The sequence below is a fragment of the Lolium perenne genome, chromosome 1 (assembly GCF_019359855.2).
Source record: "Lolium perenne isolate Kyuss_39 chromosome 1, Kyuss_2.0, whole genome shotgun sequence".
In the NCBI taxonomy this organism is placed as follows: Eukaryota; Viridiplantae; Streptophyta; class Magnoliopsida; order Poales; family Poaceae; genus Lolium; species Lolium perenne.
The window spans coordinates 26,811,258-26,880,938 of NC_067244.2; the positions used below are offsets into that span (position 1 = coordinate 26,811,258).

At 46.9% G+C, this 69,681-nt stretch overlaps 7 protein-coding genes, 1 long non-coding RNA gene and 1 pseudogene across 10 annotated transcripts in view; 4 read left to right on the plus strand and 5 right to left on the minus strand.

The window, feature by feature from the left end:
* Positions 1-16,404: 16,404 nt before the first annotated feature.
* Positions 16,405-18,741, minus strand: LOC127321792 (uncharacterized). The gene is made up of 2 exons (XR_007864340.2): positions 18,002-18,741; positions 16,405-16,723 (listed from the first exon to the last, which is right to left on the minus strand). It is a non-coding gene; the product is annotated as an uncharacterized lncRNA (long non-coding RNA).
* A 295-nt stretch (positions 18,742-19,036) lies between these two features.
* Positions 19,037-21,785, plus strand: LOC139836148 (uncharacterized; annotated as a pseudogene).
* A 1,945-nt stretch (positions 21,786-23,730) lies between these two features.
* LOC139831837 (uncharacterized) lies at positions 23,731-28,563 on the minus strand. The gene is made up of 2 exons (XM_071821185.1): positions 27,066-28,563; positions 23,731-25,796 (listed from the first exon to the last, which is right to left on the minus strand). The coding sequence occupies exons 1-2, from the start codon at positions 28,561-28,563 to the stop codon at positions 23,731-23,733; spliced, it is 3,564 nt and encodes a 1,187-aa protein (XP_071677286.1).
* A 3,226-nt stretch (positions 28,564-31,789) lies between these two features.
* Positions 31,790-35,596, plus strand: LOC127344573 (uncharacterized). The gene is made up of 2 exons (XM_051370876.2): positions 31,790-34,952; positions 35,098-35,596. The coding sequence occupies exon 1, from the start codon at positions 31,987-31,989 to the stop codon at positions 34,465-34,467; it is 2,481 nt and encodes an 826-aa protein (XP_051226836.1). The 5' UTR covers positions 31,790-31,986; the 3' UTR covers positions 34,468-34,952; positions 35,098-35,596.
* An 8,746-nt stretch (positions 35,597-44,342) lies between these two features.
* LOC127344579 (uncharacterized) lies at positions 44,343-48,142 on the plus strand. Its single transcript, XM_051370889.1, has 2 exons — positions 44,343-47,770; positions 47,906-48,142. The coding sequence occupies exon 1, from the start codon at positions 44,588-44,590 to the stop codon at positions 47,015-47,017; it is 2,430 nt and encodes an 809-aa protein (XP_051226849.1). The 5' UTR covers positions 44,343-44,587; the 3' UTR covers positions 47,018-47,770; positions 47,906-48,142.
* Positions 48,143-49,870: 1,728 nt separating this feature from the next.
* On the plus strand, positions 49,871-52,161 carry LOC127344587 (tetraspanin-6). Of its 3 annotated transcripts, XR_007878102.2 has the most exons (4): positions 49,872-50,725; positions 51,184-51,459; positions 51,571-51,747; positions 51,848-52,161. XR_007878102.2 is itself a non-coding variant. In XM_051370900.2 (3 exons), exons 1-3 carry the CDS (start codon positions 50,213-50,215, stop codon positions 51,866-51,868), a joined length of 810 nt encoding a protein of 269 aa, XP_051226860.1. In that variant the 5' UTR covers positions 49,871-50,212; the 3' UTR covers positions 51,869-52,161. The 3 variants fall into 3 exon arrangements, 2 of the variants coding, with proteins under 2 accessions (XP_051226860.1, XP_051226853.1); XM_051370900.2 differs by lacking the exon at positions 51,571-51,747 and having other exon boundaries at positions 49,871-50,725; XM_051370893.2 differs by lacking the exon at positions 51,571-51,747 and having other exon boundaries at positions 49,875-50,725; positions 51,184-51,503.
* A 1,353-nt stretch (positions 52,162-53,514) lies between these two features.
* Positions 53,515-55,166, minus strand: LOC127344600 (uncharacterized). Its single transcript, XM_051370912.1, has 3 exons — positions 54,807-55,166; positions 54,569-54,690; positions 53,515-53,984 (listed from the first exon to the last, which is right to left on the minus strand). The coding sequence occupies exons 1-3, from the start codon at positions 55,072-55,074 to the stop codon at positions 53,820-53,822; spliced, it is 555 nt and encodes a 184-aa protein (XP_051226872.1). The 5' UTR covers positions 55,075-55,166; the 3' UTR covers positions 53,515-53,819.
* Positions 55,167-62,711: 7,545 nt separating this feature from the next.
* Positions 62,712-64,354, minus strand: LOC127344617 (protein RGF1 INDUCIBLE TRANSCRIPTION FACTOR 1). Its single transcript, XM_051370930.1, has 2 exons — positions 64,178-64,354; positions 62,712-63,702 (listed from the first exon to the last, which is right to left on the minus strand). Exons 1-2 carry the CDS (start codon positions 64,235-64,237, stop codon positions 63,046-63,048), a joined length of 717 nt encoding a protein of 238 aa, XP_051226890.1. The 5' UTR covers positions 64,238-64,354; the 3' UTR covers positions 62,712-63,045.
* A 3,577-nt stretch (positions 64,355-67,931) lies between these two features.
* LOC127344625 (phosphatidylinositol N-acetylglucosaminyltransferase subunit A) overlaps positions 67,932-69,681 on the minus strand; it is a 4,794-nt gene continuing 3,044 nt past the window's right edge. The window contains exons 5-9 of the mRNA XM_051370942.1: positions 69,493-69,583; positions 69,278-69,394; positions 69,027-69,130; positions 68,632-68,722; positions 67,932-68,544 (exon numbers count right to left, since the gene is read on the minus strand). Of these exons, the coding sequence (XP_051226902.1) occupies positions 68,467-68,544; positions 68,632-68,722; positions 69,027-69,130; positions 69,278-69,394; positions 69,493-69,583 (481 nt within the window). The 3' untranslated portion in view covers positions 67,932-68,466. The remainder of the gene's footprint in view (positions 68,545-68,631; positions 68,723-69,026; positions 69,131-69,277; positions 69,395-69,492; positions 69,584-69,681) is intronic.

The following is a 69,681-nucleotide window of genomic DNA, read 5'->3' on the forward strand; positions in this document are numbered from 1 at the left end:
AAAAATCCAAGAAAAGAAAGATTTCAATTGGGCTGTATCTGGACATCTGGGCCTTCGAACTATCCTGCTGGGCCTTTTGACTCGTACAATTTCAGCCCACTCCAAAACAGGAAAGGTCGGATTTTTCTCAAAAAAAAAACAGGAAAGTCCTATGCTTCGCAAAAACAAAAAACAAGGAGATTCAACATATAAGTTTGTTTATGTAGATATAAAGATTTAATTTATCCGTTTGCAATAGCTCAGAGCGAAATACAACGTTTATTGTCTGCAAAATAAAATATCACATGTTTCTTGTACGGGGAGGCTGACATCGGGGACCCATGAGCCAGCAACGTCGTCAACGTTTCAAAGGCGGCAGGGGACCGAAAATAAAAAAAAAAAGCCAAAAATCAGTTGGTAAAAAAATACAAGAAAAGAAAACATTTATCGTTCTGAGAGGATGACATGCGGGACCCATGAGGCAGCAGCATCCTCAACGTTTCAAAGTCGGCATGAGATCGAAAGAAAAAGCCAAGTGACATAATATCAGGAGCCAAAAATAATCCAAGAAAAGAAACTTTATTGTACATAGAGGATGACATGCGGGTCCCATTTTGTAGCAGCGGTCTCAACGTTTCCAAGGCGGCACAGGACCAAAAGAAAAATGAGGCAGCAGCATTCTCAACAATTCCAAGGCGGCAGGGGATCAAAAGAAAAAAGGAAATAGCCAGAAATTTATTAGGGGTCAAAAATAAATCCACCAAAGGAAACTTTTATTGTTCATAGAGGATGACATGTGGGACCGACCTGCCAACAGCGTCCTCATCGTTTCAAAGGGGGCAGGGGATCAAAAGAAAAAGGCAAATAGCCATAAATTAGGGGTCAAAAATAACTCCAAGAAAGGAAACTTTTATTGTTCGTAGAGGATGACATGCGGGACCCATGAGCCAGCAGCTTACTCAACGTTTCAAAGGTGGCATGAGATCGAAAGAAAAAGGCAAATGACCAAATATCAGGAGCCAAAAATAATCCAAGATTTATTGTACATAGAGGATGACATGTGGGTCCCATTTTGCAGCAGCGGTCTCAATGTTTGTAACGCGGCTTGAGATCAAAAGAAAAAGAAAGTAGCTAGTAATTAGGGGGTGAAAAAAAATCCAAGAAAAGAAAGTTGATGGACATAGAGGATGACATGCGGGTCCCTTGAGCCAACAGCTTACTCAACGTTTCAAAGGGGGCAGGTGATCAAAATAAAAAGGCAAGCCAAAAATCAGAGGGTGAAAAAAATCCAACAAAGGAAACTTTTATAGCACATAGAGGATGACATGCGGGTCCCATGAGCCAACAGGTTCCTCAACGTTTCAAACGTGGCATGAGATCGAAAGAAAAAGGCAAGTGACCAAATATGAGGTGCCAAAAAAACTCCAAGAAAAGAAAGTTGATTGCTCATAGAGGATGACATGCGGGTCCCATTTAGCTGCAGCGGTCTCACTGTTTGATAGGCGGCAGGGGATCGACAGAAACAGGCAACTGACCAAAGATCCGGAGCCAAAAATAATTCAAGAAAAGAAAGTTTTATAGTCCATAGAGGATGACATGCGGGTCCCATTTAGCAGCAGCGGTATCACCGTTTGAGAGGCGGCAGGGATCGAAAGAAAAAGGCAAGTGACCAAATATGAGGTGCCAAAAAAATCCAAGAAAAGAAAGTTTTATAGTACATAGAGGATGACATGCGGGTCCCATTTAGCAGCAGCGGTATCACCGTTTGAGAGGCGGCAGGGGATCGAAAGAAAAAGGCAAGTGACCAAATATGAGGTGCCAAAAAAATCCAAGAAAAGAAAGTTTTATAGTACATAGAGGATGACATGCGGGTCCCATTTAGCAGCAGCGGTATCACCGTTTGAGAGGCGGCAGGAGATCGAAAAAAAAGGCAAGTGACCAAATATGAGGTGCCAAAAAAAACTCCAAGAAAAGAAAGTTGATTGCACATAGAGGATGACATGCGGGTCCCATTTAGCAGCAGCGGTCTCAACGTTTCCAAGGCGGCAAGGGATCAAAAGAAAAATGAAGTAGCCAGAAATCAGGGGGTCAAAAAAAATCCAAGAATAGAAAGAATTTTGGTTCATAGAGGATGACATGCGGGACCCATGATCCTGCATCGTAAACGGCTCGATCGGAGAACGTTGAACGAGATGGCGCGATCGAGAAAAAAAACAATGCCAGAGAGGCTGCCATCTGGGCCCTACATCCCTCGGCGGTGCGGATTTGCGTTGACTCGGCCGGCGAACCCGAGATTTCGAGATGCACCACGTCCCGGGCCACCATACGCGACGTTTTGGCCGCTTTCGTCGGGCTAGGTGGCCTCAAAAACGAGAAAAAAAAAGTTTTGACATGCACCACGGAGGGACCCAAAATCGTCGGCCATGGTACACCAGCAACCACGGCGCGACTTCAACTTCGTCGGCCATGGCAACTTTTCTTGTAGTGATATAATTGAGGGAAACTACTATAGGAACTTGGTAGAGTACTAAACATGCATCAAAACTAATTTTTACAACTTAGAACAAGCATGCAAGCTCACTAAACATGTTACCTATAGCAGCAAAATATTCAAGATATACTTAACCAAACAAAATTCTATTTGGATAATCGGAGGAGTCACATACTGGAGAGCAAATGTGCCAAATTTCAGACAGAAATCTGGGCTGAGCAAAGAGATCGAAAAATCCTGAGCTCTTGAGCAAAAACGCGAGTGAGAGAAAGTTGGTACGAGTTTTTTCGGGAGAGAGAGTGAAATGGGAGGAAGAGATGAGTTAGTGGGGCAAGGAGGGGCCCACACCACAGGGTGGCGCGCCCCCCTCCTTGGCCGCGCCGGCACATGGGGGGCAGCCCTGGGGTGCCCCACTGGTCATCCCTGTGTGCTCCTGTGTAGCTCTTCGAAAAATAAGACCAACGGTATAATTTTTGTAAATTTTTGAAAACTTTGAAAAATGCACATTTCTGGGTGTTAAAATTATTATTACTGGGCAGAAAAAGATTTTGAAATCTTTAAACAACTAAAGCATCTTGCAAATCAAATTGTGCTACAGCGAGTAAAACAAGTGGAGGAAGAAAGAAATGTTGTTTAGTTCCTCTATGCATATAAAATGTATTTGTTAACAAGGTTGATCAAGTCTTGCCACCAAATAAATTTTACATAGCATAAGAAGAAATAAACCTCAATTAAATCAATCATGTTACCTTGAATTGTATTGATATGGATCCAATCATAATATTTTGATAACCTTCTTTAGGCTCATATATAGGACAATCAATAACTCTCACTTTGATAGTTCTCACATTAGAAATTTTATTAACTCCACATACTTTATCAATCCTCTTGGGAAAATAAACAGTATGCTCCTTGTCATCAACACTGAAAGTAACTTTTCCTTTATTGCAATCAATAACAGCCCCTGCGGTGTTAAGAAAAGGTCTCCCAAGAATAATAGACATGTTATCATCTTCAGGCATTTCCAACACAACAAAATCAGTTAATATTAAGCAATTAGTAGTAACTTGAACAGGAACATCCTCACATATACCAACAGGAATAGCAGTAGATTTATCAGCCATTTGCAAAGATATATCAGTTGGTATCAACTTATCTAAATAAAGTCTCTTATAAAGAGAAAAAGGCATAACACTAACACCCGCTCCCAAATCACATAGAGCGGTTCTAACATAATTATTCTTGATGGAACAAGGAATAGTCGGTATACCTGGGTCGCCCATCTTCTTTGGAACTTTGCCATTGAAAGAGTAATTAGCAAGCATAGTGGAAATCTCCTCATTAGGAATTTTCCTTTTGTTAGAGATAATATCTTTCATATACTTTGAATAAGGAGGCAATTTAATAGCATCAGTCAAAGGGGTTTGCAAGAACAAAAGGTTTCATCCAATCACAAAATTTATTATAGTGTTCTTCTTCCTTTGATTTTAGTTTCTTAGCAGGAAAAGACATTTGCTTTTGAACCCAAGGTTCCCTTTCATTACCATGTTTCTTAGCAATAAAATCTTCTTTAGTATACTTTTTATTTTTAGCATGCTTTTCAGGTTCATCTTCAACTTCTTCTTTATCAGAAGCATCATTCTTATCATTATCTTTATCATGTTCATTACCACTTTCAGTTTCAGCATCAGAAATAGAAATACTATTAGGATCATTAACAGGCTCAGAGGATTCTACAATAGTTTTATGTTTCTTCTTCTTTTTCTTAGAAGGAGCACTAGGTTCAGTTCGTTGAGAATCTTGTTCAACTCTTTTGGGATGCCCTTCTGGATATAGAGGATCCTGAGTGGAAACACCGCCTCTAGTTGTTACTTCATAAGCATGTTTTTCTTTAGAACTATTTTTTAACAAGTCATTTTGCACTTTAGTGAGTTGATCAATTTGAGTTTGAACCATATGAAAATGTTTAACAAGCATCTTAACATCATTGGAGGTTCTCTCCACAATATCATGCAATTTACTAATAGCTTGAGAATTTTCCATTAAATGATTCTCTACTCTCATATTAAAATTTTCTTGCTTAACAATATAATTATCAAACTCATCTAAGCATTGAGCAGGAGGTTTTGAATACAGAATATCTTCCCTAGTAAAGCGTTGAAGAGAGTGTACCTCAATCATGGATGAAGGGGGAGTTATCTTACATAAATCTTCTATGGGAGGTAAATTCTTCACATCTTCATATTTAATACCTTTTTCCTTAAGAGATTTCTTGGCTTCCCTCATATCTTCATCATTTAATTTAATCAAACCCCTTTTCTTCAATATTGGTGTCGGGGTTGGTTCAGGTGTAGTCTAATCATCGTGGTTCCTGCCTATTCTAGCCAATAATTCTTCGGCTTCGTCCGGAGTTCTTTTCCTAAAAACACAACCAACACAACTATCCAGTATGCCCTAGACTCAATGGTTAGTCCACTATAAAATATATCAAGTAAATCATGCTTTTCCAAATCATGTCCAGGTCGAGCTCTGATAAGAGAGCAAAATCTCGCCCAAGCTTCAGGCAATTTCTCTCCATCTCCCTGGTCAAAACTATAAATTTTCTGCAAAGCAGCATGTTGAGCACTAGCAGAAAGTATTTACGAAAGAAAACATCAAGCAAACCACTTGGGCTATCAATAGAATCAGGAGGCAAACTATTATAGCAAGTTTTAGCATCATCCTTTAATGAGAAAGGAAAAATTTTAGCAACAAAATAAGTACGCTTCTTGATATCATCAGAAAACAAGCTACTCAAAGTTGAAAGTTCATTCATGTGTTCTACAGCACTTTGTTTTTCAGTACCACAAAAATGTGTTTTATCAACAATAGATATATGAGATAGATCAAGAGAAAAATCATAATCCTTATCCTTAATGTTTATAGGAGATGTGGCAAATTTAGGATCAGGAGACAGTTTATATCTAACAGTATGTTGTGCAAGAAGCTTTTTAATTTTACTTGCATCAGTAGTAGCATTGCATTTATCAATGAAATCATCATCAAGTTCCACATAATCTTCATCAAGATCATCACTAGAGTGTTCAACAGACTCAGGTGAATTAACAGGTGTAACAATATTTTCATTAGGAGTTTCAGTATTTTCAATTTGTCTAGACCTAGCAATTGTAGCATCTAGAAAAGATCCTAACGAACCACTATCATCAAGCACAGCAGAAGCATCATCAATATTATAAGAATTTTCAGATTCAGCAGAAGTACCAGCATGTGAAGCTTGTGGTGGTGAAACAAGTTGACTTATCACAGATGGTGAATCAAGAGCAGCAGAGGTACTCAGAGTTGTACCTTTTTCTTGTAGTGGATGGTAATATGGCGACTTTAGTATCGCGAGGTTTACCCATGATGGAGAATTTGCAGCGAACAATATCAATCCAAGTGAACTTGCAAATAAAGCTATGCTCCCCGGCAACGGCGCCAGAAAATAGTCTTGATGACCCACAAGTATAGGGGATCGCAACAGTCTTCGAGGGAAGTAATACCCAATTTATTGATTCGACACAAGGGGAGCCAAAGAATATTTGTAAGCCTTAACAGCGGAGTTGTCAATTCAGCTGCACCTGAAAACAGACTTGCTCGCAAGAGTTTATCAGTAGCAACAGTTTTATAACAGTAGCAGTAGTGAAATATTAGCAGCAATGTAACAAAGACAGCAGTAGTGATTATAGTAAACAGCAGGATTAAAATACTGTAGGCACATGGATGGATGAACGGGCGTTGCATGGATGAGAGAAACTCATGTAACAATCAAGTTAGGGCATTTGCAGGTAGTAATAAAACGGTATCTAAGTACTAATCAATCCATAGGCATGTGTTTCATATTTAGTCGTACGTGCTCGCAATGAGAAACTTGCACAACATATTTTGTCCTACCAGCCGGTGGCAGCCGGACCTCTAGGGAATCTACTGGAAATTAAGGTACTCCTTTTAATAGAGCACCGGAGCAAAGCATTAACACTCCGTGAACACATGTGATCCTCATATCACCGCCTTCCCCTTCGGTTGTCCCAATTTCTGTCACTCTGGGGCCTCGGGTTCCGGACAACAATACGTGTATACAACTTGCAGGTAAGATCATAAAACAATGAATATCATCATGAAACAATAACATGTTCAGATCTGAGATCATGGCACTCGGGCCCTAGTGACAAGCATTAAGCATAACAAGTTGCAACAATATCATAAAAGTACCAATTACGGACACTAGGCACTATGCCCTAACAATCTTATGCTATTACATGACCAATATCATCCAATCCCTACCATCCCCTTCAGCCTACAGCGGGGGAATTACTCACACATGGATGGGGGAAACATGGCTGGTCGATGGAGAGGCGTCGGTGGTGATGATGGCGATGATCTCCTCCAATTCCCCGTCCCGGCGGAGTGCCAGAACGGAGTTTCTGGTCTTGAGACAGAGTTTCGCGATGGCGGTGGTGTTCTGGATGTCTTCTGGTGATTTCGTCTAACCCCCGTGCGTTTTTAGGTCGAAGCCTTTAAGTAGTCGAAGGGGAGGCACCTGGGGTTGCCCGAGGCGCCGCCACCATAGGGCGGTGATACGCGTACAGCACGCGTCCGTTGGGAACCCCAAGAGGAAGGTGTGATGCGTATAGCAGCAAGTTTTCCCTCAGTAAGAAACCAAGGTTTATCGAACCAGTAGGAGCCAAGAAGTACGTTGAAGGTTGATGGTGGCGGAGTGTAGTGCGGCGCAACACCAGGGATTCCGGCGCCAACATGGAACCTGCACAACACAACCAAATTACTTTGCCCCAACGTGACAATGAGGTTGTCAATCTCACCGGCTTGTTGTAACAAAGGATTAGATGTATAGTGTGGATGATGATGTTTGCAGAGAACAGTAGAACGAGTATTGCAGTTGATTGTATTCGATGTAAAGAATGGACCGGGGTCCATAGTTCACTAGTGGTGTCTCTCCCATAAGATAAATAGCATGTTGGGTGAACAAATTACAGTTGGGCAATTGACAAATAAAGAGGGCATGACCATGCACATACATGTTATGATGAGTATTGTGAGATTTAATTGGGCATTACGACAAAGTACATAGACCGCTATCCAGCATGCATCTATGCCTAAAAAGTCCACCTTCAGGTTATCATCCGAACCCCCTCCAGTATTAAGTTGCAAACAACAGACAATTGCATTAAGTATGGTGCGTAATGTAATCAACAAATACATCCTTAGACATAGCATTGATGTTTTATCCCTAGTGGCAACAGCACATCCACAACCTTAGAACTTTCTGTCACTGTCCCAGATTTAATGGAGGCATGAACCCACTATCGAGCATAAATACTCCCTCTTGGAGTTACAAGTAATGACTTGGCCAGAGCCTCTACTAATAACGGAGAGCATGCAAGATCATAAACAACACATAGATAATAGATTGATAATCAACATAGCATAGTATTCATTATTCATCGGATTCCAACAAACGCAACATGTAGCATTACAAATAGATGATCTTGATCATGTTAGGTAGCTCACAAGATCTAACAATGATAGCACAATTAGGAGAAGACGACCATCTAGCTACTGCTATGGACCCATAGTCCAGGGGTGAAGTACTCACACATCACTCCGGAGGCCCATGGCGGTGAAGAGTCCTCCGGGAGATGATTTCCCTCTCCGGCAGGGTGCCGGAGGCGATCTCCTGAATCCCCCGAGATGGGATTAGCGGCGGCGTTCTCTGGAAGGTTTTCCGTATCGTGGCTCTCGGTACTGGAACTATTATCGACGAAGGCTTATGTAGGCGGAAGGGCGGAGTCGGAGGGCAGACGGGGGCCCCACACGCTAGGGCCGCACGGGCCCCTCCTGGGCCGCGCCGCCCTAGTGTGGCGGCGCCTCGTCGCCCCACTTCGCTTCCCTTTCGGTGTTCTGGAAGTTTCGTGGAAAAATAGGCCCCTGGGCGTTGATTTCGTCCAATTCCGAGAATATTTCCTTACTAGGATTTTTAAAACCAAAAATAGCAGAAAACAGCAACTGGCTCTTCGGCATCTTGTTAATAGGTTAGTGCCAGAAAATGCATAAATATGACATAAAGTATGTATAAAACATGTGAGTATCATCATAAAAGTAGCATGGAACATAAGAAATTATCGATACGTTGGAGACGTATCAGGCGGCGCGGCCCAGGGGCCCACCGTGCCGCCTGGTGGGGTGGCCGCCTCGTGGCCCCCCTCCTTCTGGTCTTCTGGCTCCGTCCCTCTTCTATAAAAATAGGCCCATTGGAATTAATCCCGGGGATTTTCCTGAAAGTTGAGTTTCTGCACAAAAACGAGATACCAGAGCAATTCTGCTGAAAACAACGTTAGTCCGTGTTAGTTGTATCCAAAATACACAAATTAGAGGCAAAACAATAGCAAAAGTGTTCGGGAAAGTAGATACGTTTTGGACGTATCAGAACACCTTCTTAATATTTTGATATTGAACTACTTCAATATTCATTCTATGTACTTTGACTTAAACTTATTATGCGTTTCAATCTATCTTCATAGATCTTGACGCTAAATATGTTTTTAGTCCATATCTTCTCATTGAAGTTAATTTTCAATGAAACCTTCTAATCACATTAAGTACATGATTACATTATTTATTTTATCTCATCATTAATCCAACAAGGTTTGGATACGTCTTTCGAATACTCCATCTTAACTATGGTGTTCCAAGAAACGTGAGTTGTGGAACAATTTCGTAACTCCCTTAGATGTTCGCTAAAACTCGTAATTCAAATATTTTCACCTTGATCCAATTATAGATATTTGACTTTTCTATTATGATGATTTCTACTTTATGCTGAAACTTATTTGAATCTATTCAAATGTTTTAAACTTCTTCCTCATCGAATAAATATATCCATATATATACATTCAATTCATTGTTGGAAGTTTTCATGAAGTAAAAGAATCATCCGCACACAACTATGCCCAACGAACCACATACATCATCATGTATGTTTCCACTAAGTTAGTTGTCCGTTCAACTCTTGGCCTATGAACGGTATTTCAGTCATTTTCTTTAGAAAAGATTTTCAAGTGCCAAATGATTCAAAAATCAAATGACTCAAAAAATCCATTTGCATGGAGTTTCTTCATGCGTTCCTTTCTAACATGACCTAAATGACGGTTCCACAAATAAGTGGAATTCAAATCATTTGCTTTATGTCATTTTAGCGTCAGTGTTATGCATGTGTGTTTCACCATTAAGATTTATAATAATCTATCCATCGTATATGGAGTAAGGTCATAATTTGAACAACTCATTGTTTTCATTTTACCGGAGCAAAATAAAAATTATTAAATTCTTTATTATAAATCTGAAGGGCTAGGTAGAATGCCAACGACGAACATAATAACACTTTATTTTGTTCCAGACGTGCATTATTACCAGATTCCTTATCAGTCACTTAGGCCATTGTATTCTTGTATTGCGTTGTGTTGTATGACATCTCATACCAACCAATATGGTACAATACCCAAGAACTTCATTGTGTGACCAATCAAAGAATACACTTATAACATGTATATCATCTATATACACCTGAGCTAGACTTTCTAGTCTTTTCTTTATTTATGCCAAAATCCTTTTTGTAGTTTCTCTTTCGACTTTCCTCATATTCCAGAAAACACTTCAACATCAATAACTTCTAGGCTTGTTGGTCAAATACCAATAACCTTAAGATTCTCACTTTGAAGTTGATCATCACATGACAAGTGTTCCGGATTTCACTATTAGTAACTTTTTAATGTGATAAACAATTTCACTCATAATTTTATCCATCAAATCATGACAACTTCATGATGAAGCTACTATGGCTTACATGGATATGCGAATAACATTAGTGCCCAACTAGTTGGAGGATCGAGACGTCTAGCGTCTTCAACCTTCATACATTCCCATAAAACTTATGAGTTTATGTAGTCTCACTAAATTATATTCTATTATCTTGTAATAAGGTCTTAGATATCACATATATCTCACACCTTGCTTATTTCTGAAAACAAACTTTTCAGCTCCTTTCTTTTCAAACGGATTTGAACATCAAGTTTCACGGAGACAAGATAATTTTAGATACTAATTGAAACCATTGCTTTTCGAATCAACAATTTTGAGGATTACCAAAAATTTTGCTATAGAACTTAATCATTTCTTGATTCTTTAACAATATGGTACCAGTCCGTAAAGTTACTTGTCAGATTTAACAATATTTCTATCTCAAATATAAGCCTATCGTAAAGTAGAAAATGGATGCCAATTCTATAAAATTTAATTCAAATACAATTTAGACTTTGTTCAGGATAAATTTGAGTTTACTATTAATTCTTAAATTAACTAGGTGAACTCCCACTCAAAACAATATCCCTCGCATTGTCTTAGTGATTACACAAACCAAATCCACTACACCAAATCTGATCATCACGTGATATGATGTAGTTTCAATGGCGAACATCCACATGTTCATCATATCATCTATAGGATTCATGCTTAACCTTTCGGTCTGTCGTGTTTCGAGGCCATGTCTGTACATGCTAGGCTCATCAAGTCAAACCCTAGTTTCCGCATGTGCAAATCTGGCTTGCACCCGTTGTATGCACACGTTGAGTCTATCACACCCGATCATCACGTGATGCTTCGAAACAACGAGTCTTAGCAACGATGCTAACTATGGACGAACATTTTATTATCTTGATTTTTAGTGAGAGGGATCATCTTATAATGCAACCGTCGCGATCTAAGCGATATAAGATGCATAAAAGGATTAACATCACATGTAATTCATAATGTTATATGATATGGCCCTTTAGTATATGCGCCTTTGATCTTCATCTCCAAAGCACGGACATGATCTCCATCATCAACGGGCATGATCTCCATCATCGTCGGTGTAGCGTCAAGGTCCATGGCGTTGTCTTCACGGTTGTTCACCGTGTGTAGCAACTATTACAACTACTTTGAAATAATACTACAACATGAAATATAAAGACAACCATAAGGCTCTTGCCGGTTGCCATAATATAATAATGATCATCTCATACATATTCATCATCACATCATGGCCATATCACATCACCAAACCCTGCAAAAACAAGTTAGACGCCTCTAATTTGGTTTGCATATTTTAAGTGGTTTAGGGTTTTCGAGTAAGATCCAATCTACCTACGAACATGAACCACAACGCTGATACTAGTGTTGTCAATTGAAATAGTAAATTGAATCTTAACTATGGTGAGAGAGACAGACACCCGCAAAGCCACTTATGCAATACAAGTTACATGTCAAGCGTGGAGCAAGTCTCATGAACGTGGTCATGTAAAGTTAGCCCAGGCCGCTTCACCCCACCATACCGCAAGATGCAAAGTACACATAACAAGAGACAACAAAAGCATCAACGCCCACAAAACCATTGTGTTCTACTCGTGCAACCAATCTATGCATAGACACGGCTCTGATACCACTGTAGGGATTCGTAGCATAGAAAACAAAAAAGTTTCTACCGCAAGAACGAATAACAAGCCAAGATCTAATCTAGTATATGGTAGCAACGAGGTGAAGATCAACATACCCTTGAAGATCGCTAAGCGTTAACGAGATAAATATCATGGTGGATGTAGTAGATCGCTTGTCGCTTTCAAAAGTGCGTAGAAGATCTTGACGGTGCCACAATCGGGCAGCACCTCCGCACTCGGTCACACATATGGTGTTGATGACGACGTCCTTCTCCCCGTTCCAACGGGCAGAGGATGTAGTAGATCCTCCTCGGAATACCGCCAGCACGACGGCATGGTGACGGTGGTGGTGGAGATCTCCGGCAGCGCTTCGCCGTAAGCACCGCGAGAGAAGAAGAAGAAGGAGGGAGTAACTAGGGTTTGGGAGAGAGGATGGCACTTGGGCGCCGACCTTGGGTGCCCTTGGTGGTGCGGCTCAAGAGGTATCCAGCCCTCTCCCTCTCCTTCCTCATTATATAGGTGGAACCCCCTAGGGTTTGCCCAAAATCCGAATAAGAGTCCAACTCAAAAACTTCCATATTGGTGAAACCTAGGGGAAGTGGGACTCCTCCCTTTCCTTCCCCTATGGCCGGCCATGGTGGTGGAGTCCACCATGGACTCCACCTTCCCCTTTGGTTGGCCTAGGATTGGTGGAGTCCATCCGGGACTCCACCTTCCATGGTGATTTCTTCCGGAAGATTCTAGAACATTCTAGCGTCTTCCATAAATGCACCGGATCATTTCCAAACTTGGAAATTGACTTCCTATATATGGATTTTATTCTTCGGACCATTCCGAAACTCCTCGTGATGTCCTGGATCCCATCCGAGACTCCGAACAACATTCGAACTCCATTCCATATTCCATATCAACTTAAAACGACATCAAACCTTAAGTGTGTCACCCTACGGTTCGAGAACTATGCGAACATGATCGAGACTCCTCTCCAATCAATAACTAATAGCGGGACCTGGAGATCCATAATAGCTCCCACATATTCAACGATGACTTCGTGATCAAAAGAACCATTCACATAAAATAACAATTCCCTTTGTCTCGCGATATTTTACTTATCCGAAGTTTGATCATCGGTATCTCCATACCTAGTTCAACCTCGTTACTGATAAGTACTCTTTACTCGTACCGTGATATGGCAAGCTAATTAGATATCAATCCATCGAGAGGGCCCAGAGTATATCTATCTGTCATTAGGATGGACAAATCCCACTATTGATACAAGTGCCTCAACCCTTTATTTTTTGAACACTTAATGCCACCTTTATAACAACCCATTTACGCAGTAGTGTTTGGTGTTATCAAAGCATCCATCCGGTGTAGGTGATTAACATGATCTCATGGTCGAAGAATTAAGTTACTATGCATATTAAAGCTTGAAGCACGAAGAACTAAATGACTTGATCATATGCTACGCTTACTATGGGTGTATGTCCATCACATCATTCACCTAATGATATGATCTTGTTATTAATAACATCCAATGTTCATGATCAGGAAACCATGATCATCTATTAATCAACAAGCTAGTTTAACAAGAGGCTTACTAGGGACTCCTTTATGTTTACAAAACACACAAGTATTAATGTTTCCGGTTAATACAATTATAGCATGGGATGTAAACATTTATCATGAACACTAAGATATAACAATAAACACTTTTATTATTGCCTGTTGGGCATATCTCCGACAGTTTGGGGCTCTCCGGAGCCGCTCGCGCGAGAGCGACCCGGGAGAGAGAGTACCCTAAGTCAACAGTTTTCACCATCATGCTTGCAAACTGAACTGAAGAGGCATACGAAACGGTACATGAGGAAGAGAGCCACGGAGGCGATCCTTTCCGCGACGCTACACCCAACAAGGATTCCGTCTCCCTTGCCAGCGATGTCGCCGGTTCACTCCATCTTGAGTGGCCTTGGGGCCTTAGAGGCGTGGTGGAGCACGACCCCTTGTTGGCGGGACATTTTCGTTCTTTATTTAGGTTTTTCAGTGCCTTCTTCGAGATGGTGAGGCGACGGCTACATCATGAAGTCAGAATAAGGCCCCCCATCCTATTCTCGCTCTGGTGGTGCTTCTAGATCTGGCAGAGGGCGCGTGGAGTTGTGTCCCACGGATCTCCGGGATCCAGCCGGTGTTCCTATTCGTTGGTGTAATTTTAGGTACGGGTCTTTCGATATACGAGTTTCATCTTTGGCAATGGTTGTTGCTTTGGTGCGCTGGTCCTTTGAGACCTTAGCACGGCGACTTCTCGTTTGTTTAATACGATAAGCTCTACTAAACAAGCTTTGCATGGCTCTTGTGATGGAGGGGTGACGACGGCGCGTGCTTTCGGCTCAAGCTAGTGTCTAGTCATCGCTAGGTGGTCGATGGACCTTTTTATAATTTTTATTATTTTCTGATTTCTTTATACTGCATGATTATCGATCGGTGGACTTTCCGTGAAAAATGCTTGCAAACTGAAGTTGGTTTTTTGATCTTGTAGAACAATCCCATCTCTAGAAAGGTCAAATTCTGAATTTGTTAATGAAACATAAATGTGGACCAGCGTAATTAACTAAGAAGGGATAACAAGGAGCTCCTCTCGTCGCCTCCTCCGGGCAACAGGGGAGCAAACCCTAGTTCCTCGCCGCCGCCTCCTTCGGACGTCATGGGAGCAAACCCTAGCTTCCCCGCTGCAACCCCTCCTCTCCCTCTCTCTCCCCTCGTCGCCCCTGAGGTTGCAGCCAGACAAAACGCTGGTGAAGGGGGCAGCGGGGACCTAGTCCCTCTCGGCTCCCACATTGCGGTTTTGGAGGGAGGCCTCCATGCTGGGGACCGGAGGCCGGGCGCGGGCAGCGGCCGAGTCGCGGGCGTAGCTAGGCGTGCGAGGCTGTGCGCGTCCGGGGCGTGTCGGAGGTAAGGCGTGGCAGAGGCGCGCGCGAGGGCCAGGAGGCGGCTGTGGCTGATGCGGAGGGGCGCTGGCTGGTGCGTGGTGCGCCTCTCCTTCGATTGCAAGGGCGCCAGACCCTGGTCGGTGCGGATTTCAGTGGAGCTGGATAGCGGGGTGGCGGCCCCGGGATATCTTGGCGGTTCGGCGGCCACTGTGGTTGCGAGGGGCGGCTGGATCGGGGAGCTTGCGTTATGCAACCACCGGCTCTATGTCTTGGATCCCCCTGTTGGCTTTCGTCGAAGCCCCCTCTGTGTGGCGGTTGGCGGCGCCCGCGGTGCTCTGCTTCGGTGAGCTCCGTTGGCAGCAGCGGTGTGGATCAACTTCATCCCCGCGTGGTGTGGGTGGTGGCAGCAGAACTCGCTGGGCTCCTTTTGTCTAGTTTTGGGGGGCGGTGGTGGCTCCTGTGTGGCGGTGGCGCTGTTGCCGCACATGAGGTGTGTGTCCGTGGGGTGCGGGTCGGCGGCGCTTTGGTCTCCGTCTTGCTGTCCAGCTACGTGGGGATATAGAGGGACGAGTGACTTTTTGCTTAATTAATGGACGAGTGACTTTCTACTTAATTAATGGACGAGTCAAATAAAAAAAAGGACGTGGCTAGGGGGTGCGCGGTTACCAGGTTGTCTTAACCGGTGCCCCCCTTGTCTTAACCAAAATTATTCCCGAAATGGAAAGTGGACAGCGACGTGTAACAGAAAGCGATCCGGCCATTTTCCGGCTGGGATTCAGCATGCGGACGCGCGAGTGGGAAAAAACCACGGCGACTACAGTACAGTGGTCCAGGACCAGAAAATTACAGGCAATCAAGCAAAAAAAAAAGCAAAAAAAACTAGGGAAAATAAAATTCCATCCAACGTGTTGGGCAAAAACCTGAAGAAAGTAAAGTCCTGCATCTCCAGATCTGTATCCCCCCTCCCCCCTTGATGTAGTTTGATGTAACAAAGCTGTTCATGTATTAAAGTGTGCAAAAGTTTGATCATAGTTTAGGATTATACATCTATAAGTGCCCATGTGCAGAAAATTACAGGGAATCTGTGTACCAAACCCCCACGACATGTAAGAATAATGTCTCTCAACTAGAAGTCATTAGCTTTGACTAGGGTTAGACAGGAGATTTCCGGTCTGTCTGTTTGTTTCAGCCGGACCAGAGATGCAAATATTTTGAAAGCTGCATCTGACTCAGTTCGTTAGGATGTAAAAAAATCTGTCAGGTTCAGGTTTATACATCTATAAGTACTGTACTTGTGTGCAGGATCTGTGAACCTAACATGTAAGAAATATGCATATTTTGTGTAAGAAAATGTTATAGATGGCAGAACCTTCTCCTTTGCCTGTATAAGGAATCATTCATTTTTTGCAATGTAAAAATGATGAAAAGATGTTTGCATGGACTGTCTGCGTTAGCAAAGTATGACGAGTAGAATGTATCTAGATGAGTCACTAAGGTACCAATTCATAGAATAGTCAAACAACTCTTAATCCTTGGCATGAAGTGTTTGCAAAAATCTGGTTTTGCACAAGAAAACCAGAAAACCGTTTGCAAAGACATCAGATTTTGCAAGCATCAGTTGAGAAGTTATCCCTAGAAACTACATGCAAGTAAAAGGAAACTATCTGGTGGACCAAAAGGCTGATCCAGGAACATGTACAAGTATCTTCCAGTGTTTTTTGATAGCTTGCATAGTAGGGTGTCCATTGGTTTTCATATGACGATCTTTGCTTACATTATATGAAGAACGTTGCTTGCATTACCTGCACATAAAAAGCAACCAGTATGCATGGAAAAATTAGTATTTGCGGTAGGAATTAAATTAGCTATGGTAGGAAGTAAAAGTGCAGGGTTTATAAACAAACACATTTACTACGAGAAACTATGTTTTGACTACTGATATGAAACTAAACCTAGTTCTTTCTTTTGCAGTAATGGATTTCTGGTTTGATAATGGTGGTATTGACTTGAACACTCCGGTATCATGTCGAGGATCTTACAGGCCAGCATGAGCAAGGTACAGGACTGCACCTGCTTCTGGGAACAATACAGGCAGAAACAATAGATGCCATAGGGAATAAAGAGTCTAGTGACATTCTGGTGGTGAAGATGAAGTTGAATCAACACCAACCCATCTTCCAATGGAGAAACCTCATAGAATTGTAACTGTTATGCTAAGCATGTAGGTTTTTCAATCAAGTGAAGTATCTCTAGGAATTCGACGGTGCACAAATAAAAGGACAAATGCCTGTTCGTATGTAACAAAAGTGGCAAGAATGCAGATATTAGCAATCAGGAAGTTCCACCAGTAAGACAACGAAACCGAAGCATCACGAAGAAGAGCGCCAAGTATTACAGGTTCGCGAAAAAAAGTACAGCACAGGTACAATTAACACTACAAGTTGCATGTAATAATTCCTAAAAAAATACATCCAATACGAATTTAAAAGGTATGAGCCTAGTATTTCAGAGTCGCGAAAAAAAAGTTACAACGCAGAATCAATTGACAGTAAGGTGCATGTAATAAATTCCTAAAAAATACATCCAATGTGTACAAAAAAGTACATCTCATACTCATGATTTCATAATGGTATGTATATTTCTTACATCCTAAAGTGCTCAATTAACAACAAACATAAATCAGATAGGGATCAATGAACCAAACAAACCGTAATATGTGTGTCCACACAATTATTACATCCTAATGTGTCTTGCTTCACATGTAATGAACACAGTGTGGAATCTGAAACTGAACTCATAGATAAGGTCATAAGGACATAGATAATGGCATGAAAACACTACTAACACCACCATGACTAGTGGAAGAACACAAACAGGGCTAGTACACGTGCACTACTAGAAGAGCACCACCATCACTGCTAGACAATCACCAAGGTAGAAACTAGAGAACGGCCACCTAACTATCTCGACCAGCACCACCGTGACCAATAATTAGATGTAAAAATCAAAGGTGCCTCGAGCAAACACTCTACCCCGCAGCAACAAACGGGCAGAGCTCCAAAGGAGACCCACGAACTTACCAGCAACAAGTTGTTGTAGCTCTCTCTCGGACGCCTAGCAACTCGGCAACAGGGGTTGGGCGCATCGACTGGCGAGGGCGAGCCGCAAATATCTCCTGGGCTCCTCTCACGACGGCCGTCCGCCTCGCCCCGTGTTCAATCGCGGGGCAGCGCCGACAAAGACCACCTCTCAACACATCCACCCCGCCCCCCGGATGCGTCGATTTCCTTGTCCGCGACGGGCCCGAGGTCATCTCGAATGCGGAAGGTAGGTGGAGCATGACCACAGGGACGCCGTCGGCAAGCGCGAAAGGAGGTCGGCGATGGCAGCGGTGGCGGACAAGAGGAAGAATGCCGGGGGAGAGCAGATTTGGGGAAGGTCTTGAGTAGGCCTATGGAGGAGGAGACCCTTGGAGGCGGCCATGCGGAAGATCATGGAGGCGGGGTGGTGGAGGGCGAAGGATCAAAGGAGGAGCACCTAGTGAATCATGGCAGCTTGTTCGGCGCAGGTGGCCGGGGAGAAGACATAGCGTGGCCGTGCGCAGGTCTGCTGCGTCAAGCGGGCCAGGACCGGGCGGACGGAACAAGCGCCGTCCTTGACCAGGGCGCGGGATCTCGTTCCGGGGCTGTCGGCAGCCTCTCCTCCACGAGATCGGCGGTTAATCTGTCTCTCATGGGTGTTGGATTGCTGGAGCAGAGATGGAGACGAAGGGGGACGAGACAGGGAGTGGGGATTGCGGGAGAGAGACGAAGGGGAACGAGGAGTCTGGACCCTGGAAGCATGTGGGCCTGTCATCCCGTGGTCCCTGCTGCTTTGCACCGAATAAGCCACACGATCATAATCGGACGCCGCCAAGACGTGAGCACTTTGTAAGACAAGATCGAGCCCAGTCAAGAAATAGATTTTGCGTAAAAAAAAAGTTGGCATGCTTCAGAACGCTCTACAACTGCCGAACACTGAAAAAGAAGATCCAATAATTAAAGCATGTAAGTGTAACACTGGAAAAAAAGAAAGACACTGAAGTACTAAACCACGTAACAGTGCAAACTGAACCTGTCAACTGCCCAGCACAAGCAAGTCATCCACTCTGAAACTGAAGCGGCGGCGAGGAGCTTGGAAAACATCTCGCTGGCCGCCGTCGGGGGTGGTTAGCTCGCGGCGGCGAGGAGCTTGGAGAACATCTCGTCGGCCGTCGTCGCGGCTGGACGCAATACTCCGCCTCGGGAGATATCTTGCCGCGCTGCTGGGCCGCCAAGGGAGATCCTGATGCCTCCCCGCTACTCCCCCACGCCCGTGTCCCGCATCCGCCGCCGCCTTTCCTCCCCCGCACGGCCCTCACGCTCCTGGTCTCCCCACGCCGCCTTTGCCGCGGCCACGGAGCGCGCCCGCGCCGGCACGCTCAGCCCGGAGGACGCGCACCACCTGTTCGACGATTTGCTACGGCAGGCCGCCCCGGTCTCTGAGCGCTCCCTGGACGGCTTCCTTGCCGCCCTCGCCCGTGCGCCGGACTCCGGAGCCTGTAGAGATGGGCCTGCCCTCGCCATCGCCCTCTTCAACCGGGCGCGCCGAGAACCGCGGGTGGCGCGGCCCACAATCTTCACGTATGGCGTCCTCATGAACTGCTGCTGCCGCGCGCTTCGCACGGACCTAGGGCTTGCCTTCTTCGGCCTCCTCCTCAGGACGGGCCTCAAGACAGATGTGGTAGTCGCCAACACCCTCCTCAAGTGCCTCTGCTATGCAAAATGCACGGACGAGGCTGTGAACGTGCTGCTTCATAGGATGTGTGCCTAATGCCTTCTCATACTCCATTGTCCTGAAGAGCCTATGTGATGACAGGAGGAGTCAACAAGCGCTAGACCTGCTTCAGAAAGTGAGGAAAGAAGGAGGTGCCTGCTCCCTCAATGTGGTGGCATATACCACCGTCATACACGGCTTCTTTAAGGAAGGGGAAATTGGCAAGGCATGTGATCTATTCCATGAAATGGCGCAGCAAGGGGTTGTGCCAGATGTGTTCACATATAACTCGATTATTGATGCGTTGTGCAAGGCCAGAGCAATGGACAAGGCAGAGTTGTTCCTCCGGCAGATGGTTGACAACGGTGTTCAGCCGGACGAAGTGACATATAATAGCATCATACATGGATATTGCAGTTTGGGCAAGTGGGAAGAGACATGTAAACTGTTCAGAAAAATGACGAGCCAGGGTCTCGTACCAAATATTATTACTTGGAACTCGTTCGTGGCATCCCTTTGCAAGCATGGAAGAACCAAAGAAGCTGCACATATTTTTGATTCCATGACCGCCAAGGGCCACAAACCTAATATTGTCACGTATGGCGCTCTGCTCCACGGTTATGCGTCTCAAGGATGCTTTGCTGATATGATTAATCTCTTTGATTCAATGTCAAGCAATGGTATTGTAGCCAACTCTCATGTTTTCAACATCTTAATTGATGCATATGCTAAACATGGAATGATGGACGAAGCTATGCTCATACTTACGCAAATGTGGGAACAAGGAGTGAGTCCAGATGTAATCACCTATTCAACTCTAATAACTGCACTTTGTAGAATGGGCAGGCTGGCTGATGCTATGGACAAATTCAGTCAGATGATTTCCATCGGGGTAGAACCAAACGCAGTTGTTTATCACTCCCTAATTCAGGGCTATTGTACACACGGTGATTTAGGGAAAGCTAAGGAGTTGGTTTATGAAATGATGAACAAAGGTATTCCTCGACCCAACATTGTGTTCTACAGTTCAATAATAAACAGTCTATGCAAAGAAGGAAGGGTTTTGGATGCACACGATATCTTCAACTTGGTTGTGGAGATAGGTGAGACACCTAATGTCATTACATTTAATTCGCTGATTGACGGATATTGCTTAGTCGGCAAGATGGAGAAAGCATCTCGAGTGCTTGATTCCATGGTATCAGTTGGCATTCAGCCTGATGTTGTTACGTATAATACACTTATTAATGGCTATCTTAGAAGAGGAAGGATTGTTGATGGGTTGAGTCTGTTTAGAGAAATGCCGCATAAGAAAGTTAAACCTACAACCGTTACATATAACATCATACTGGATGAGTTATTTCGTTCCGGGGAAACTGTTGCTGCAAAGAAAAAGTTCAATGAGATGACCGAAAGTGGAACAACAGTGAGCATTTGCACATACAGTATAGTTCTTGGGGGACTTTGTAGAAATAATTGCACCGATGAGGCAATCGTCATGTTCCAGAAATTAGGTTCAATGAATGTGAAGTTTGATATTGCAATACTCAATACCATGATTAATGCAATGTACAAGGTTCGGAAAATAGAAGAAGCTAAAGATTTGTTTGCTGGGATATCAGCCAGTGGGCTGGTACCTAATGCTTCTACTTACGGCACAATGATACAGAACCTTCTAAAAGAAGGATCAATGGAAGAAGCTGACAGTATGTTCTCATCAATGGAGAAGAGTGGTTGTGCTCCCAGCTCTCGTCTTGTAAATGATATCATCAGAACATTACTGGAAAAGGGGGAAATAGTCAAGGCTGGAAATTATATGTCTAAAGTTGATGGGAAGAGCATCTCACTTGAAGCTTCAACTACTTCATTGCTATTGTCTCTCTTTTCGGGGAAAGGGAAATATCGGGAACAAATAAATTTGCTCCCAGCCAAGTACCAATTTTTTGATGGAGTCATTTGATGGACTTGACTCAGGTGATAAGCCTTGGCATGGTTCAGAGCTCTCTTTCAACTATTTGGTCATGTATGTTTTCCATGCATCCACTAGGATGGAGCTGAGTGATGGTGCCCACCGCAGAGTTCTGGTCCGGTGCGTGCCTGCTGGGCATGCATCCTATGTACATTGATCCATGTGCCCTCTATTTGCACGTGTCCAGATCACATGGTGCATTATATTATAGGTTTGGTAATGGTAAAAAGATTGCAGATGTCAGTCAACATTTGATGGTGGATCTCATCCATGAGTTTATCGAGCTCTTCCAAGAAGCTCTTGTATTGGAAAGCGCAGACATATAAGTAAGATATACTTAGGTGTAGAGTAGAGGGTTGTGGAAGGTATGGTCTATCTTCAACCAGATAAATTTCTTTCATGTCACAAATACCCTTTTTAAAATATGGACACAAGTCTTTGTTGTAGAGTGATCTTTGGGGGTTGGTACATTAGCAGTTTAGTGATAGTTAATTCAAAACTTCAAACAAGGATGACCGATGAAATCTATATAATGCAGCTAGTTCTTGTGTAGTTATTTATCATACACAGCTGCTACTGAAAAACATGTCATGATGCCCTAGTATTACTCTCATTTTACTTATATATGTTAGTTGCCCTTGTAGTGAAATCACTTGTCATACTTCAAGCTATACTGGTGTGGCTGATTTTGTTGTGTTTCTCTTTTATTGGCTGCTATATTACTTATCACTTCTTTTGTATGGCCTCCATATTAAGCAGGCTGATTTTCATCACCATTGACACTGATTGGTATGTTCATCCACCAAACTTGTCATATCCCGTGGTTATTGTTGATTCTGTATGCAAGTACTGATGGAAAGGAGGCTATGCGAGCACTATTGTACAATCTACAACTTCTGACTGGCTCTTTCTTCTCATGAGGGTCAGTGTTGCTGCAGTATCCTGCAGTGATCATTAGCACTACTGTATGCATATCATCTTCAAGTTTTTGTTCCGCACGATCTTCCCTTGCAACTTTATATATGGATCTATTAACTCCCTCTTGATGAGATAGTAACATATGTTACTAAAATAAATCTCTCCTGTATTAATTTATTCCTATCCGCCACTAACAGTTTGATTATCAGGTTCGTGTCAACGCAAATGTTTTGTTTTCAAATCTTCTTTGTATAACTACAGCTTGACACAAATAGATAGATCTAACTTCTGCCTTGGTTTTGGTTCTGTTTAATGCACTAATGATAATGTCCGAGTTGCAATTCTGCTTCGTCCGTGCATATTTCTCTTTATTTTTTATTCGTTTTGTAGCCACAAATCCCACTGTGTTCATACTGTAGATATTGTATATCCTCTTCTGTTTTACATTACATATTCTCGTGTGCAATGAGTTACCTGTTCAGAACCCAAACAACTCTAACCGTGACATAGAACCTTCTCACTAATGCATCAACTACTGAACTTAATTAATCGGTCAACAGGTGAACTAGCGAGAACTTGCCTTTTGCGCTCTAGCGATGCAGTTCGTTTATTCTCCCCGTTGTAAGGCATGGGCATAATTGCAGACCGACCAAATTTCATACGGTGTGTTGTCCATCTAATGTTAGTGTGCCTTTTTAGAGTCGGCTACTGCTAATGTTGATGTACATATGAGCATAACAATCAGTAAATTTGATTTATTACATGATTATTTTTTACGGAAGGCAACATCAGATAGTACTGCCGTTGTGTCACGCAGGACAAATAGTCTGCTAGTGGCAAGAAACATAACAATGCGAACACACATATCAGTAGTGTACATTTTATGGTGCATTGGGTTTGCTAAGGTGAGGGGGCATTCTGACAGTTGGTGGACATTAATGTCAATATTGTTTTCTTGATTAGTATATGGTTAGTATGTGTTAAACGTAGAGACACAGGTTGGTTTGGGTGGGATTGGCTCAACGCTCTGGGGCGTGGCCTACCTCAATATATATATGGGTACCAAGAGGTACGTACAGGTTACAGATTACAAATACAGGATATACAGTCTAACACCCTCCCTCAATCTTAACTGTGGCCTGAAGTGCTCAGTAAGTTAAGATTGCGTCTACATCTTGTGAACAGCGGAAGCGACAATGGTTTGGTGAAGATATCAGCAAGTTGATCTTTAGATGAGATAAACCTGATCTGCAGAAGCTTCTTGGCAACTCGTTCTCTCACAAAGTGATAGTCAACTTCGATGTGTTTCGTTCGGGCATGAAATACTGGGTTTGAGGATAAGTATGTAGCACCGATGTTGTCACACCAAAGGACAGGTGGCTGTCTCTGGACAACCCTCAACTCACGTAGGAGAGACTGAACCCAAATGAGCTCCGCGGTGGCATTGGCAACGGCCTTGTATTCAGCTTCAGTACTACTCCGAGACACTGTAGCTTGCTTACGTGCACTCCAGGCGATCAAGTTAGGACCAAAGAATATTGCATGGCCCCCCGTTGATCGCCGGTCGTCAGGGTTACCAGCCCAATCCGCATCACTGAAAGCTGAGAGCACAGCAGAAGGCGCCGGCCTGAGATGAAGTCCAAAGGTGATAGTAGAACGAACATAGCGCAGGATGCGCTTGACAGCAGACCAATGAGTGTCCCGTGGTGAATGAAGATACTGGCAGACACGGTTAACTGCATAGGAGACATCAGGCCGAGTGATGGTAAGGTACTGGAGACCACCAACAACACTCCGATACTCAGTAGCATCATCAGCAGACAGCAGAGTACCATCAGTAGCAGACAGAGTGTCAGTGGAAGACATAGGCGTAGTAGCAGCCTTGCACTCAAGCATGCCAGCACGCCGTAACAGGTCCTGCGAGTACTTCTGCTGTGAAAGCGCAAGGCCATCACCAGGATAAGTGACCTCGAGCCCAAGAAAATAGTGTAGCTTGCCAAGATCCTTGATAGCAAAATCAGAACCAAGAGCCACAATGAGACGATCCGAAGCTGCAGCAGAGGAGCTAACCAGAATAATATCATCAACATAAACCAGAAGATACATGGTAACCTCTGGACGCTGAAGAAGGAACAGTGAAGTGTCAGCTGTAGAGGGCACAAAACCGTGAGAGCGTAGAGCAGCACCAAGCCGTGCATGCCATGCACGAGGCGCTTGCTTGAGGCCATAGAGTGCCTTGACCAAGCGACAGAGGTGCTGAGGGCGAGCAGAATCAACATAACCAGGAGGCTGTCGCATGTATACCTCTTCCTCCAAAACGCCATGAAGGAAAGCATTCTGAACATCCATCTGGCGGAGATCCCAACCTCGAGTGACAGCGAGTGAGAGAAGCAGCCGAATAGTGGTGGGTTTAACTACTGGACTGAACGTATCCTCATAGTCAAGCCCATACCGTTGCTTGAAGCCTTTTGCAACCAGCCGAGCCTTGTATCGCTCAATAGAGCCATCAGCATGCTTCTTGACTTTAAAAATCCACTTGGAGTCAATGACATTGACACCAGGACGAGGAGGAACCAGCTGCCAAGTGCCATTCTGACGGAGAGCCTGAAATTCAAGATCCATGGCAGCACGCCAGTGTGGGATGCTCATTGCAGCTTGGTAGTGACGGGGCTCAGCAGTTGGATCAGACTGCGCTTGAGCCAAGCAGGCAGCAATCCATGCTACAGTGCCGTCAGTGCGTGTCTTGGGTCGATGAATTCCACTGCGACTGCGAGTGTGGGGACGCAGCGAGGCGTTGACTGGAGGCGGTGGAGGAGCGTCGCTGGAGGACGGCGACGACGATGCAGCTGAGGCCGGGAAACCAGCGTCAGGTGGTGGTGCAGAGCACGCGGGCGACGCTGGTGGCGGCCCAGGTGAAGACAGCCCAGCTTGGGCTGAGGGCGTAGGCGACGCGCACGGCGACGCACAGGGCGGCTCAGGCCCAGTCGGCGGGGGCGAGGCGGATGGGGAGCCAGGCCGGGGCGACACAGGCGCCGGCCCACCCGCAGGAGGCGAGGGAGGCCGTGGCGACCTGGGCGCCAGAGGCGACGACGGAGGCGCCTCGGGGCGTGGTGCAGGTGCATGTGCCATGCACCGATCGACGTGAGCGTCGACGGGAGCATCCAGAATCTCCACGCGAGCGCCGCGAACAGTACCTGCACCGTGGTTAGGCAATAATGCAGGAGAATATGCAGCATCATCAAATTGGCCAGGACTAACAAGAGTGGAGTTTGTGGGTGGCACAGAATGAGATGATGGCATATTTGAGAAGGGAAACAGATTCTCGTCAAAGACAACGTCTCGAGAGATATAAACACGATTACTAGGAACGTGTAGGCACTTGTAGCCTTTGTGAAGCGCACTATACCCAAGAAAAACACACTTTTTGGAACGAAATTCAAGCTTATGATTATTGTAGGGCCGAAGGTGAGGCCAACAAGCACAACCAAAAACTTTGAAGAACGTATAGTCAGGGATTTCCTTAAACAATAGTTCAAGAGGTGTTTTCATGTGTAGGACTCTAGTGGGAGATCTGTTGATCAAGAAGCAAGCAGTGGAGAAAGCATCACTCCAAAACCGAAAAGGTACAGATGCATGGGCCAGAAGAGTAAGGCCAGTTTCAACTATGTGACGGTGCTTGCGTTCAACCGCACCGTTCTGCTGATGTGTATGAGGACAAGAAACACGGTGTGAAATCCCAAGTTTGTTAAAGAAGGTGTTGAGATTGCGATATTCGCCCCCCCAATCCGACTGAACATGAATGATCTTATGCTTGAGAAGGCGTTCTACATGCAATTGAAATTGCAAGAAAACATTAAACACATCAGCTTTGCTCTTAAGTAAATACAGCCAAGTAAATCGACTGTAAGCATCAATGAAACTGACATAATACTTATGACCACTGACAGAGGTTTGGGCAGGGCCCCATACATCCGAATAAATAAGTTCAAGTGGGTTCTTAACAATACGAGTAGAAGAAACAAAAGGTTGTTGATGACTCTTTCCCTGCTGACAAGCATCACAGACTGCTAAGGGTTTATTACTAGATGATGTAGGAAGCTCATGACGATTGATGACATGGCTGACTATGGGAGATGCAGGATGACCAAGCCGCGCATGCCAATGAGCCGAGGACACGCGCACACCACTGAAGACCTCCGGGTCGGGTGACCCAGACGCCGGCGCCTCCAGCGCATAGAGGCCCTGATGGACCCGACCTCTAAGCAGAACCTCCCGTGTGACTCGATCCTTAATGAGAAGATGAAAGGGATGAAACTCACAAAAAACATCATTATCATAAGTAAACTTACGAACAGATAATAGATTGCGAGTAACATGTGGAACACAAAGAACATTACGAAGATGGAGTCTACGGGAGGTGCTAGAAAGGAGAGATGCCTGGCCAACATGAGTGATGGGCATACCTGAACCATCGGCGGTGCGGACCTTGTCATGCCCACGGTAGGGCTCCTGCGAGTTGAGCTTAGCCATCTCACTAGTCATGTGATCCGTCGCACCGGTGTCGAAGTACCAGGTGGGATCAACTGAGTAAGATGGCGTATAGCCCGAGTAGGCGCCCGAGTAGCTGTCGGCGATGGCGGCCTGCTTCTCGTTACCACGACCGTCGTTGCCGATGCCGAGGAAGTCACGTTTGAAGCGGCGGTGACACTTGGACGCCATATGGCCCTGAATACCGCACAGCTGGCAGGTGGGGCGAGGGCGACCGCCGGTGTTTGGCGGAGCAGGAGCACGCGGTTGCCACTGTCCGCCTCCTCCAGTGGGCGGACCAGATGGCGGGCGAGGCACAGGCGCCGGCGTGCGGCTGGCACTGGGGGCGCCACGGTGCGCTGCATGGGCAGCGGCATGATCCGTGATCGGAGTGGTACGGCGTTCCTCGATGCGACGCTCGGTGTAAATCAGGCGGGAGTAGAGGTCCCGCTGCTTGATCGGAGTGTCCCGGCCGTTGACGTGCTCGACGAGGTTGTCGTAGTCGCTGTCGAGGCCATGAAGAACGTACTCCGTGAACTCCTCATCGCGAAGCGGCTGCCCAATGGACGTCAGAGTGTCCGAGAGGGTCTTCACCTTGTTGAAGTAGTCATGCGCCGAGGAGTCGAGCTTCTTGCAATCACCGAGTTGACGCCGAATAGCCGTGCCACGAGCAATAGACTGCTGCGAGAACGTGTGCTCGAGTGTGCTCCATATGTCAAAGGAGGACGAGGCGTAGAGAACCAGGCCGGCAACACTCTCCGTCAAGGATGACTGCAACGCGGAGACTATGGCCTGGTCCTGGGCAACCCAGGTACGGTGGAGAGGGTTCGGGACAGCCACCCGCGTCCCATCCGCGAGAAACGCCGCGACCGTGCGCGGCGGGCAGGCGAAGCTTCCATCGACGTAGCCATCGAGATAGCGGCTGCGGAGGAGCGGCAGGATCTGAGCCCGCCAGTACAGGTAGTTGTCCTGTGTGAGGCGTACGGTGATGAGATTCGCCAGTTGTTGAGGAGTCGGGACAGCAGCACCATCGGCAGGGGCCGGGGCATCAGGCACCGCTGTGGCGTGAGGCGGAACCTGAGCATCCTGAGGCGCCGCGACAAACCCCGGTAATTGCGGGATCGGCGGACCAGATAGGTTGGTCGGAAGCGCCGTGTAGGGCACCAGGGGGGCCGAAGGCGCGAACGATGGTGGCGGAGGCGGGAAGGATGGCGACGGCGCCGATGGAGCCGGCGGCGGCGGGAAGAATCCGCCAGAGAACGCCGCAGTACCGAGGTGCAGGGGGCGGGACGAGAGCGCCGATGGAGCCATCTGGCTGGTGGCGGTGTTGGCGAGCAGAGCCGCCAGCGACGGCGGGATGAGAGGTGCCGTCGATGCAGGGACGGTGGCAGGGAGCGCAGGCGAGGTGGAAGCCGAGGACCCGGACTCAGTCATGGCGGCGGCCGGAGAGGGTGAGCGGCGGCGGCGGCAGATGAGAGGGGGCGGCGGCTAGGGTAGGATCCGTTGACCTAGTCTGATACCATGTTAAACGTAGAGACACAGATTGGTTTGGGTGGGATTGGCTCAACGCTCTGGGGCGTGGCCTACCTCAATATATATATGGGTACCAAGAGGTACGTACAGGTTACAGATTACAAATACAGGATATACAGTCTAACAGTATGGAGCGACCTAATCCATAAAAAATTCTCTTTAGGTCCCCAACATAATTTTGTATTCTCAACTATAATCATATACTTATTCTTCTTTGGAAGACAACAATACATAATTACAAGATAAAATATTAAAAACACACTTTGGTTCTGGAGAACATTAACTCAAGATCATTATGCTCATATAAATCTTTTGCAAATGCCAGTTTGCATATATCACGGGTTAAGACATGTTTTTCACTAGGAAGGAGGGAACATTGCGTTTTAAAAGAATAATTCTTTTGCTGCCCTCTCTACCTGCAGAACAACATTTATGTCATGCAAAAATGCATCCAAGTGAAAATGGCCGCTCTATGTACGCACTGGCCGCTCTATGTACGTACTTTATTTTTTTTATTTTCTTATAAAGATTTTGCGATGTGTATTTTAAGTTTTCCTTCTATATACTCTTACGTGTAGCTCGGCATCTGTTTTAAGTTTCCTTCTATATACTCCTACTTTATTTGTTCTTCAACTTCTGCATGATGTTAAATCCAGATATATACACTTATCTCCATTGTGATTTGTGTACCTACGGAATTTTGATGGAGGTTAATATTTTTGGTTTGATTATGACTTGCTTTGCACGTGCTCGGTTAGTAGTACACTAAAAGATCAAAGATAGGTCTTTTAGGCAAGATTTGTTCTACTGCAAATTATGCATCAGCCTTTTAAGTTTTAATCCTTGACTACTGGTTCAGACCTAGAGGAACCCTTAGGTAGTTTGTATTCGATGACCGTTGTAATCTGGTTTCGACAATGGTGAACTTTTGACATATATGTCCAAATACTCTCCTTTTGTTGTCTCCTCACACTTAATTTTTAGCAGAGGAATGAAAGAGGGCTCGTAAGGGTATGGAAAAACTGCATATGCTGAAAATGAAAGAGAAAATCTCAACAATTAAACCTGAAAAAATTGGTCTGAACTTGTACAGATTTCAGAAACGAGAACTAAACAGTGAAGTGATGCATGACTGGAAATGAGGTGATTATTTTTCCCTGGTGATATTTCATGCAACCAGCAGCCTGGTGTTTTCTGTGCATCTGTACATTATCATCTGTGGTTTATTCTGTCAAGATTTGAACATATGTACCTTCAATCTGGGTCCTTGTGTGATTGCTGTTTGTGTAAAATTTGCCTCTCTGTCTGAAACTAAAGGGTTGTCCTTATTACAGCCTTTGTGCTCGAACTGATGTGCTGCCTGGAGAAGCTCAGTTGAGCCACCGGCATATATGGCTAGTACACCTTTCGCCGAATCTCTTGTCTCAGCAAAATCATAGTACTACTAGCTAGCGACAAGTAGATTCACATTACTCTGTTTGTACACATGTACGGCTATTCTGTTTTTTTGAACACACAAGAGGGGTCAAGAGACCCCGGTGGAGATTCAATTCATCAACACGTGGCAGGTACAAATTACATACAGGCCCAGACATAAACTTGCCCTAATGAACCTATTATTTGAGGATAAGGCCTGCAATTTTGTGAAAAACACCCTAACTAGATCGAAGAAAAAGCAATCACATCCTAGAGTGTCTCTGCCACCGATCGCCGGCGTCCTCCATGCGTCGCCGCTGAGGAGCAAGGGCCAACTGCTCAGGAGCCCCCTTCCGACGAGAATCCGCTGCCGCGGTCCACCACTGTCCTGCGGGGAACGAATCACTTCGCAGGAGAGCAGCTTCGAGCACCCGCGACGGGGATGATCCATGGCCTCCTCACCGGAGGTTGTAGAGTTGCCGTCCTCACGGCCTTGGATAGCAACGGCGAGATCGCCAGCTGCTTGGAAGAACTCAGAATAGCACCACTCAGGCAGGAGTCGTCGATGCTGGCCTTGAAGAGTAGCTGGCTCACCGCATCTCTCCACCTCGCCACCACGGCAGGCCAGGAGAACATGCAACCAAGACAACCATCCTCTCGAACAGCTCCGGCGACAGGAACCACCACCTCCCAGATCCAAAAATAGCAGATCTTGCTCCACCTCCTTCAGGCCACCATGGTCAGCAAGGGGAGGAACGGAAGACCGCTTCTCCGCAACAGATCGGCGCTCCCCCTCGCCGCCACGGCTGGACAGGAGAGCTTCACCGGCGTCGAGAGATCGAGGAAGAGCATGGTCAGGAGCCACCAGATTATTGGGGAAGGCGGCGTAGCCGACGCTCCTTCTTCCCTCCAACCGCAGGAGCAGAAGAACCAGCAGCAGCCACCCTAGAAGCTTCATGGATCCGGCGGCCGGGATCCGAAGCTCCGCCTTCAAACTAGGGGCAGATCGCCCAAAACGCCGGCAGAGGCCGGAAACACCAAGAAAACCTACGGATCTACAGACCTAGACTACTCCGGCGCCAACCTAAACCAACTCCGGCCAGCTATTCTGGCGGAGCGGCCGTCGGCGGCCCGGTCAACGGCGGTGGCCTCTCAAGGGTACTGTAGATAGAGGAGAGCGGAAAGGGGGGGGGGGGGAAATATGTACGGCTATTCTGAAGGGAGAAGTAGACTCGCAGTACCAGCTACCTGTTTGTAGTTCTTTGTGTATAGTGCTTGAAACCTGAGGAGAAACAGGTTCCTGATTTTTTGACTTGTTGCGGAAAATCTACTTTGGCTCATAGGTGTAGATGCACTCACTATTTAAAATCATATTTCAAAATGTCTAAAAATTCTGAAAAAAATATCAGGGTGTATATTCAGACATTCTATATTCGCGCATGAAGTTTCACAGAAAAAATATTATTTTTTGTGGCTAGTGTTAAAAAAAAAACAATTTCCGACGCTCTAAAATAGCTTTTAATGAGACAATTTTTTTTTGTCTTTTTTACATAGTGCACACAAAATGTTTTTTCATGCCAAACTTTTGTGAGCTAACATATAATGTGAGGATGCGCACTCAGAATTTTATTTCGAAATTTGTTAACATTTTAAAATAAATTTAATTTTTTTTTTATAGGTGACATATGAGCCAAACAGTTCAAACTGAACCTGTCCACTGCAAGTCTGCAACCGCTCCTCCAACTCCAATCGAGTTCTCCCTCAAACTGAAGCGGAGGCGAGGAGCTCCGTCTCGTCGGCAAGAAGCTCGCCGTCGGAGGTGGTTAGCTCGCGGCGGGGCTGCCTCCTCAGAGCTGGACGCCTCGTGGGATATCTTGCCGCGCTGCTTCCCCGCCACGGGAGATCCTGATGCCTCCCCGCTACTCCACCACCACGCCCGTGTCCCGCATCCGCCGCCGCCTTTCCTCCACCGCCACCACCACCTCCCCCGCACGGCCCTCTCGCTCCTGGTCTCCCCACGCCGCCTTTGCCGCGGCCACGGAGCGCGCCCGCGCCGGCACGCTCAGCCCGGAGGACGCACACCACCTTTTCGACGATTTGCTACGGCAGGCCGCCCCGGTCTCTGAGCGCTCCCTGAACGGCTTCCTTGCCGCCCTCGCCCGTGCGCCGGACTCCGCAGCCTGTAGAGATGGGCCTGCCCTTGCCATCGCCCTCTTCAACCGTGTGCGCCGAGAAGAAGCCGGCTTGCGGGTGGCGCGGCCCACAATCTTCACGTATGGCGTCCTCATGAACTGCTGCTGCCGCGCGCTTCGCCCGGACCTAGGGCTTGCCTTCTTCGGCCTCCTCCTCAGGACGGGCCTCAAGACAAATGTGATCATCGCCAACACCCTCCTCAAGTGCCTCTGCTATGCAAAACGCACGGACGAGGCTGTCAACCTGCTGCTTCATCGCATGTCCAAGATCGGCTGTGTGCCTAATGCCTTCTCATACTCCATTGTCCTGAAGAGCCTATGTGATGACAGGAGGAGTCAACAAGCGCTGGACCTGCTTCAGAAAGTGAGGAAAGAAGGAGGTGCCTGCTCCCTCAATGTGGTGGCATATACCACCGTCATACACGGCTTCTTTAAGGAAGGGGAAATTGGCAAGGCATGCGATCTATTCCATGAAATGGCGCAGCAAGGGATCGTGGCAGATGTGGTGACATATAGCTCGATTATTGATGCCTTGTGCAAGGCCAGAGTAATGGACAAGGCAGAGTTGTTCCTTCGGCAAATGGTTGACAACGGTGTTCAACCGGATGAAGTGACATATACTAGCATGATACATGGATATTCCAGTTTGGGCCAGTGGAAAGAGGCAAGTAAACTGTTAAGAAAAATGACAAGCCAGGGTCTCATACCAAATATTGTTACTTGGAACTCGTTCGTGGCATCCCTTTGCAAGCATGGAAGAACCAAAGAAGCTGCACATGTTTTTGATTCCATGACCGCCAAGGGCCACAAACCTGATATTGTCACGTATGGCACTCTGCTCCACGGGTATGCGTCTCAAGGATGCTTTGCTGATATGATTAATCTCTTTGATTCAATGTCAAGCAATGGTATTGTAGCCAACTCTCATGTTTTCAACATCTTAATTGATGCATATGCTAAACATGGAATGATGGACGAAGCTATGCTCATACTTACGCAAATGTGGGAACAAGGAGTGAGTCCAGATGTATTCACCTATTCAACTCTAATAGCTGCACTTTGTAGAATGGGCAGGCTGGCTGATGCTATGGACAAATTCAGTCAGATGATTTCCATCGGGGTAGAACCAAACGCAGTTGTTTATCACTCCCTAATTCAGGGCTATTGTACACACGGTGATTTAGGGAAAGCTAAGGAGTTGGTTTATGAAATGATGAACAAAGGTATTCCTCGACCCAACATTGTGTTCTTCAATTCAATAATTAACAGTCTATGCAAAGAAGGAAGGGTTTTGGATGCACACGATATCTTCAACTTGGTTGTGGAGATAGGTGAGACACCTAATGTCATTACATTTACTTCACTGATTGACGGATATTGCTTAGTCGGCAAGATGGAGAAAGCATCTCGAGTGCTTGATTCCTTGGTATCAGTTGGCATTCAGCCTGATGTTGTTACGTATAATACACTTATTGATGGCTATCTTAAAAGAGGAAGGATTGTTGATGGGTTGAGTCTGTTTAGAGAAATGCCGCATAAGAAAGTTAAACCTACAACCGTTACATATAACATCATACTGGATGGGTTATTTCGTTCCGGGGAAACTGTTGCTGCAAAGAAAAAGTTCAATGAGATGACCGAAAGTGGAACAACAGTGAGCATTTGCACATACAGTATAGTTCTTGGGGGACTTTGTAGAAATAATTGCACCGATGAGGCAATCGTCATGTTCCAGAAATTAGGTTCAATGAATGTGAAGTTTGATATTGCAATACTCAATATCATGATTAATGCAATGTACAAGGTTCGGAAAAGAAAAGAAGCTAAAGATTTGTTTGCTGTGATATCAGCGAGTGGGTTGGTACCTAATGCTTCTACTTATGGGATAATGATACAGAATCTTCTGAAAGAAGGATCAGTGGAAGAAGCTGACAGTATGTTCTCATCAATGGAGAAGAGTGGTTGTGCTCCCAGCTCTCGTATGTTAAATATTATCATCCGAATGTTATTGGAGAAAGGGGAGATAGTCAAGGCCGGAAATTACATGTCTAAAGTTGATGGAAAGAGCATCTCACTTGAAGCTTCAACTACTTCGTTGCTGTTGTCTCTCTTTTCAGGGAAAGGAAAATATAGAGAACACATAAATTTGCTCCCAGCAAAGTACCAATTTTTCGATGGATTCAGTTTTGTTGCATAGGACTCGGCTGATAAGCCTTGGTGTGGTTCAGAGCCCCCTCTCAACTATTTGGACGTGTATTTCTTCCGTTCATTCACCAGGATGGAGCTAAGTGATGGTTCACAGTGTTGTTCTGATCCGTTGTGTACCTGTTGGGCGTGCATCAAATGGACATTGATCCATCTGACATCCATTTGCACACGCAAGGACCGTCTGGTGGATTATATGTCTGCCAAGGGGAAGAAGGTTATAGATTTCAGTGAGAATACCATGATAGATCAGTATATGAGTACCACTTCTGTATGCATAATGTTCAAGTTTTTGTTCTGGACATCTTCCTTTGCAACTTCATGTATGAATCTATTAACTCCCTCTTGATGAGATCGTGATATGTTTTACTAAAACAAATCCCTCTTGCATCGATTTCTCATCCGCCACTGAGCCCTCTGATTTGACATGTGTGATGTGCTCCCTGGTTCGGCATGGAGGCTCTGCTTAGTATCAAGGTAGATTGTGATGATCATGTTGGGACGAGATACATTTAGATGTCTGCTTGCTTAAATTTTATTGAATCAAGTTGCAAATGCAACTATTTTTGCTATGTGATATGATAAAACAAAAGGTGCAATGATTATCATGACATTGGTGCAGGTTAAAACTGCAATGGCCTTGACATGGTTCAGAGCTCCCTCTCAACTATTTGGACGTGTATTTCTTCCTTGCATTCACCAGGGTGGAGCCAAGTGATGGTGCAACCACGGTGTTCTGGTCTGGTGTGTGCCTGTTGGGCGTGCATCCTATGGACATTGATCCATGTGCCCTCTATTTGTGCGAGCAAGGGCTGTCTGGTGCATTAGATATTTGCTAATGGCAAAAAGATTGTGGATGTCTGTGAGCATATCATGGTGGATCTCATCCATGAGTTTATCTATCTCTTCCAAGAATCTCTTGTATTGGAAAGCGCAGGCATAAAAGTAAGATTGCTTAGGGGTAGAGTGGAGGTTGTGGCAGGTATGTTGTACTTCAACCAGGTAAATTTGTTTCATGGCACACTACCCTTTGTTAAAATGCATACAAAGTCTTTGTTGTATGGTGATCTTTGGAGGTTTCTATGTGAGCAGTTTAATGTTAATTAATTGATTTAATTCAACTCCTCAAAGAAGAATGACCCACGTGATCTATATAATGCAGCTAGTTCTTGTGTAGTTATCTATCATACAGAGCTGCTACTGAAGAACATGTCTCCCTAGTGTTGCTCTCATTTTACTTATTCATGTTAGCTTCGCTGCTTTTAGCGAAATCACTTGTCATACTTCAATCCATGCGGAGGAGGTTCATTTCGTTTTGTTTCTCTTTTATTGACTTCTATGTTATTTACCACTTCTTTTGTTTGGCCTGCTTATTTAAGAAGGCTGATTGTCATGACCATTGACAATGGATGATATGCTTATCCAGCAAACTCGTCTTATCCCGTGGTTGCTGTTAATCATTATGCAAGTAGTGATGGAAAGGAAGCTACCGGAACATTATTGTGCATTCTACAACTTCTGACTGGCTCTTTCTTCTCACCAGAGTCGGTGTGGCTGCAGTATCTTGAGGGGATCATTAGCACTACTCTATGCATATCATCTTCATGTTTTGTTTGCACATCTATCCCTTGCAACTTTGTATATGGATCTATTACCTCCCTCTTGATGAGATAGTCAGATGTTTTACTAAGAAAAATGCCTCTTCTCTTTTCTTGTTCTTATCCGCCACTGAGCTTCTGATTTGACATGTGCTACATGCTTTCTGGTTGGGCCTGGTGGCTCTGCTTAGTATCGAGGTAGATTATGATGATCATGCTGGGCCAGGATATTTTTTGATGATGTCTACTTGGTTAACTTCTAATAAATCAAGTTGTAAATGCAATTATTTCTGTTATATAATAGGATAACATGAAAGGTGCGAGATTGCAATGGTGCATGTTGAAACTGTAAAGGCATTTGGAGATCTATGCGAAAACCTTGGTCGGCCAGTCGAACATCTCTACCTCCCCGTGTATACAGGTCAAAAGTTTCTCTGTTTGCTCCTCTGTATAGTGGCTAGAACAGTTTGATTGTCAGATTCGTGTCAACACAAACATTTTGTTTCCAAATGTTTGTTTGTATAACGACAACCTGAAAGAAACAGATATATTTAACTTCTGTCTTGGTTTTGGTTCTGTTTAATGGAATTATGATAATGTCGGAGTTGCAATTCTTCTTCTTCCCTGCATATCTCTTTATTTTTTTTGATGGATCCAGTGCATATCTTTTTGTAGCCACATATCCCTCTTTGTTCGTACTGTAGATATTGCATATCCTCTTCTGTTTTACCTTGCATATTCTATTTCATGTTCTTTGACTTTTTTCTGAGACATCATGTCCTATGTCCTGTACAAAGGATATATGTTTCCATCTTGGTCTTTCTAGTTTAATCAATCCTGCATCCTTATAGCATGAATACCAGATTCCCCTTCTGGCTTTCGTTTGCTATGTTCAGTTCGTGGTCGCTTCCTCTGTTTGAATATAGGGTGTGTCATAAATATGTGGCTTATTTCACAGCTTTATATACCTGTAATAGATGCATACTTAATTTCACGTTTTTGTTGTTGTTGTTAAGACTAACAAGTAATCAGTTGTATGGAGAAGATATGACAAATAGGACTAATATTTAATTTTCTCGAATTTGAGGCATGGCTTTGATAATCAAATTATTGCTACTCGGATATGCATCCTTGTGACCTGTATAGGCCAATCCATTCGTGCTCGTCAAAATGACGGTTGTTTCTCACTTCGAATTTTCAAGCGGATCTATCTCTCTATCTATGCATATTCTGAACTGAGTACAGTAATACATTTATAAGATCAAACATGGTTCCACAAGAATCACGCGATTTTAGGCACGATGTTGTGCTATTTCAAACTATACATCAGCCTTTTCATGCTTGACTATCGGTTCAGACGTAGAGGAACCCTTAGGCAGTTGCTTATTCGATTACATTTGTAATTTGGTTTCCACAATGCTGAATTGCTGACATCGTGTAAAGACACTAGAAGTCGGGAGAAACAGGAAAAAACCCGTTCGCCTCGAGCGCTCCCGCGGGCGCTCGGGCGAACTCTAAACTCACCCCCGCCTAGGTCCTCCTCCTCCGTCCCCCACCGCCGCCGCAGCCGGCTGGAGCCGCCGGGCAAAGCCCGGCCGGTGCTGGCGGCGAACCTTCCTCTCCTCGCTTCTGGGCACAGGCGTGGCCGGAGGTGCAGTTTCCACGCGGATCTTGGCGCATCCGGGGCAGGCTGGCCGGCGGCCTGCGGCCGGCGAGGATCGCGCGTCTCGAGGCGGCCTGGGGGTGTGACGCGGCCGCCGTCTCCGTGGGGGGCGGAGGCTGGCGGCTTGTGTGCCTCCCCCGACGTGGTCTGACCCGGCGGCGGTCGGCCCTCCCGGCGACGGGGACTGGAGACGACGACAAGGACGCCTTGGCGCAGCATGCTGTCATGGTGGGGCGCGAGGGTGCGGATGGGCGGCCGCGCCGGCCGGATCTGGGCCAGGGGGCCCGATCTGGATCTGGCTGCCATGCTCCGCACCTGCCCGGAGGTTGCTATGCCATCCCACGGGGGGATCTGCTGGCACGCTGGGCCGGCGGCATAGAGGTTTGTGTCTGTCGGAGTGACGTTCACCTGCGGTCTACTGGCCTCGGCCATCTTCGGGGGTGTCTCGAGTCCTGTCAAGGTGGTGCCTTTCTCCGCGCGGTGGCAAGATCATGGATGCCGGGGCGGCGGCCCTGGAAGGTGGGAACCTTGTGGGTTGGCGGGCGAGCCCGAGGTTCTGGTGCTGGCTGGGGCCATGGACAGGGGGTTGTCATGGTGCTTAGCGCGCAACGGTTTGTGGGGGTGTGGTGGCTGCCACCTCGGTGGCGTTCCTTGCCATGTTTGGGTGGTGGAGAGATCATGCCGAGAGGAAACTCTTGCCCTGGACCTTCTAGGGCCACGACGGCGTCGCCCATGGACGTCGCTTCCTTCTTGAAGGCATCGTTCTGGCTTCTCCCTGCCCCCTTTCGTGCTCCGGGTGAAAACCCAAGATCCCCGGATCGGGCGGTGGCGGCACTCCGGTGTCGTGCTCTTCTTGAAGACACCGTCTTGGAGCCCACAACCCGAGGCTCTCCGATGGTTGTGACGGAGGTGTTTCTTCGGCGATCTTCGGCAAGGCTTGCTCCGTGCCCCTTCCCTTGTCGAGCTTCCTTGGCGCTGCTGTTCGGTTTGTGAGCAACGAGGGTTGGCCCCCGGTGGTGGTCGGCTTCCGGTGGCGTTTCTGCGACGGAGGAGTTCTGCTGAGGCACACGTGAAAATGGCTCGCTCTCGAGTGAGCTCCGGCCCGACACTGTAGACTCAAGGCGCTTTGGCTGAGCTCGTTGATCACGCTTCCGGTTGTAGCTTCTTCGGTAGTTCGTGTGGGTGTGTGGTGTCGTTCTGTAAGCTGGGTTCAGCACTTTGTATCGTTTTCTCGGTTGGTGGCTTTGTTAATTCAAAGTTGGGCACTTGAGTGCCTTTTATCTAAAAAAAACATCGTGTAAAGACTCTCCTTATGTTGCCACCTGACACTTAATCTTTAGCAGAGGAATGAAAGGGAGATTGTAAGAGCATCTCTAACAGAGCTCGTAAATCCCGCCGGAACTGAACTTTTCCGGCGGATTTACGGGTTTGGGCCGAATCTGTCACAGAACAGAGCCCGAAAACATGGGCCGGCCCATAAAAGAAGTTCAGGGCCTGAGAAACTCCCCGCACGCCCCGTATTAAAAGGGTTCGCGGAGGGAGTTCGGTTCGCAAACCCTACTCCCCTCCACCGTTCCTCTCCCTCGGCTGCCACCACTCACCATTTTCGGCGAGCAATCCAGCTCGCCCCAGCCAGCGATCCAGTGCCTGTCGCCACGTGATGGCGTCCCGTGGAGGCTCCGACGGCCGTGCCACTGGATTGGGCGGTGACGACTCGCCGTCGCGTCCGCATGTCTTCCGCACCGACGCGGAGCGGTGCAAGTGGAACCAGAGCGAGGGCGCGCGCAAGCGCAGCGCTCGCCGGTGGACGAACTGGGGGCTCACGCCCCCAGGGAACCTCGCGTGCTACGGCAACGCCGGCGAGGGCTCCTCGTCCGGCCAGTCTAGCCGCGCACCGTGGCTCCCCGTCGTGGAGAGCAGCGACGAGGACGACCTCGTCCCCGCGCGGTCACCGACCTTCTCCGCTGGGGACTACGTCCACGGCAGCGACGAGGAGGAGGCCGTCCTTGCACAGACGAAGGCCGTCAGCGCGGCGGAGGCTCGGGCACGCTTCCGCCGGGAGGAGGCGGACGCTGTCCGCCAGGTTCGGGAGTACGAGGCGGCCCGCCGGGAGGCCCGCGTCCGCCGCGTCAAGCTCGAAATAGTCGAGCTTGACGACGCGTGAAGATCATCCACGACAGAGTCGGTGCCGTCTGCCGCCAACAAGCTGCACCACCACCGGCATCGCCGCGCGCCATAGGTAACTATACTGGCCGCATTTTGATTTAGCTAGGTAGTGCTTGCCGGTGTACCACTAATTTATATTCAATTTGTCAAATAATGTAAGTATCGATGTTCAATCGGAGTATCTATGTCATGTCGAACTATGATCATCGCCTAATTTACCCGCGCCATTTCAAATTCCGCTTTTCGGTTCCATTTTTTCGGTTTCTATTCCGCGTCACTCCCAAAATCGATAGAACTTACACTGAAAACCACTTTTTCGGTTTGCACTTTTTCGGGCTCTGCTAGAGATGCTCTAAGATTATGGGAAAAAAAGGAATACACTGAAAAATGGAACAACACTTGACTATGCGTCTCTCTGGTTACAATGCAAGAGAAAATGTCAGCAACTAAACCCAAGAAAATTGGTGTGAGCTTGTACAGATTTCCGAAATGGGAAGTCAACAGTGAGGTGGAGCATGACCGGAAATGAGGAGAATTTAATAGGGTGATACCTCTCGACCTACAGCCTGGTGTCTCGTGTGCAGATTTACATCGTCGACGTAGTGTGTGGTTTTCTCTGTTAAGAAATGGACCGGTTTACTTATGTGACTTGTGTTTGGATAATATGTTTTTTGTGTGTCTCAAACTATAGGGTTGTCTGTAGTACAAAACTAATATACACTACTAGCACTAGCTAAGGAGTAGCTTCTCTTTTTTTTTGAACAAGAACGGCCCGAAAGGCCTGGAAGCATTCATTAATAACGGTGGGTACAAAATTTACAACAATGCCCTTTTACATCTCTGGCCCTAGAAAAGCTGAAATTTGAAGGAAAGGCATTGAACTTTGCAGAAAGAACCTTAGCAAGAAATAGAAAAAAGCAATCAGGTGCTTGGTCTCCTTCTCCACCGGTCGCCGGCGACCTCAAGGCGTAGGACGCCGAGGTCAGAGAGAAAGTAGCTCGCGGCGCTCTCCAATCCGACGGAGAACTACCAGTGCCGGCCGCGACAACACCACTGGGACGAACCACTTGGTGGCGTAGCAACGGCGAGCTCCAACACTGTGTAGCAGAGGGCCTCCAGAGGAGGTAGAGCTCCTGGTCGAGGGCCGCCCTTCGGCCATCGAAAAAGGGGGCGAGGCAGCGGAGCCAGCAAAGGTCCCCCGTTGAATAACTCGCCAGGCAGCAAGGCAGCGTTCCAGCATGCCAAGATCCACAAGAGCTTCCAGAAGATAGCACCCCGCAGGCATGAGCATGCACCGTCCCGTCCAGAGATCACCACACCATCTCCTCTTCTCTCAACACCTCCATGGAGAGACAGAGATGGAGAAAAGATGCAGGTCATCTCCATCCGGCCGCACACCGGGACTAACCTGGATCTCGTCGGAGCGACGAGCCACCAGCAGCAGCCCAACTCCCCCTCGCCTCCAAGGCCGGCCAGGAGAAGGGAAACAGCCGGGCTCACCAAGAATCCTCTGATCTCCTCCTCGCCACCACGGCCAGCCGGGAGAACAAACTTTTCTTGGCCTCGAACCCACCAGCAGAGATCCGTCGCCTTCTTATTTGAGGAGGTGGCTTCGCTCCTCCTCCCACTCTGCTCTGCCCATCGGAGCCCAAGCAACAGCAGCAGCAGCCCTACCAGGCCATGGATCTGGCAGCGATCCAGGCCACCACCTCCACTACAGGGCATACGCCCAAAACGCGGCATAGAGCCGAAAACTACAAAGAAACTACTGGATCTACCTCTAAACTACTCCGGCGCCTATCCAAGACCAACTCCGGCCGGCTATTCCGGCGGAGCGGCGCTCGACGGCCCGGTCAACGGCGCTCGGATCTTGGTCTGACCGCACACTTACCCCGGGGACGTATCAGGTGAAAACACACTACATTCTGCAAATCTGAAAATGGAAACCTTAGCCGTTCGATTGGATCTGCATGGTCAGATCGCAAGCACCATCACACCTCTGTCTATTTCACAATAATGCCCCTGACATTACCGAGATAGACAACTTGTCCTCTCTGTTCATGTTTCTTCCCCGTTCTCCAGAACCGATGAGGCCAAGAGCGGCCATGGTGAGTAGCTATCTCGTCGGTGCCCACAAGCCTAGTTTCCCCGCAGCACAAGATCTTCGAAGTCGCGCATTCAGCTGCCTCCAAATCTGACCAAGGACCGTACACATGAGCCATCAAGAATACCAGGCGTGTGCTCCTCTACACTCAGATCTGGCCAAGATTTTTTTATTGGATTTTTTCCCATCTCCCTGATGGGGGATCTTTTGATCGGAAATACTGGATTTTGCTTTGCGTGTGTATCATGTGATTTCTCTATTCTTGGTCGATTATTCTAATTGGATTTGTCATTTGAAATATTGGGTGGAAGTTTTTTCTGAACACTGATTTACTCCTGAACTTAAGTAATTCCGATCATACTCGTCCAGATTAGGAAATCATGAAGGAAATATCATGATTCTCGGGATTCTATATTATTTGTATCCATGATTCATACTCGTCCAGGTTAGGAATCTCATGGTCCAGTACTCCAGTAGATGAAACACACAGACTAGATGGTGTTTTTTGCAAAATAGTACTGAGTTGTTCTAACATAGCACATGGTGGTTGCCTGGTGGATGAGGTGTGCTATCTTACCGTCGACATACATTTGAATGGCTCAGATTGAAAATTTGCAGATTTGCAGAATGTATCCATTTCCACCTGATATGTCCCCCACTTAGGGCATCTCCAACCGGGCGACCCATCCCGCGCCCGCGCGTCCGGATGGGTCGAAACGGACAAAAACCCGGCCCAACGCGGGGACGCACCGCAAAAGCGGACGGCCGCGGCGTCCGGAACGACGCAAACCCGGCCCAAATCTGGGCTAGGTTTGCGTGGCCGCGGATGGCACGCGCCGTCCGCTCGCGTCCGCTGTCGGTCGCCTTGTCTCCTTGGGCCCACCCGTCGGTGACCGGGGAGTCTATTAAATGGGGACCGGAGGGGATGCGGCCCTCCACTCCGATCCCCACTCCACTCCCGCCGAAACCGCCGCCATGGCCCCGGCGGGTTTCGCCGGAGCCAACGACGACGAGGCGAGCGACGGCCGGCGTCGTCCGCCGCGCCGCGACCATCGTGCGGAAACCGAGGCGGCCTCCACATCGGAGAGGCCGCCGCGGCGGCGCGGCATTGCCGCAACCGCCGCCGCCGCTGCTCGAGCCCAAGCCCGAGTCCCTGGAGGAGGACCGGACCTCCGCGCCGCCCTCATCATCTCGGCGGCGGAGGAGGAGGCGAAATGGCCGCAACTCCATGCGGCCATTCGCACCTCCGAAATGGAGGAGGCGGCGCGGCGGGAGGTGGAGAGGACGCGGAGGCCGGGAGCTCTACGCCTGTGCCCTCCGGCGCGACGGGAGGAGGAGGAGGAGGCGGCGCGGCGGGAGGAGGCTGTGCGCCGAGCCGAGGAGCAAGCGGCCGCCGGGGAGGAGAGGTGCCACCGCCGGAGGAGGCGGCGCCGGGAGCAGAGGCGGCGCCGCCGGGCAGAGAGCGGCAGCGCCTCCAGCGGCGCGGGTGCCTCCGGACCCCCACTCGCCGTGGGAGGAGGCCCCGTGGTCTCCTCGGCCGGAGTCCCCGGCGCGGTCGAGCCACAACGGTGCCTCGCCGCCCGGGGACCTCGACGACGTCGCCGACGACGCCCACAGGGGCTAGGCGGCGCACCGGCGGCCACCGCGCCGCCGACCAAACCCTAGAGGGTTTTTTATTTTCTGTTTATATTTTAGTTTAAATTTAAAAGCCCATATAGGGGCTTCTTTTGTTAGTTTTATTTGCCCAAAATAGGGCTATGTACTAAATTTGCCCAAAATTAGGCATATGTTTAATCAAATATCGTTTAAATTTGCCATTTTCATTTTGTTTTCGTGTTTCTCCAATTTGCGATGCGTCCGCGCGTTGGGCGCAGCGCGCGACCCAAACGGACACGCGGACGCGGGGCGCTGTCCGCGTGTCCGGGCGGCGACCCAAACGGCCCAAAACGGACGGCCCAGCGCGTCCGTTTGGGTCGCCCGGTTGGAGATGCCCTTACCCCTCCTTATCTCTCACCCTCCTACAGTACCCTTGAGGGTGAGCAACCACAGTGCCTGGCAGTGTGGACATGCCGACCAAGCTCGTCGTCAGCCTGTTTCTGTTTGAGATGGTGTACATCAGTCTGCGTGTTTTGAATTTCCAAGTCACGGTAGCATGTTTTAGAACCTTTTTACAACTGCAAAAGCCAAAAAAAAAGGGGGCTTGACAGTTGACATGTGTGGTTTGGCATGAAATGAACATTTTTACTTGACAGAGTTCTGCGAGCACTTGCAAAGAAAACTTAATTATTGCATAACACTGAAAAAAAAAAGACACTGAAGTACTGAACCATGCAACCCACTGGACCAGTCAACAGAACAACCCACTGGCCACTGCAACTCCCTCCAAAGCAAGTTCAGACAAAGAAGCGGCGCTGCGGCGGCATGAGCTTGGAGGACATCATCGCTCCGTCTCGTCGACAAGGAGCTCGCCGCGCCGCCGGGCGCTGCTAGCTCGCCGTTTGGGGCTGCATCGTGGGAGCTGGACGCGCGCGACACTCCGCCTCGGGGGTGACTGCCTGCGCGCGCTGCGTCCACCACGCCCATGTCCCGCCTCCGCCGCCGCTTCTCCTCCTCCATCTCGCCGCGCGCACGCTCCTGGTCTCCCCACTCCGCCTTTGCCGCAGCCACGGAGCGCGTGCGCGCCGGGACGCTCACTTCGGAAGACGCACACCACCTGTTCGACCAATTGCTAGCGCGGCCAGCCCCGGTCCACGTGCGCTCTCTCAACGGCTTCCTCGCCACCCTCGCCCGTGCGCCGGACTCTGCCACCTGCCGAGATGGCCCCGCCCTCGCCATCGCCCTCTTCAGCCGTGTGTGCCGACAAGAATCCGGCCAGCGGATGGCGGCTCTCACAGTCCACACCTACGGCATCCTCATGGACTGCTGCTGCCGCGCACGCCTCCCGGAACTTGGGCTTGCCTTATTCGGTCGCCTTCTGAGAACGGGCCTCAAGACAAATGAGACCATCTGCAGCACCCTCCTCAAGTGCCTCTGCTGCGCAAAACGGACCAATGAGGCTGTCAACCTCTTGCTTCATTGGATGTCTGACCCTGGCGGTGTGACTAATGCCTTCTCATGCTCCATTGTTCTGAAGAGCTTATGTGACCATAGCAGGAGCCAGGAGGCGCTCGACCTGCTCCAGACGGTGGCAAAAAAAGGAGGCGGCTGCTCCCTCGATGTGGTGGCATATAGCACCATCATCCACGGCTTCTTTAAGGAAGGGCAAATTGGCAAGGCATGCGATCTATTCCATGAAATGGTGCAGCAAGGGGTTGTGCCTAATGTGGTCACATATAACTCGATTATCGATGCGCTGTGCAAGGCCAGAGCGATGGACAAGGCAGAGTTGTTCCTTCGGCAGATGGTTGGCAATGGTGTTCCGCCCGATAAAGTTACGTACACTAGCATGATCCATGGATATTCCACTTTGGGAAGGTGGAAGGAGGCAACTAAAACGTTCAGACAAATGACAAGCCAGGGCCTTATACCAGATGCTTTTACTTGGAATTCGTTCATGGCCTCCCTTTGCAAGCATGGAAGAAGCAAAGAAGCTGCAGAATTTTTTCATTCCATGACTGCCAAGGGCCACCACAAGCCAGATATCTTCTCATACTCTATTCTGCTTCACGGGTATGCCTCTGAAGGATGCTTTGCCGACATGATTAATCTCTTCAATTCTATGGAAAGCAATGGCATTGTACCCGACTGCCATGTTCGCACCATATTAATTGATGCATATGCTAAATGTGGAATGATGGATGAAGCTATGCTCATGTTTACTGAAATGGCAGGACAAGGATTGAGTCCGGATGTCTTCACCTTTTCAAGTGTAATTGCTGCATTTTGTAGAATGGGCAGGCTTGCTGATGCTATAGAAAAATTCAATCAGATGATTTCTATTGGAATACAACCGAATGCAGTTGTGTATCGCTCCCTAATTCAAGGTTTTTGTACACATGGGGATTTGGTGAAAGCCAAGGAGTTGGTTTATGAAATGATGAACAAAGGTATTCCCCGTCCTACCATTGCGTTCTTCAGTTCAATAATAAACAGTTTATGCAAAGAAGGAAGGGTTTCGGATGCACAGGCTATCTTTGACTTGGTTATACACTTCGGTGAGAGACCTGACGTCATTATATTTAATTCGCTGATTGATGGATATTGCTTAGTTGGCAAGATGGAGAAAGCAATGAGAGTGATTGATTCCATGGTATCAGTTGGCATTGAGCCTAATGATGTTTCATACAATACACTTGTTAATGGCTATTGCAGAACTGAAAGGATCGATGATGGGTTGATTTTATTCAGAGAAATGTTGCATAAGAGAGTTAAACCTACAACTGTTACATATAACATCATACTAGATGGGTTATTTCGTTCTGGGAGAATTGTTGCTGCAAAGAAAATGTTCCACGAGATGATAGAAAGTGGAACCACGGTGAAGATTTCCACATATAATATACTACTTGGTGGACTCTGTGGAAATAATTGCACCGATGAGGCAATCGTCCTGTTCCAAAAATTAGGTGCAATGCATGTGAAGTTCGATATTGCAATACTCAATATCATGATTAATGCAATGTACAAGGTTCAGAGAAAAGAAGAAGCTAACGAATTGTTTGCTGCTATATCAGCTCGTGGCTTGGTACCTAATGCTTCCACATACGGAATAAAGATAAGAAATCTTCTAAAAGAAGGATTGGTGGAAGAAGCTGAAAATATGTTTTCCTCAATGGAGAAGAGTGGTTGTGCTCCCAGCTCTCGTCTTATAAATGATATCATCAGAATGATGTTGGAAAAAGGTGAGATAGTCAAGGCAGGAAATTATATGTCTAAAGTTGATGGCAAAGGCATCTCACTTGAAGCTTCAACTATTTCTTTGCTGGTGTCTCTCTTTTCAAAGAACGGGAAATATCAGGACAAAATAAAATCGCTCCCTGTAAAGTACCAATTTTTTTATGGAGTCAGCTGATGCACTGGATTCAGCAGATAAGTGTTGGCCTTGTCCGAAGATGGCTCTCAACGATGTGGGCAAGTGTCTATTCTGTGTGCTCACGAATATCGAGCTGGGTTATAGTGCCACCATGGTGTTCTGGTCTGGTATGTTGCTACTAGGCATGCTAGCTGTGGGGATAGCTCGTAATCTAACGCCATATCAACGCAGGGCCATTTGGTGCATGATGAGCTTGCTAATGGTGAACGCATTACTAATGCTAGGAGCATATCATGGCGGATGTCATCTCTGAGTTTGTCGAGGCTCGCTACATTATCAAGATATTTGGCGTTCCCTGAACCTCAGCATATCTGGTGCATGTTAGCTGAGGGTGATTATAGTGAAATCGATATGGTAGCTGATATGGAGCTCATAATGTTCTCGCTCTTTAAACCTTGAGTGATATTTGGGATATTTTGTTGAATGTAGTTACCAAATACATGTACTGTTTAGATAAGAAAAGTGGTCGGCAAGCAGGCGCGTGTAACCAGCAGCCAGGGAAGGACTCACCCGACTTAATGACTATGGCAGGGTGGTGTCTCCCCCTCTGCTCTAGTTATCTTCTGGATAAGTTCACTGTTTTTATCTTGTTAACTGAACCTGCGAGTTATCTCCAGATGAAGTTTCTGTGAAGAGAAATTGGCTGGGTGATCCATCTGCCCTTACATTTTCTGCATGGAACATCTTGTGCTATGGTTATACTTCCAGCAGTCCTCGAAGAATAGAAGCCTGGTGAGTTCACACTGAAATTAATGGGTCAATATATATTCCGTCAACTTTTGTGTACATTTGCATCCGTTATCAAAGAAATGAGAAAGAAATGAGGCTATAGCTGAATATATAAGGATTGTTTCAACTTCTTTGCAGAATCTTGTCATCCAGTGGGTTGATTAGTGAACTTGACGCTTCTTCTGGTGATCTAATGTTGCTCCAACATGTACGATCTGTAGATATCCTATTAGACTTCCTCATAAGCGTGTTTCCTCGGGGATTCCACCAACCACCATGGGACTAGTTTAAACATCTTTAAGTGCTTGATGTTAATTTTCATTTCCAGGGATCTGTCTCACCACAATCTGCCAGGATCATTACCTGATACTCTTAGTCACATGGTCCTTCCTCATCTGACACCGTTTTTCAAATTGTGCAGCACAGAACCCTTAAGTCTTTTATTTCTTTCACACAAGTATTTGCATGCAGTCATTGGACTGGAGGATTTAGTTATTTCATTTTATTGAGTTTAGCTGTTGTACTCTGGTTAAGTAATCCTCTTTCATATACCATTCCGATACTGTTAACTTATTATTCATGTGAAGATCTTCTTTTCTTGCAAACCGGCCGTTGCTCCATTATCGTCGTGATGATGCCGTGGCGTACCCAGCCATCCTAACATAGTACAGGAGAGGGCATATTTACATGTCAGTCCTTGGAATGCAATGAAACAGTATGTCTATCTGCGTGTCAGCAGTTTATTATGAACGTAAATAAATGCAATACAGTACTTGATAGAACACCAGGTTTTCTTTTACATTTACCTATAGAACAAATTCAGTGCAATCACAGGAGAATCATTTGAGGCTCTAGTAACCTTTCTTCCTACCTCTGCGTGTGGCCGTTGAGAAAAAAAGCGTATCCACTTCGTTGCTAGATTGTACCAACCAGTTGTTTCATGTCCGAACAACAAAACACAATCTCTCCTGTAAGTCTGTAACCGACACATTCCTTCACCGCCGCATATGACGTGTGTGTGTGCTCCACAGTCGATGCAACCTATCACCGATGAACATGTGACCCTAGTGACCAAGGAAGGCAGTTGTCGGTGTCAAAGATTATCAGCAGCTCAAACCTTTCGAAATCAAACATTGATAACATTTGTAGGAGCATGATTCTCCATCTCGAGTCACTGATCGTCTTCTACTCGGATCCCGACCACTGCCGCGCTTTCTGTCTACCAAGCACTCACAGGTTCAGAACACACTTTCACACCCCAGAAAAGCAGGCGTCTGTGTGAACAGATTCGCCATTCTCATCAGGACTCCAAGAAAAAACTTATAAAGCATGTGGTTACCGGCGCCACATACGTCATTAGAACAAACCACATTAGCTTTTACCTGATTGGGCGCCGTGGCATCCTGATGAGCTTATCCTGCACAAAGGGAATACACAAATGAAGAGAAAAGGTGAGCAAAAGGCAGTGCATTATGCATACGATGCGCTTTTTATTCGCCACTGATCTTGGCAACACGACGACTAGCCAGGGCCCCTTCTTCTTCATCTTTTTTTTACTTGCATGCAAAGTGACACTGGTGTCCCATGGCTATAAAGCATGCTGCTTCATGCATTCTGATGTAAGAAGAAAAAAAAAAGGCCAGTGGCTTCCTTATCCTTGCTAGCCCAGAAAGCCAGAATCTGGATGCCCAGCCTCCAAAAACAATTTCCTTCATGATTAAGCATCAGGGCAGGGGCTAAGGCATCCACACATCAAGAACGCCATAATTCTACTGCTTTTCTTTCATGAAGAATCAGTACCAAACAGGGAAATCAGCGAGACGTTTTATTCTTATTCCAGCAAAGAAGAAAACAGATGCTTCATTCTTTCCAATATATAATGACAGAAATTCTCTATTGCCTCTGGTGTTATTAAATTGGTAGTATGTATAACCTGGCTGTGAAACTACAGTGCTTCATATACTGTAGTATAGAATGATACTTTAGAAAGGAGGCATAAAATAGGCTGCCATGGCGGAAAACGCGGATTAAAATCATACACGTAAGGGCACAAATCCATAAAGCTAAAGTATGAACCCAAAATAAAGGCACAAGAGGCGCCCCAGATTTCCAAAAACCATCACGGCATTATTAAAGATCGGCCTCCACAAAAGCAAAGCCAGCATTAGAATACACACAAGTACACCCATTGCAGGGAGACATGCACAGTCATCAGGGTGAAAAAGTAGAGTCCTCCCTCCAAGAGGAGAAGAAAGGCAGGCTGTGAACCAGGCCGCTCCAAGAAACATTACCACCTCAATCAGCAGAAAGAGAGAGTGAGACAAACCAAAATCAAGGGCAAGAAGAGCCAAGAACACCGTAGCCATATCATATAAACCAAAGGCCCAGCGGTGCACATCAGAACACAGAAGGAGCAGAAAGAACCTGAACAGCACCAAGATCAAGATGGACGGCATGTATTACCCTCAGCGTTTCAGCAACGTGATGATCGGCTACCTCAACCTGGCGACGCTCCTGGCCTCCATCCCGGTCATCGGAGCAGGGCTCTGGCTGGCCAAGGGCTCAACGACGTCGTGCTCGTCGATGCTGCAGACCCCGCTACTCATCGTCGGCTTCATCGTCCTCCTCATCTCCCTCGCCGGCTTCGTGGGCGCCTGCTTCCACGTCGCCTGGGCGCTGTGGCTGTACCTCTTCGCCGTGATGATCCTCATCTGCATGCTGCTTGGGCTCACCATGTTCGGGTTCGCCGTCACGGCGGGAGGCGGCGGCACGCAGGTGGCCGGCAGGCCGTACAGGGAGTACCACATCTCCGACTACTCCTCATGGCTCCAGAAGCATATCCAGGACATCAAGTACTGGAAGCCGGCGCTCGCCTGCGTTGTTGGGTCCAAGGCCTGTCCTAAGATCTCCAACTGGACTCCCATGGATTACCTCCAGCATGATCTCACGCCAATACAGGTTTGCAGCGTCAGCCACTGGTCCATTTTCTTCAGAATTTACTGCCCACGTTGTTACTGCCACTGATTTCAGCACATATAGTGCAACAAAGTTGATAACCTGAACTGTACCCAGTTTAATTCTGTACAAAACACAACAGATTGTCAAAGAAGTGGAAACAAACAAACTAGGGGCTGCCTAGAATGGATAAAAGTTAGCGTGGTCACTGGTACTGAACTCAAAGTTGAACTAAATACCGGTGGATGCACTCATTTTGCACTCATTCTAAGCAGGGCCTTATAGCCTAAGAAGTATTGATATAGTTCATCACTTGCATCATTTTCTTCCATTAAAATTATTGCTAATGCCTAATTGGTCATGAAAAAATTGTAACTTACTGCTCCTGCGCTTCTGCTACTCCTAGTCCTAGCTCATGTTCTGTTACTATAATAACTACTCTAAATTACTTTACCCTGCAGTCTGGCTGCTGCAAGCCACCAACAGCGTGCACATACAGTGGTGGGATGCCAGTAGGAGCACAGGACGAGGACTGCTTCCAGTGGAACAATGCCCCGAACATCCTGTGCTACCAGTGCAACTCATGCAAGGCCGGCGTGATGGAGCAGGTGCGCCAGGACTGGCACAAGATCTCCGTGCTCAACGTCATCGTGCTCGTCTTCCTCATCTGCGTGTGTGCCTGCGGGTGTTGTGCCTTCAGAAACGCCCGCCGCTCCGTGTCCGAGTACCCATACGGGGTAAACCGCATGTCCAAGATCAACCCACGCTGGGACTACTACTGGTACTTTCAGCCAAAAAAAAATAAAACAAAATTATGACTCTGTTTTTTCTTCACTTTTTGATTTCAGAGATGAAAACACATTGCCACATCTCATCACTAGAAGTAAACAATGGAGTTGTTTATTTAGGAAAAAGTGCATATTCAACAAAAAAGAGGATGTTTCTTTTATTTTGATGTTCACAACTGCATAATCATGCTTGACTGCTTCTTCATTAACGGGGTTCTTCATGCAAAAGATAATCTGGTGATGACACAGCCAATTTATATTTTATTACAAAATTTGAGTTTATTCTCATTTATTTGCTGTGATTTTGTTAACACTTTTTTTATGGTTTTCACTACAGGTGGCGATGGTTCCGCGATAGGAGAGAACAGATGTACTAGGCGCTATTGGTACTCAACCCATGTATAATATTTCCTTCCTGATAAATGGCTGGGAGTTGGACCTGTTCCTTGTAGCACTACGGTTTTCATATGTAAATTTCCGTTTAGTGTCCAATAATTAACTTAAGTAGATATTTTAGTATGAGGACAAGATAGTGAAGTGGAAAGGGCACATGAGCATGCCTAATTTCTCCAGTATGGTAGCCAAAGCGTTTTGCATTTTGTAGTACATATTCTGGTTGGAGAATTCAAAAGAGAGGTGATTTCTTGTCTATGGAGGAAAATCCACAGTCAGCTATATGACCATGTCAGCACATATGCTGTTGGTTTGTCTCCTATATTTATCATGTTTTGGCCATGTTTACCTTGTGATATGATCATATGATACTGGTGGACCTCTAAACTGAAACTAAAACTAACACAAGCTCACCATCTTCAGCACCCATGGACCATGGTATTTTTATGTGATATGAGAACATTTTGGATACTGTTCAATAAATATTTCAAAAGGCACTTCTAATTCAAGGCAGAATAATAGAACGGTAAGACAAACAACTGATAAGAATGAAATAACTTTTATCACAAGCAATATGCAGTGAACATATATGATTCACATTGGTCACAATAGAATATATTCCCATTGACCTTTTTCACATAAAAATTGATGCCGGATAGACGGTGCAGCAACTGCACCCGATAGGAATAATGCTATCCCAAATCTCATAAGGTTCCAAATGATTACTACGCTACATGTATTCTAAATTTTAAGACAATCTGTCTCTTAGAAGCGAAGAATCTAGTGTCCCATTTCAGCTACGACTGTCTAACAAGATGGTGACTGAACACAAATTCTGGAAGGTAACACAAGCAAAGGAAATGTCTGAAATGGACTCACCTCAAGTAACCTCCAACTGGGGAATTTTGAGCAGTAGTAGGCCTGGAGGAGACGTGTCGGTTATCGCCAGCCAAACTCTTGACCTCTATCCTCTCTGAAGCCCACTCCATCACAAATACTTGAAATTTAAGGGTCTTTTTCCAAAGTTCCAACTGGGATTCGACAACATAGCACATAATTGAAACCAAAAGATAAAAGATATTTATAGGGCACTTCATATGGCCAATGTACTGCAGAGATGGTTAGTGCAGGTACTTAATCTAGGTGGCAACTATATATTATTGGGACATACTAGAAAAGGTCATCTGATTCACATTAGATTTCAAGTACAGCCGCAGCCTTTGTGCTAGCAAGGAACCTTCATCGATCCAGTTGAGAAGGTAAAAGTCTACGAAGGATGATCACTGTATATCTACTGCATTATTTGCAAGTCAGAACCACAATTGTCAGGCAGCTAAATCTGGAGAGCAAGAGCCTGGGTATTATGTATGGACAAGGAAATGTGTCATCAGGAAGAGCATGGCTTCAGCAAATTTCTTACAAAATATATATGTGCAGACTGGAAGCAATGGAATGCAAACTCCGATCTAATCTACTTCATATGTGCTTTTCCAGAACTGCAAACCTTATGCAGCGTTTTGCAGCGGAGCATGAATTACAGTTCCCAGATAGGAAGATGGGAATCAATTTAATAATCATTGGTAGTTCCAATCAAAAATCAATACAAAGAACTGTTCCAAAAGGTTGCAGGCATTGAACATTTCTGATCACCATCCGACAACCAAGATCATATGATTTATTGTCAATACATCACAGAACAGATACTCCATTACAAAGACAAAATTTGAGAAACAGTCTTTTCAAAACAAGAACCACCATTTCGGGATTTCTGTTCAAAAAAGTGGTACAGGTAGTGTTCCACCCAAAAGGCTTGTGATATTCTTGATTGCATAGAACATATTTAGGCTATCTGGTAAAACAGGGATAAAACACAGCAGCAGAACGAGTTAGACTCCTTGCCGTTCCGGAGTGGTTCGTTAAGCCGTTGCAGCTTTCTTTTCTGCCTCTATCTGTTGTAGCTCTGCCAACCTCTCCACCCATGCCCGTTCTCTTGCCACTGCAGCCATCTTCCTCTCGGTCCTTTCTGCCTCCTTTCTCTTCACAGCAACAGAATACTGTGCTTTGCGCTTCCTCTTTTCCGCCTGCCAAAGCAAAATATATGGATGTTAAGCATTTGGTTGGAAAGAAAGGGAATGCCATCTAGCATTATTAGCCACAACTATAATTAGAGTACTCAGGTCTTGGTAATTAGACAAATGGAAGAAGCATAAGTGAACATCATAAGTTCATAACCGAAGTTTGTTAGAACTACATAGTAAGGAAGACAAAGGTTGGCTCCACAGAGGTAAAGCTGCATGAGGCTATTACGTATTGACACAGTTGGAATTAACACTCTTGGAGTCTATGAAAAGAGCACAATTAAGCAGGAAAGTAAAACCAAGATAACGAAATTCAAAATGGTGAGTTAGTAGACATGCAGATGTTGGTATTACCGCAATAATTTAGAAATGCCTACTCAAATAAGCTATGATTAGCTAGTGCCACTGCAACATGACATTTAGGGTTGCTCCTCTCGATATTGTGTGTCTATCTACCTATGTTCTTAGAATTCCATTGGCCTGTAAATTTGTTCCAATCCAGCACACAGATAGGCTTCGAAGATAACCTCACATAACCAATCATGCAGTTAAACAAGTTTTTACAGGGACCGAACAAACACACAGACCATGATGAAGTCCTTGCGCTGCTTGATCCGCTTCTTCTCATTCCTCCCCTTCAGGCTGCCCTTATTGGGCTGGCTGGACGGGATAGGCTCCCCTGGCTTGCACATCACCCAGAAATGCGGACCTGTCGACCAACAGAAGCAGCATCAACAGCACAAATCGGCACAGCAGAGACGCAGAATTCAGATTATGGTCCTGACAGGTAGGAGATGCGGAATGGCAGAGATGAGAGTAGCGCACCTTTGGGGCGCAGGCTGGCCCTCTTCCGCCGGGACTCGAACCCCGGGCGCCGCTTCGGGAACCTGGTCTCCGTGAGCCCCTTGAAGAGACTGGCCCCCATTTCCAGCGCCCGCGCGGCGGCGGCGGAGAACGGCCGGGGCCCGATCGGATCCAGGAGCGGAAGAGGGCGGAGAGGGCGTGGGGCAGGAGCCGGGGCGCGGCGGAGGAGAGACGCCGCGGGCGAGGCGAGCGGCGGGAGGGCTCGCCGGAGAGCTCGGAGGAGCGCCATGGGAGGGAATGTTCTAGAAGGTCGTTGCGCTGGGCTAGGGTTTTAGCCTAGGGGAGAAGACGAGCTGCGCGTGCTGATGGCCGACTGGTGGAGAGAAGAGCTGAAGGCGCCTCCGCTGATTACGTAAACAGAATGGGTATACGTAGCATCCTCCAGTATCTCGACTCGACTCCCTTTTTTAATACTCCTGCTACTTAGAAAATGTTGCAGAAAATTTTGTTCGAAACACCGTTTGTACCAAGAACATTTGAACACTTAAATTTCGTAGAACTCTAGCACTGGACAAGTCGAGAACTCGAAATGTTCTCGTGTGGATCCCACAGAATTAGTATGTTTTATTTGTGTGCCTCAAACAGAATATCTATACTAACAAGTGTACAAGAAAGGAGTCAGGTCTAACATAAACAATCTTGACCATTAATTATATCTACATTCATTGGTTATTCTAAATCCAAGGGCTGGGCCTAAATCGCCATGTACTAACTATCATTCAGTCATTCTCAATTGATTGATCACTTCAATCAAAGTTTAATGAGACGCTGATTTTTAGAATCAATACACTAGCCAATACGATAATAGCATACAAATTATTAAAAATAATGGATACTCTCGTGGTCTTTGACCTACACGAGTACTATGTTTGTAACCAAAAGATTCTTATCTATTGATCTATCGGAGAACAAGTGACTTCACTGTCACTGCCTACCAGTGAAGTCCTCTATAAAAGGAGCAAGGCTTTCTCAAGGAAAATATGAATAGCTTGCTTCTCATTTTACTCTGATTTAGTCCCATTATTGTGTGTATTTTTGGTCGTGTTTCTACATACATGGAATTACAATTTATATTGATGGACATAGAAGGCACCAGGAATTAATGATTGATTACATGAATTACAACATGCACTTCAATGTTCGTCAAGTCGATGTGCCTCTTTCTCTTACTTTCTTTTCTTAGCTATTCTTCTTACGGAAGGATGTTGAATGTGCGGTGTAAATTGCCTGCCTGGAGAGCAAGAAATAATTGGCTCCGTGGTGAACCTATCGATACCCATATGACCGTTGGGACCCAAGCGGTGGTGATGCAGGAAATGTCCTACTCTAACACTCTGGTTCTCGAATTTTTAGATGATTCATATTTCGAATTGTATTGATGTTTTCAGCTTTTAATTTTTTTTGCCGCCCTTGTTGCTGGTACAAATTTGTTGCAATGTTTATGCTCCTTGTACTAAGGCTACATACGAAGCCCAGGGGAGAAGGCGAGGCTTTGCGGTGCAAAGTGATACAGTGGACGGATTCCAGTGCGGTGCAAATAATCGCAGCTTGCATCTTTGATCCAAGTTTTTGTTGTCACATTGTCGTCTTCAACTAATTTCATCGGTAGGCAATGCAGAAGAAAAAAATTGTGATGGGGAGGATGCGGAAGAGGGCGGAGAGGGCGTGGGGCAGGAGCCGGTGCACGGCGGAGGAGAGACGCCGCAGGCGAGGCGAGTGGCGGGAGGGCTCGCCGGAGAGCTCGGAGCAGCGCCATGGGAGGGAATGTTCTAGAAGGTCATTGCGTTGGGCTAGGGTTTTAGCCTAGGGGAGAAGACGAGGTGCTTTGAGAGCCGACTGGCGGAGAGAAGAGTTGAAGGCGCCTCCGCTGATTACGTAAACAGAATGGGTATACGTAGCATCCTCCAGTATCTCGGCTCGACTCCCTTTTTTGATACTCCTAGTACTTAGAAAATGTTGCACAAAATTTTGTTCGAAACACTGTTTGTACAAAGGACATTTGAACACTTAAATTTCATAGAACTCTAGCACCGGACACATCGAGAACTCGGAATTTTCTCGTGTGGATCCCACAGAATTTCTCTCCTAAAATTTATCCAGCGAACTAGTCCATAAATTACTATGTTTTACTCTGTCTCCTACTACTAAAAGCATTTTATCTGTGTGCCTCAAACAGAACATCTATACTAACGAGTGTAAAAGAAAGGAGTCAGGTCTAACATAAATAATCTTGACCATTAATTATATCTATATTCATTGGTTATTCTAAATCTAAGGGCCTGGCCTAAATCGCCCATGTACTAACTACTGTCATTCAGTCATTCTCAATTGATTGATCCCTTCAATCAAAGCTTAATGAGACACTGATTTTTAGAATCAACACACTAGCCAATATGTAATAGCATGATCATTTCATGAATTATTAACAATAATGGGTACGCACGTGGTCTTTGACCTACACGAGTACTATGTTTGTAACCAAAAGATTCTTATCTATTGATCTACCGGAGGACAAGTGACTTCACGTCAGTGAAGTCCTCTATAAAAGGAGCAAGGCTTCCTTAAGGAAAATATGAATAGCTTGCTTCTCATTTTACTCCCATTCAGTCCCATTGTTGTGTATATTTGTTGGTCATGCTTCTTTTTTTCCATAAAGGTTGGTCATTCTTCTACATACATGGAATTAGAATTTACATCGATGGGCATAGAAGGCAGCAGGAATTGATGATTGAGTACAGCAATTACAACGTGCACTTCAGCTCTTGTTGTGCCGATGTGCCTCTTTCTCTTACTTTGTTTTCTTAGCTATTTTTCCTACGGAATGATGTTGAATGTGTGGTGCAAATCGCCTGCCTGGAGAGCATGAAACTACTCTATCTATCTTTAGCAAGCATGTACATGTTGAATGTGATTGTTTGTCTTGGTATGGAAATTCAATATGCCACCTGGGTTTGGAAGGAATTTTCTGCCCATGGATATTTGCGGAGAAAATGACAAAAAAACTACCACATTTTGGACGATCTTCTGAGAGAGCTACCACTTTAGAGTTTTTTTGACACATAAATACCACTTCAATGGTATGGTCGTGACAAGAAGCACTGATTTTGCATTAGACATATTAATCCGTTTTCTGGCCATACGGGTCCACCTATCAGGTACACGTGGCAACAAAAAACCTAACTACTGACTTAATTTTACAAATAACCGCCAACATTTTATTTTCACATCTTGCACAGGTCCTCATTAATTCCCGCACATAACAAACACAAATAAAGGGAGTGGGGCAGGAGCGGGGACGCGGAGGAGGAGAGATGCCGCAGGTGAGGCGAGAGGCAGGAGAGCTCGCCGGAGAGCTCGGAGGAGCACCATGGGAGGGAATGTTCGAGAAAGTCATTGCGCTAGGCTAGGGTTTTAGCCTAGGGGAGAAGACGAGGTTCGCGTGCTTGCGCCCTTCTGCTTTGAGAGCCCACTGGTGGAGAGAAGAGTTGAAGGCGCCTCCGCTGATTACATAAACCCGTCTGATTTCGTGACTTGACAAAATTACCCTTATCTTCATCTGAACCGCAGCTCGCTCCTCTGTGCAGAAAGAGGAGCAATGGAGCCATCGATGTGCATTCCCCCATGCCCCGTCACTGCTAGCCTCAAGCGGCCGCCTCTACCCGCTCACCCTCACACGCGTGGCTGCTTACTAACACCCGTGCCACAACTGGCCGCCTGGTCCGCGAAGCTTTACTCCATCCTCATGCTCGCTGGTCTTGCCCATGGCGCAGACTCCCCTGTTCCCAACCACAACACCTTCGTCCTATGTGCGTGTGTAATGTAGCTCCTTTTCATGTGTTCCTTCTCCAAGTGTATGTTGCTTTTCGAAGTGTATGCGTGTGTGTACATCTTCTACGGGTCCCACAAACGCAACCAAATGAATGGAAAATATGGTATACATGAAGAAGTAAGGGCATTTGTGTCTTTCTTCAAGAATGTTACTCTTAGTTAGTCGTTAGTGATATTTTGGCATGAAAAACCAAAACTGAGTGCTATTTTGGCATTTTGGTTTTAACTAGTGGTATTTTGGCACTTTCGGTTTTGACTAGTGGTATTTTAGCTATTCTCTCTAAAATAAGTATTGTAGATTTATCAAAATTCGCATGTATCTAGATTTTATTTTAGTTCGTAGATTTTTTTTTCGATAAAGGGAATATATTAATATCAAAAAGATATCAAATACACCCAGCCTCTGCAACAACGCACCACCCTAATGGCACTACGGATGCACACAGCCAAAAAAGGAAAAGAAAACTAAGAAATAAAAGTCCCGCTACAGTATCTCGGGCCTAACAACAACAATACATCCACCGCCAAGACAACACCTGAAATACAGACTCTCCAAAAACGACGCCTCCAAGAAGAGAACAGTGCTCTAACACCGTCGTCGCCCGATCAACGATCTTAGGTTTTCACCCTGAAGATAGTCCCCACTCTCAAAACAATGCCTCCAACAAGGTCATTGTCAGGCACAACCAGTTAAGGCCAGACCTTGGATTTCACCCTGAAAGGTAGGACTCTGAACTTCACATGGTTTGTCGCCCCCACTATCATACCGCTGTTGTGAGGCCCGGAACACCAAGCAAATCCCTCAACAGCGCGAAGACTTGAACCTCCCTTAGCTAGTCCTCCCCTCCGGCCTTCATGTACTTCTCTTCTTCCGACTTTCATCATGGATCCATAGTCACTTGATGTCAACACAGAAAAAGAGCTTCGCGCCGCTCCCTCCAGAACCAATCGGTCGGAATAAAAGCATGGGTGCGCACGACCGAATACCACCGATCCAGCAAACTCCAGGCGCAAAGCACTGTTACATTCGCCGGCGGAGCCTTCCGGAACTCAACACTCCGGCTAGATCACGAGTCCAGGCCTCCGGTAGGTCTTCCTCTTCACGGAAGAGAGACCCTAGGACCACGCCCGCCACCTGCCACCAGGTCGACGGCGCCACCGCCATCCAGGGCCGCCGCCCTTGGTGCCGTGGTCCCAAACCTTGAGGAGGAGCAGTGCGAGATCCGTCTCCATCATCGCTGGCCCGGCGATGCCGAGGCTAGGACGGAAGGAGAGGATCGCGCCGCCATGTTTCGGGTTTGCTACGCCGCCCCCATCACCGCCCGCCCGAAGGCCGCGACGAGGAAGAGGAGAGCTGCGCCCCCAGATCAAGGCCATACCGCCGCCACCAACACCGGCCGCCCGGCGAGGGGCCGCGCCACCACCACCCTCCACGGTCCGGGGCCATCCCCCCGTGCGGAGGCTAGCCTCCTTCCGCCGCACGGAGGGATCACGCGAGGAGCCCCGCCGCCCCCATCACCGGCCGCGCCCGGCTTCGCCGGCGACGACCTCCGGGGACGACGAGGAGGGCGGGAGGAGGAGGGGAGGACGGCGGCGGCGGCTAGGGTTTCCGCCCTAGTTCGTAGATACACCTGAATCTAGATAAATCTTCCATACTTATTTTGGAATGGAGGGATTTAGTTCGAAACATTGTTTGTATTATCAAGGCCTTTTGAACACTTAAAACTCGTACTAGTATTCTAGCACTACCAGACATGTCGAGACTTTCTCGTGTGGATTCCATGAAACTTCTCTCCTAGATTTTCCATGATAACTCAGTGTGGCATTCACCGAACTAGGCTATGGATTCTTATGTTGTGCTTTGTCATAGGGTTCAGTAAGCCATAACACATAGTATGTTTTTGTACTATTAAAATCCTTTTATCCATGTGACCAGAACAGAATATCTATACTACAAGTGTGTAAGAAGGAGTCGGGATTTGACAAAAAAAAATCTCGACCATCAATAATATCTATATTTATATGTTATATTCTAGATCTAAGTGCTCAAAAGAGGTGAAAAATATCAGCCCGAAATCTCCATGCATTAATTATCATTCAGTCACTTTTAATTTCAAATCCATTCAAACCAAGCTTAATGGCACATCAATTTTAAGGATCGATACCCTAGCCAACGGCTAATAGCATGATTTCATGAATGAATTGTTAATAATGAATAAAGATCTCATGGTCTCTGACCTACCCGAGTACTACGATCGTAGCCAAAAGATTATTATCTATTGATCTACCGGAGGACGTGTTACTTCAAGTCACTGTCTACAACTAGAGTCTTCTATAAAAGGCGCAAGGCTTTCTCAAGAAAACGATGAATATCTTGTTTTAATTTTACTCCAATTAAATCCCATGATCGTGTGTATTATTGGTTGAGTTCCTACATACATGGGATCAAAAATTATATTGATGGGCATAGAAGGCACCAGGAATTAGTAATTTGGTATAGAAATTACAACATGGACTTAGTTTCTCGTGTCTTCGATGTGTCTTTTTCTCTTACTTTCTTTTCTCATCTATTCTTCCTATGGAAGGATGTTGAACGTGCGGTGCAAATCGCCTGCCTGGAGAAGATGAAACTACTGCAGTTATCTCTAGCAAGCATGTATACCTGTGTTTGAATGTGATCGTTTGTTTAGATATGCAAAATGAATATACCATCTGGATTTGGAAGGCATTTTACTTTTATGCCCATGGATATTTGCGGGTGGGTACAGGCAAAGTCACGGATTGTGTACCATTGGGACCCAAGCAGCAGTGCCGTTGTTTTGGGCTTTTAATTTATGTTGTCATCCTTGTTGTTGCTACAAATTAGTTGCAATGCTGATGCTCCTTATGCTAAGGGTACATACAAAGCCGAGCGGAGAAGGTGAGGCTTTGTAGTGCAAAGCCATGCTGATTCCAGTGTGACGCAGATAATCACACCTTGCATCTTTGATCCAAGTTTTTGTTGTCACGTTGTCCTCCGTGGATAAATAATTTTCTCCGTAAGCAACACGGAGGAAAAAATTGCGACTGTGAGAAGTTCCTTGATCTAAACTTAGTTGGTTGGTCACCATCTTAAGCCAAGATCTGCGTTAAGATAATAATACCGATCGTGATGGGCATTGTCCATTGTGGATCATGCAGCGGTTTAAAGAGCTAAACTACATTTTGGAACAGAGATCATTTGCCATGCCATTTGCCATAATAAAATCATCATATGCCATGCCATTTGAGCTCTTCAGGCTCAGAAGAGCACCACGACTCACCCAAAAGAAAATTATACTACCTAAAGAAAGTGTCAAATGTCCGATTACAATGTGCACTCGCTCATTTTCATCGAAAAAAATAAGGTACAGTTGTGTGGCCTGCAGAATAAAATAAGCAAACATGTAGGGATTGCTGGCACCATTATCCGTAAAGTGTTTTTTGTACACTGGCTAAAGAGTAAAATACACTATTCTTACAAGTGAACAATGCATCTACGCATATGAACTTTTTGTTAAAAAAATGCACAAGCAGAAAAATACTGCATGATTACTTGACCCGGAATTTCTCATAGTATCTCAGTCGAGCTGCAGATTTTCGCAGTGTAAACAGTGCAAAACTATACGCCCTGCCCCTCAAGTATAGCCTTGCAGCAGATTGATGTCTTTGTGCTTGCATTCAGAAATCAAATAAATACAACTTAATTTGTCAGAAATCAGTTGATCTGCAAATTCATATCAAAGTATTTCAATTTCATTCAACTTGACGCATGATTCAAAGAAGACCTAGATCAAGGCATGATCTGCGCAATCAGAGCAAATGGATTCAAAGTTTAATTTGGCAACATATTTCCGAAAAAATGGCAACACGTCAATGTCAAGAAACTGCTGTGATGCGTTTGCATGATAAACGGCAACAACAATGCCAGGAAATTTGCAGATGCCTCAAAAATGATTCAGTTCTAGCAACTGACTCGGTAAAACACACAAAACACAACCTTGAAGCATGTAGCTGAACTAGATTTAGCAAGATGCTCCCATCTCTAATCTCCTCTTCTACTAGCATGCAACCATGCTTACATACAGATCTTCTGCAAGAGTCACCAGAAAAGTACTCCATTGTCGCCATACTGCTCATGCTAGCTAATTCTCATGACACCCAAAATTTCTTATGGCACCACCTAAGAACATTACTACCGAAGTTAAAGGCTAGACTAGAAGTTGCAGAGCATAAGATTTCCTGTTCTAATGATGTGATAATATCTAGTAAGCAGTAATGAAATTCTACTCAGTAATCTCCTTTTCCTGTCAAAAATTCACTGCAATCCTGCCGCAGCTGGGCTAGTAGCAAGTCAGACGACGAGGTTGCCGAAGGGTGCCCGGTGTGGAATGCCCTTGCGCCGGTGCAGCGGCACGGTGAGCAGCGGTGTCGGCGGCGTGCAGCTCTGGTCGAAGGCATTGCACAGCGGGGACGGAGACGGGGAGTAGGAGTAGGTGCTGCCGTCGGTGGCGGCCTTGCAGCCGAGGGAGCAGAAGCGGCAGGCGTCGCGGAGGCCGCGGCGGCAGGTGACGCAGGCGTAGTGGATGCCCTTGAGGCGGCTGTGGCCGTGCCCTAGGCTGCGCTCGTTGAGGAAGACGACGCGCGCGCCGTTGATGACGTAGGTCTGCACGCCGTCCATGTCGACGAGGCCACGGACGTCCGACACGCGGACCACGCTGCTGTACGACGAGCGGCGGATCTGGATGACGCGGTGGCCGAGGTGGGCGTGGCCGGCGCACAGGCCGCAGAGCGCGGCGGCGCCCGCGGCGGCGGCGCAGTCGAGGCAGAACATGGTGCGCGAGTGGGAGTGCGCCTCGCAAGTTGTGTAGAAGCGCGTCGTCAGCAGGACGCGCAGCCATCGAGGCCCCCGCGCCCCGTGCGCCGCCGCCGACACCGCCCGCTCCGACTCCGACCCCGTAGCATCCTCATGGACCTCAACCTCCTCCTCCGGCTCATCGCCGTCACCTTCCTGCACACGGCACACGGCCACGGATTGATTCGTCAGGAATCAGCTCTCCTCGGAACCATGCGCACGAGGTGTTCGTCCGCGGGAACGAACCAGCCAAATGAGGGAGCGAATGAAGAACTGATTTCACAACCAAATGAGAGGGAGAATCATTCCAGCCAACTTCAAGTCTTGAACCAAATGCTGCACGCAAGAAAATAATCGCACCCCTAGAACGGAAGGGAGGGACAAAGCTCCAAGGAGGGTTTTGTAGCGGAAAATAAAATCAGCAATCTTGCATCCATCGCCATTGCTCACAGGATTCGCCCGAAACCCTAAGTACTACCAGCAATCCGCCCAATGCGATGACAAATGAAGAACAAAGAAACCGTTTCTTGCCCAAAAGAGGGAGCACGGCGAATCAAGAACGCGGAGCAGAGGAGCAAGCAAAAAGGAGGGCAAGAAATGGGGAATGTGCGTCGCAGGCAGGAGGGGTTACCGTGATCCTGCGGTGCTTGAGGCGAGGCTCCTTGAGCGGGGAGTCGTGGTCGATCGCCATGGACACGCGCCGCACAGCAAGGGCCAAGGGGGAATCCAGGAGCCGGCGGTTGGTAGGAAGAGTCCAGATTCCAGAAGAAGAGGCGGCGTGGTCGTGGCTCGGCTAGCTTGAAGCGGAATCGGCGGAATGGAACGAGGGGTGGGTGGTGGGCCGGGCTTATACGGATGGGCCCATTCAAGAATGGGGAAGAGTGTCCTTGTCCCTAAGAGCATCTTCCGTAGTCCCCACGCCCAAATCCGGCGATATTGTCGTCCGGATTGGAGGAAAATTTGGCCTGTGGAGGTCCATTTTCCCAGCCGCGAGCTCAGGATGGATGTAACGGACTTCGGCGAATTCAGACAAAATTGACGAGTCCATTCAAACATAAGCGAAATTTAATGATATTTAACATATAGATGCGAGTTCGTACATAAGTAGGCCGAATTCGAACATATATTTGAATTCGGCGATTGGCAAACTAAAATTTAAACTAAAGAACGGCCTACTACATGCCGAAATGGCGGTAGAACGACGTGTAGTCGCCGTCGTCGTCGTCGCTGGAGTCGGCGTTGTCCTGGGGCGGCGGAGCCTCGTACCAGCGGCTCGTGCCCTGGCCAGCGTCGTCGGCGCGTGGCGGCGACGGACGGTACATGTCGTCGTCGCTGCTGTCCTTGACCTTCACCACCTCCCTGGGTGCGGCGTTCCTAGCGGCGGATGGTATGGCGGCGCGGGCGGCGCGTTGACGCGCGGCAGCCAAGTCCAGCAGCCGCCGTTGCTGCTCCGCCTCCTCGCGCTCCCAGTCCCGCCTGGACCACTCCAGTGCGGCGTCTTCGGGGAGAGTGTTGTCGGCGGGCACCAGGTCCTTCAGCGACCTGGCGATCGCCTCCGCCTCCGCGGCGTCCTCCGCGCGCCTCGCCTCCTCCTCGGCGAGCTGGTTTGCGGCGTCCTCCTTCTTCGACGCCTTCCTCTTCCGCCCACTTTGCGGAGAGGACGGCTGGTCGTGGATGACGAGGGCGCCGATACTGCGCCGTCTGCTCGGCGGTGGCGACGATGGCTCCTTCTTGATGGTCGCAGGAGCCGGCCATTCCTGCTTGACGGTGGCCGGCATCGACCCGCCGGACCTGGATGCCGACCGCGAGCCAGACGAGGAGGAGGACGGCGTCATCCTCCCCGGCATCCACGAACCACCGTGCCGGCGCGACACGGTAGCCGCCACCGGCGGTGGCATCCCCAGGACGGGGGAGTTTCCGTCCTCGATGTGCGCGAGCACGTTCTCGAGGGTGCGGCCAGGCGCGCTCCACCACCGTTTGTGGCCGGCGGCGTTGTTCCTTGCCGGAGGAGGAGGAGGGCCGTCGTAGGACGCCAGTTCCCGTTCATACCTCCGCCGGAAGAAGGCGATCCACGACTCGTGGTTGTCGGGGAAGAAAAGCGGATCCGCGCGCTGCTCGTCACTGAGAGTGACGAGCACCTCGTCGATCGCCGCTTCGAGTAAGGCACCGCCCGTTGGCGGCGGCGGGATCGGCACGCCGCCTGCGCTCAGCCGCCACACCCCCCCCCCCCGCCCCCCGGTGCGCGGAAGTCCGGCGGCGCCGGGTAGCCCGCCGCGTGGAGGAGCCGTCCCTCCCATTGGTGGAGAGAGCGGCGGCCGAAGCCGTTGTTGGCCGCACCGTCGTTCGCCATTGCTCGTTCGAGTTCGGGGAAGATTTGGTGGAAGGAGAGTGAGGTGAATGCGGGGCAGACGCGGTAGTTCGGCGATAAATAGAGGTAGGCGCGCGTGATACTGAGGCGGCGACATTAACTCGCCGCGTAGAAGCTACGCGGCCGGCGAATGCTGACCGGCGGTAGGCTTTTACAGCGCGCGGAAGACGATGCGATGAGGACGACGATCGGTGTCTCTCGCCGACAAGTTGGGGCCACCAGACGCGCGTGAAGTTTCCTCGCCGTTTCGCGCGCTTTTGTTTCGTCCGGAGTCCCCGAGAGCTCCCCGGGAGGCCGGGGATGGCGTGGGATCGCCGGATGAATTTAGGCCCAAATCCGTACGAAAACGAGGAACCGGGGCGCGACTGGGCCGAATTTCGCCGTCCGGATGAAAAAAACGTCGTTCGGGGGCCTCGTCGGGGAGACGAGTGGAGATGCTCTAAGAGATGTCCTGAATCTACTAAAAAAAAAGATGTCCTGATTCCTAAAAAAAATATCCTTCTCTCTATCACTAAAGAAATCTACAGTACTTCTATTTCAAAATTTCATATGTCTCACATAAAAAATATCATATTCCCTTTCCTGATAAAGAAATATACAACACTCCTGAGGCCCTCAGCATCCACCTCCATGTTCATCTTAATTAAATGCATGGTCGAGATCGTTAGACCATTTTAGCATGAAACCCTCGTACGTATGTAGTGCAATATCAACATATCCTCATTGGCCGCGGCGGTTCGCTAAGAAAAATCGTTGCAACATGTGCAACACAGAAGCAGCCGTTTACAACAGAGCGAAAACAACTTGCAACATGAATGTAACATTTGAAGCATATCTCCCTAATACCTGCGGCATTTTGCTTTTTTTACATGAAAAAATGAAGAAGAAAAACATACCTCCCTAATGTCACCCATCGTAGAGATAAGGGTTGTCCCCATATATGATCCACATCTACCACCTCATCCTTCCTGCGTGGGACTCGGGCATCATCCTCTAGAGCAAGGTTCTGGAAAGCGGAAAGCGTAATCGGTGCAGTGGCCTTCCTCTTAGAGCTTGTGCATTTAGTGCGTGCTTAAGCGGTGCTAAAGCGTTCTTGACTTAGTCAACGGAAGGACCAAAAACTAGCGAAAATCAGGAATTTCAGGCCAAAGAATAAGTATTATTTGAACAGAACAGTGGAATAAAGATAGCTTACCGAATCAGATCAGTACAGATCGTATCATACAACCAGAGATCAATTGTTCATACTTTCAGTTTTAGACTTTTAGTCCAGCATAACGATTCAGAATTCAGGAATCATATCATATTAGGTATATCACAGAATTCAGAATTCGGAAATCAGATCAATACACAACATGTTTACAACATAAATTCAGAAATCATAATAGGTGTATCACCGATCAGAATTCATAAATCATACTAGGAAAAAGGAATATCACAAGATTGGGCGCGCTAAACCCCGCGCTCGCGCCAAAAGTTACCGTGTCCCGACAATTTCCCGTGAGCCCAAAAATTATCGCACATAACGCTTCGGGATTGCTTTTTCAACACTCTTGCGTGCCAAATCATGATTTTAAAGAAAAATGTAACGATTAATCGCGCCTAGCGCTTGATTAGCCACTTTCGTCCTAATCCATGCGGTACCCCTCCGCTTCACGCTTCATCGCACTTAAGCAACCGTTTTTTCTCGCTTTCCCGAACCTTGCTCCAGAGAAGCGCCCAACCTCTCGACATACAGTTTAGGGGCAAGTGGGGCCAGGAGTCACGCATCAAAGAGCACCTGTGGTTTCAAAATTTGCCACCACATCAGGCTAGGTGGGTGGGACTGTGGGAGTGGGTCGCCTATGCGGAGCAATCTCCCATCTCGGCCGGAGGGAAAACAGCATGGTGATCATATACATTTGTCCTAATTCATACAACAGCATGGTGACCATATACATTTGTCCTAATTCATACAACAGCATGGTGACATATACAGTACAGTTCAAACGCTTTTTTTAATTGTTTCACTGCTGCCTAAATCAATACTGTATCCAGTAACCGGGTTAAAAAGAATCAATATCCAATAGCAATAAAGACTGCAGTTGTTACCAAAAAAAGGCAATCGAAGGTAAACAAAAATGATGTGCCCAAGGAGTACAGTGTGTGTGATTGATGGTTAACAGACAATGGTCATGGATGTTGCTCCAGGCCAACCTCTTTTGTGTGATGTAATTGTATGCTGTCAGTAGTAATGATTCTTTTGTCTGATGAGAACATGGACCAAACAATTACATCACACACAATAAAGTCATTACTGCTGGCAACCATTAGCTTTCACGCAACACATTTCGGTGCAAATTGATACCGCATTATGGTGTGATTTTCATATATCAGACCCCTTCGCTGTCAGCAGTCCCTCTTTTTTGAAAGACGTCCTATTCTATTTCAGTCACTAAAGGACCAGGAAACATTGAAAGAAATTCCAGAGCGGGAGCCAGCCAAAGTAGATATATCATGACCTCCAGGCCAAAATGGATGGCAGCCTAAGTAGTATTCCCTCGTGCTTCGCGCTAGTCATCATCGACTGAATGTAACTGACTGTGTAGTGGCCCTATTATATCTGGGACTTCTTCAATATCTTTGGCTGGCTGAGAGAGGCCGAATGAACTCTATTACAATTTCATCAAATCTCCGGGGAAAAAATTAAGAAAAAAACATGGGTAAAAGAACTATACCTGCAGAAATTCTAGGAGGCACCATACGAGGTAGTTTATGATCATCACAAGGCAAAACAATTTGCCTGCCCAAGCTCCACATGTGAGGTATCTACGCCATCACAGAAACACATGCATTAGTTGCTTCCCTATGTTGATGTCGTTGAAAAACTGCAATAGTGGTACTGCACACATTTGCTCAACAAAGAAGTGGTACTGCACACACATTGACTTGCAGAACTAACCAATATATGGAACATGGTAGAAAATACAAGCTAGCACTTTGACAGCAATAATGACAATATATTCGACTGCGGTAATAAAGATCTAAAGGGAAAACCATTGTTTCAGCTACAACTTCTTTTTTTCAAACGGAAGAAAATTAGACTACAGTCCGTGTTCTGCCTTATACTCACTTGGGAAGACGGTCTAGCAAATTTGTGTGTGAGGACTGCATTGCACGGTCGTACACGATCTCTGTTCTTTTGGCCACATCATCCCAACTATAGAGTCTTTTCATCTACGATGCACGTTAGATTTGAATAAGCATGAAACAACTTGCATATGAAGTTTGTACTGAAGGGAAAAAAAGCTGATGCAGGATGCCCATTTCTGACAGGGGGCCAATGTGCAGCAAGGCCCGAAGCCAGGTGTAGTCGAAACTCACCCGAAGATGCATAGTTTGGGGATCTATGCCAGGAAGTATGTCAATAGCTTTCCTGACAGCTCGTACCATATCTTCTGGATCTGGTTCTGCAAGTACTACCATGTCATCTGGTAGAACCTGAAAAAAAAATCGTTTGTAGGGAGCTGCATATTGTCCAACTAGCTGAGATTTATGGTTGTCGACAAAAGAAAATTAAACTCATAAAGGACATATACCTCTGGAACCCCTCCGACTCTAGTGCTAACTGTCAGCAGTCCACAGCTTGCTGCCTCCAGAATGGCTATGCAAAATGCTTCTGTAAGCGAACTACAATAAGGAAAGGTTAAATTTCAGAACTACAGTACTATGGTTAACAACTGCACTCTGCTCAGCTGTCATAAACAAGGTTAACTTATCCACCTTCG

What these genes read in the sequence shown, in the direction of transcription:
- LOC139831837 (XM_071821185.1), bottom strand. Translation starts at nt 28,563, where the DNA reads ATGACTGAGTCCGGGTCCTCGGCTTCCACCTCGCCTGCGCTCCCTGCC. An exon ending in CCGCACCGCCGATGGTTCAG is followed by an intron (nt 25,797 to 27,065) that starts GTATGCCCATCA and finishes ACCACGGTGCAG; the next exon opens with GTACTGTTCGCGGCGCTCGC.
- LOC127344573 (XM_051370876.2), top strand. Translation starts at nt 31,987, where the DNA reads ATGCCTCCCCGCTACTCCACCACCACGCCCGTGTCCCGCATCCGCCGC.
- LOC127344579 (XM_051370889.1), top strand. Translation starts at nt 44,588, where the DNA reads ATGTCCCGCCTCCGCCGCCGCTTCTCCTCCTCCATCTCGCCGCGCGCA.
- LOC127344587 (XM_051370893.2), top strand. Translation starts at nt 50,213, where the DNA reads ATGGACGGCATGTATTACCCTCAGCGTTTCAGCAACGTGATGATCGGC. An exon ending in ATGATCTCACGCCAATACAG is followed by an intron (nt 50,726 to 51,183) that starts GTTTGCAGCGTC and finishes TTTACCCTGCAG; the next exon opens with TCTGGCTGCTGCAAGCCACC. An exon ending in CCACGCTGGGACTACTACTG is followed by an intron (nt 51,504 to 51,847) that starts GTACTTTCAGCC and finishes TTTTCACTACAG; the next exon opens with GTGGCGATGGTTCCGCGATA.
- LOC127344600 (XM_051370912.1), bottom strand. Translation starts at nt 55,074, where the DNA reads ATGGCGCTCCTCCGAGCTCTCCGGCGAGCCCTCCCGCCGCTCGCCTCG. An exon ending in GGCCAGCCTGCGCCCCAAAG is followed by an intron (nt 54,691 to 54,806) that starts GTGCGCTACTCT and finishes GTTGGTCGACAG; the next exon opens with GTCCGCATTTCTGGGTGATG. An exon ending in AGCGCAAGGACTTCATCATG is followed by an intron (nt 53,985 to 54,568) that starts GTCTGTGTGTTT and finishes TTGCTTTGGCAG; the next exon opens with GCGGAAAAGAGGAAGCGCAA.
- LOC127344617 (XM_051370930.1), bottom strand. Translation starts at nt 64,237, where the DNA reads ATGGCGATCGACCACGACTCCCCGCTCAAGGAGCCTCGCCTCAAGCAC. An exon ending in TCAAGCACCGCAGGATCACG is followed by an intron (nt 63,703 to 64,177) that starts GTAACCCCTCCT and finishes TGCCGTGTGCAG; the next exon opens with GAAGGTGACGGCGATGAGCC.